This window comes from Gobius niger, assembly GCF_951799975.1.
Source record: "Gobius niger genome assembly, chromosome: 24".
Lineage (NCBI taxonomy): Eukaryota > Metazoa > Chordata > Actinopteri > Gobiiformes > Gobiidae > Gobius > Gobius niger.
In genome coordinates this window covers 11,575,072-11,636,019 of record NC_136875.1, presented here as the reverse complement: position 1 = coordinate 11,636,019, position 60,948 = coordinate 11,575,072, and the positions used below count along the sequence as shown (strand labels likewise).

The 60,948-nt window shown below is 41.4% G+C and overlaps 4 protein-coding genes and 1 long non-coding RNA gene across 5 annotated transcripts; all 5 read left to right on the top strand.

Annotated features, from left to right (window-relative positions):
- Positions 1-596: 596 nt before the first annotated feature.
- On the top strand, positions 597-13,035 carry LOC306982409 (ganglioside GM2 activator-like). The gene is made up of 4 exons (XM_079582347.1): positions 597-846; positions 6,239-6,400; positions 10,592-10,774; positions 12,846-13,035. The coding sequence occupies exons 1-4, from the start codon at positions 748-750 to the stop codon at positions 12,999-13,001; spliced, it is 600 nt and encodes a 199-aa protein (XP_079438473.1). The 5' UTR covers positions 597-747; the 3' UTR covers positions 13,002-13,035.
- On the top strand, positions 11,731-12,232 carry LOC306982423. The gene is made up of 2 exons (XR_013794200.1): positions 11,731-11,910; positions 11,944-12,232. It is a non-coding gene; the product is annotated as an uncharacterized lncRNA (long non-coding RNA).
- Positions 13,036-16,824: 3,789 nt separating the features above from the next.
- LOC306982455 (E3 ubiquitin-protein ligase TRIM35-like) lies at positions 16,825-24,143 on the top strand (the record flags this gene model as incomplete). Its single annotated transcript, XM_079582390.1, has 2 exons — positions 16,825-17,913; positions 24,096-24,143. 2 exons carry the CDS (start codon positions 16,825-16,827, stop codon positions 24,141-24,143), a joined length of 1,137 nt encoding a protein of 378 aa, XP_079438516.1.
- A 2,676-nt stretch (positions 24,144-26,819) lies between these two features.
- On the top strand, positions 26,820-38,474 carry LOC306982454 (uncharacterized protein; the record flags this gene model as incomplete). Its single annotated transcript, XM_079582389.1, has 3 exons — positions 26,820-28,143; positions 31,707-31,901; positions 37,126-38,474. 3 exons carry the CDS (start codon positions 26,820-26,822, stop codon positions 38,472-38,474), a joined length of 2,868 nt encoding a protein of 955 aa, XP_079438515.1.
- A 3,635-nt stretch (positions 38,475-42,109) lies between these two features.
- LOC306982453 (zinc-binding protein A33-like) lies at positions 42,110-43,492 on the top strand (the record flags this gene model as incomplete). The annotated part of the gene is made up of 1 exon (XM_079582388.1): positions 42,110-43,492. The coding sequence occupies one exon, from the start codon at positions 42,110-42,112 to the stop codon at positions 43,490-43,492; it is 1,383 nt and encodes a 460-aa protein (XP_079438514.1).
- Positions 43,493-60,948: the final 17,456 nt, after the last annotated feature.

Sequence of the window (60,948 nt, the reverse complement as noted above, 5' to 3'; positions counted from 1 at the left end):
AAAAAAATTTGAATAAAAGGCACTATTTCAAATTGTATAATTCATGAAATTAATGTTAGCCTCTCCTCTACGGAAATATTTACACTGTACAGCAACTCATTAACCTGCAGGAAGTGATCATCTACCAGGAACTCACTGTCCACCACAGAATGATCTTTAGGAAATACCATGAATCGAACGGGTCTAAGCTAATCGTAATGGAAATTAATACGAACAGGAAGTACTAGCGCCCACAACTTCAGCTCAGAGGAACTAGCGTAGCCACATTGCGCAACAAGCCAATTGGTAGATAAACAAGACATCACCAAACAGGATTAAACCAGTTTTACTATTGCCATTGGTGCCTTACAACTGAGCAGACCAAAGTGCTGTAGCGCATATGCAAACAAAAAAAAAACATAAAATAAAAACATAAAAATGAGCCTGAAAGTACAGAGTATGTATTAATAATTAAAACCACATACTTAACACACTATAATCACAATAAACTGCATTGTTATTTTTTAAATCTCTTAATTTTGAGTATGTTTATTCATCGTATCTATTATATTATATTGTTCCTGAACCGTTCTGTGAGTCACGTGACTCCGGGTGGATGTAAACACGGAAGTAGCGCCGCCGCCGCCGCCGCCGCCGCTGCACAAACTGTCCCAGGCTCCTCCTGCTGCTACAGTCTCCTCACAGCGCACAGGAGCGTTTGTTTCCGGCTTTTTAAAGTTTTTTGTGTGATATTTCAGAAGACTCGTCATGGACCAGAGGCTGCTGCTGGCGGTGGTTCTGAGTCTGACTCTGGCGGGGACCGAGGCGAAGAGAAGCGTCTTCTTCAAGCGGGTCAGCAAAGCGCAGGTGGGCAGACACGCACATTCCGACGCTGAGCTCACGATGAATGCGTTTCATTCTAAACGATTAGCAGTTTGTTCACATTGCACTCGACACAGGGCAGTTTACTTGACTTTTAACCTCTTAACCCCCGACCACACGATCAAAGGAGGAGAAGAAAAAAACAAACACAACCAAAAAGCTACAAAAATACGAGAATAAAAAACAAGACACCAAAACGACAAAAACATGACAAGCGCTTAAAAAAATCAGTTTTGTTGCACTTGGCTTTCAAATGAGGCGTGACACACAAAACAACGCAGATCTAAAACATTCAAAAGTATGTGGATAAAGTCCATTGAATCGAACCAACTGGACCCAGCCTGTGTGATGTGTTTTGCAGAAGAACATCGATATAATCCAGTTTTATGACACCTTATAGGGTGATGTCAGGTAAAATGGGCCACCCTTTGGTAAATCATCTGAGAAAATAATATAAAGCAATGCATGACATGAAATTTACGTTATAAAATATAATGGTTTAGGGATGATAATTCCTTAAAGGGGGGGTATTATGCAAAATTGACTTTTTCAAGCCTTACATCATGTTATTATGTCACTCCCTCATTAAAAACATGCCTGAAGTGTTGCCTTGGCACATTCACGTATTTTTGAGTAATCTGTAAAAACTCTGATGGCGGCCATTTTAGGGATAGGTTTGCCTGAGTCCTCCTAGGAACGCCCCCACCTCCTGGAGACGCCTCCGAGCTTTCGTCACCAGCCGAGTAACCAACCACTGCTCCTCAGCAGAACCCCCTCCCCACTGATGCCACAGACAGCGTGTGGAGGGGGCGTGTCGGAAAGGCTCAGAGGTTCTTAAAGAGACAGAGGCCTATTTCAAGACATTCACTACAGCCATTTTGAGAGAGACATTTTATACAAGGCAGTTATTCTAATTTAGTGCATTTACAGACCAACAGGAGGTTTGGTCATCATTGCAGTGTGATATAGACTGGTGTGATTGAAAAAAGCATAATACCCCCTCTTTAATAAGTTCATTGTAGTGTGCAGGATTACTTGGGTAAATGTTCGTTAATACATTAAATGAAAATAAAACAAAAAGGAAAACCAGAGGCGACCGCTCGTTTGCTGTCACTGGTCCTAAACTGCCCCAGTACCTTAGACAGACAGTCTCTTGTTCTTTTTAAATCATCCCTTTTTTTTTTTTTTCTTGGCTTTTAACACAGCCTCATTAGTTTGACTTTTGAATGTCTTGTATTTTGTATTTCTATTACTGTTCATTTGCTTTTTAAAGATGTAATTTTTACTGCTGTGTTCAGCACTTTGGTCGACGTTGTTTTTATAGTCCTCTATAAAATCTAGCTTGATTGGATTGGATAAATGTTTGCACCGTGGTTTCGAAAGTGGTCCCGTTTTTGAGGTTCCTTCTTTGTATCAAAATTGAGTTGGACAACTTTGTGACAGCAGCACTGTGACCCACAGTTTTGGAGAAGTGGTCATTCGAGAAGCTGCTTCCCAGCATTTAAAATGGTTTAAGTTCAGGTCAGTGCTCGCCTTTGGTTTTCACATGTCGTTTTCAGTTCTGTCTTTAAATGCTTCTCTTTGTGAAGTTGTCTGTGAGGATTCCTTCTTTTCGATTATCAAAGCACAAATACAAGATGGTGCTTGAAGTTCCCCTGGTTAAACATCCATTAACAGTGACCATGAAAGTGCTTAGCCCTATTTAAACTGCTTTTCCTCAAACAAATCCTCTGTGTGCAAGAAAACCATTTTGTAGAGAAACTATAATTATTACGTATTGATTTTCCAAATAAACAAACAAAAAAACATAATTTGAAAGTTTGACACCTTGGCATTGGTGATCCTTGTGGTACTAATACAATCCTGATCAAAAGTTTAAGACCAGTTGAAAAATGGTGAAAAGAAAAATCACATTTCGCATGCTTGGATCTTAACAATCGCGATATTACGTGATGTTAGGGCTAGTGGGCAATTAATCGAATTTGAATCTAATCGTGATTTTAATTAAGGTCGATCACGATAATCGCGTGAAGCGTTTTAATCGAGAAGAGTTGGCCAGTCCTGTCTCAGTCTGGAAAAAAATATGGACGCCGCAGCTACAGCGCCTGTCAGGTCAATCCCAGGGAAACACGAGGCCCAAACAAACAAGAAGCACAGGATGACACATGCGGCACCAAGAGGACCTGGTGATTTTACTGTAAAATCAGCTGCAAAGTTGTGTTAACTCGTCTAAAAGGCAAAACAGAAACACGTGAGGAGCCTCAGAGGAAGAGGACGCACACGGGGATGAAGAGTTTGCCTTCAAAGAGGAAAACTATCATCTCTATTTGGACCATATGGATTTGTCTCGAAGCTGCAGCCGTGGATTAGCTGGAATTCTAACAGTGAATTGCAAGTTTGATCCTCTTTTTTACTAATAAATTTCATTATGTACATATTAAGTTGTTAGCGCTTCACTCTGTGACTTTGTGGCTTTGAGGCTCCGCCCACAAACATGCGCTCGTTTTCTGCTTCTGACATCCTTCAAACATTCCACTTTTTTGCGTCTCCTTTGCAGATGTTTGTGTGTTGTTGTGTTGTTCTGTGAGGCTAGAAGTGTGGAGTTTGTTTTTGCTGATGAGTTGCTGCAGTTTTCAGTTTGGCCACAGCAGCTCGTCCAGGAAATTTATTGTTTATTTTCTTTAAAACAAAACAAAAATCGAGATCGATCAATATGAGGAAAATAATCTTTTATTCATTTTTTTCCAAAGTCGCCCAGCCCTCGGTGATGCAATATCCGCAATAAACCACAACATATCGCTACATCACTAAAGTGAACTCAAAATGTGTAAAAGTTACATCTTAGTCTTGCTTTGCTGAAATACTAGTTATTTACGAATGGTGTTTGATTAGAAGTGAGATGTCGCAATGATATCCTTATTGCATTATCGTCAACAAAAAACGGATAAAAATGCAACAACAACAAAAAGACAGAAATGCAAAAAAAATACAACAAAAAACGGATAAAAATGCAACAAAAAAAAGACAAAAATGCAACAAAAATACAACAAAAAACGGATAAAAATGCAGCAAAAAAATCTGACAAAAAGACAACAAAACACGCATAATGTGGCAAAAATATGATGAAACTGCAATAAAAAAGCAATGAAAACCATAAAGAGTGACGACAACGCAGCAACCATATGAGGAAACCAATCCGCTTAGATGAGTTTTTTCGGTCTTTGCTTTCAAATGAGGAGTTACTCTGGCCTGCACTTTAGATTTGGGTAAAGCTGAGGCCAAATCTGTGCCAAAAATGTGGCTTCAGTGTCATCAGGTTTGCACACTGTTGGTTTTATGCCAGTCCTGTCTGAAACCCTCAGGTCCATCCAGGTTACATTTACTTCTTCTCAGAGAATAAAACTTTCTTCCACCTTTCATCGTACTCTACTCTTTTAATAAAGTCCAAACAATTAAAATGTATGGATTTGGTCCAGTTGAAAGCGTTGGAAATTATGTTTTGTGTTGTGAACAGAAGCCTCCCCACAAGCCTCCAATCCTCGTTCAGTTTAAGAGGTGATTGTAATTTAATAATTTAACTGCCTTTGGTTTGAACCTAGAATAATAAGAACTAGGGCCAAACAAAGATGTGTTTCAGTTGTCGCAGTAAAATTATAGAATAAACTTCAGTTGATAAATCCTCTGTCAAAATTTAGAAACGCAGTGAAATATGATTTAATTACTTCATATTAGTTATGTGATTATGTATAATTAGCCTAAATTTATGAATATGTACTGAACCTGTCAAATTGAGCCTCGCATAACAGTTGTAATATAATATTGTTTTAGAACGTGAATCTGATGTGAAGATCATGATGCATTGACACCGGTAAAATAAGCAAAACCAATGGGCCGTCATTTTTTCCTCTCATGTCTGTATTTTGTCTTTGAGGATTAGTAATGTCTTGCACAAATCATTAAATAGTTACGAGACAGTGAGTTACTGGTGAAGAGTCTCTGATGTGTGAAAAACATGGTGTTGGATGTATTTGACTGCAGGAAGCGTCTTTTTATCTCGGTTTAATCTCTATCTCTCCTTTTTTTTGAGCGGTTCGTTGAAAATCTTAGTGCTATTTTGCTTTTAATAGATGATGGCCATTCTTCAAGACAAAAAACATTTTAATTTAACTCAAGTAAAAAGTAGTGACCCAAATAAATACTCAAGTAAAAGCAAAAAAGGAGTCTGACTTATGTTTCAGTTGTGAAACAAACATGAAATGATGTAACCATACTAATATTTCCAAAGAAAATACTATAAAAAAGTATTATAAATAGGGGCGGAAACCTCTGACCATATCACGATTCAATACAATACACGATACATGGCTCACGATAACGATTATCTCATGATACGCCGACACTGCGATAATCGATATATCGCTCAAAAATAACCTGCGATGTATCACGATAAAAAAAAACATGCTTTTTTAACCTTCATTTTAACATACTACATATTATTCATCATTTACATTTCTTTCCACTTACTTTGTACCCCTCTTTTCTGTGTCTATAAATGATCCCAGACTTACTCACTGAAAATGGGTCTAAAGATCTGTCAGTGACGTCATTTACATTTAAATAAACCAAAAAATCACAGTCCTGTTTTAAAAAGGAACAAATCAACCCCAAATTAATCTTATATATGAATCTAAAAACTATCATTAAAAGTAAATTATTTGCGTGACAGTGTTTGGTCCAAGTGGTTAAAACTGTAGTGCTGCCCCCTGCTGTCCTGACTGACAGCTTCTTGCTCATTGTTGGCTATTGACTGTGAAAACAGTGGAGCACTGCTGCCTCATTAATATGCATGACTTTTTGTTTGTATACTTTAGTGTCCCCGTAGTGTCCTCTGAATTTAACCCATTGCCTAATTAACATGCATGATGTCATCAAAAGTATCGATGTCGGGAAAAAAAGTATCGTCCTGCACAATATCGCGATATATCGGAAAATCTATATATCGTCACACTCCTACTTATAAATATATATTCCTGAAACATAAACTGCATATATTTGAGGTCGACATGAAGCTTTTGTTCCTTAATTTACTCAGAGTGGCACAACTGTTTTTTTTACTCAAGTGTAGAGTAAAGATACTTCATGACAACATTGGTCAAGGAGAAGTAAAAAGTACTGAATCATATCACAACTCTAATACAGTTTCTTCAAAGAGGAAATGTAAGTTGAGCCTTTGACCAGAATGAGCACAGAAGTGAAGTCCTTGCTCTTGACTTGATGTTTTGAACCTGATGCTCGTGTCTGTTCTCCACTAACTCACCGTCTGTAACGTAAGCGACAGATTTAACACTGCCGTTTGTGTTTTGTGTTTCGTCCGTAGTCGTTGCAGGTGTTGGGCTTTGACTGGAAGAACTGCGGAAAGCCAGACGCCCCGGCCGTGCTGCAGACGCTGAGTGTGGCCCCGGACCCCATCACCATCCCGGGGGACCTCAGCGCGGAGGCCTCAGGGAAGACCACAGTGGAGCTGGCCGCGCCTCTGCCTGTGAGTACTGCCACCTTTGCACTACTACGACCAGTACTACCACGGCTACTTCTACTACGATTGATGCTGCTGTCGTTAAATGAATAATGCCACAATGAAGGCCACAAATGCCATTAAAGAGCATTCAGTTGGATTAAAGCTGGCCTTAAGTAAATGTTTGCTGGAGATAATGGCATTGCCTGTTGTAGAATTCCCCCTCATTCCTTGATTCGATACAATATTTGCAAATCGTACCAAATGTTTCGTGTGTTTGTAGCAGTTAGAAGTGCCTAAATTCTCTGGCGCCGAAGTATTTGTCAGAGTTGCTGCAGCTCTTCTGTCTGAAGACCTGCTCCTTTTGTCTGTTCCAAAATCCAGGCTGGTGTCCAGAGGTGACCGAGCCTTCTCAGTGGCCCCTAAACTTTGGAACAGCCTCTGCGCTCGGCTCAGTCTGTAGAGGAGTTCAAAGCCAAATGAAAAACCTCACCTTTTTGCCTTGGCCTTCGCTTCAATGTAGACACAGTTTGTGCCTTTTACATTACTTGTGTTTAAAGGGATGTTTCAGGATTTTTGACATAGGGCCTCATTTCCTAGTTATCCAGAGTGTTGCTGGTACCTGGAGATATTTTTTTTGAAATTCATGCAGTTCTTATGTTTGAAGAGTTTCGTGGTGCTAGGCTAGTGCAAGGCTAGTGCATGTCTATGGTATCAGTCAGCTAGCCTGCATTAAAAAGTGTCTATAGAATAATGTTTGTAATATAACTGACCTTGCATCACATGAATGATGGCATTTTGAAGGACTATTTTCTAGCAGATCACTCCGCCGCTGCGTAGCTTATACAACCACGAAGCTGATGCTGCTCAAATATAAGGTATTTTAAATGGAAGATGGTTAAAATTATTCTATGGACACAGACATTTATATGGTTAGTCTGGTGTTATAAGTGATTTGCCTCAGGTGCTCTGTGGAGCGGGTCAGACTGTTTTTAATGCAGGCTAGCTGATACCATAGAAATGCGCTAGCCATGCATTAGCCTAGCGCCACGAAACTCTTCAAACAAAAGAACGGCTTGAATTACCAAAAAATATCTCCAGGTACCAGCAACACTCTGGATAACTAGGAAATGAGGCCCTATGTCAAAAATCCTGAAATATCCCTTTAAAGCAGTACTAAGTAACGTGTTTACCTTAATAAATCCTTTCCGTAGTCCCTGTGGGGGTAATACAAGTGTTTATGGGATGATTGGAGGGTCTTTCATCTCCCCCTGGTGTCTCTGGACAGAAAACCATGTTTGCAACTTGACTGCCACCGGTCCGGAGAAAGCAATACACACTAATGGATCACGAAGAAGAAGCTAACATGCTAACGGGCAAAGCTAACTGCGGGCTAACGTCACTTTAAACAGTATTTACAGCCAAGTTTGAGTGAAAAAAAATATTTCCATTGTATAATTGGATGTACAATATCCCTCTCTCCCTTCGCCTTTTCTGTCAGCGTAGTATTTACTCTCCAAGACAATAAGTTAAAAAATCCCAACTTGCTACTACACCTGCAGTTGCGCTTATGGCCTCTAGGGGGAAGAGTTACTTAGTACTGCTTTAAGTTTTATTGTGTGTATTGTGCATAGTGTTACTGCACCTGTACAGCACTCTGGTCGACTGAGGTTGTTTTTAAATGTGCTTTATACTAAAACATTGACATTGAATATAGTATTTGGACGTTAAAATGGCATTAAAATGCTTTACATTTGACCTACTGTCTGCATCAACCCTGACTACAACACCTGCAACTTCTACTTAAACTACAACAACAAATACTTCTGCTATTACTGCCACAAGTACTTCTACAGCTCAAGTAACTAATGAAGTTTGAAATGAGAGGTGAAACATCCAAAGGCGAATCTGTCATGTATTATCAATAATGTCTTTTTTATTGTCATTTAGTAAATCACTCCTGTTTTTCCTCACAACAATCTTTGCACTAAACTCTTGTCAACAGTAAAGATCAGTAAAGTAAAGGTTGCACTGGGCCATTTATACAAAACATTCAAAGTAGCCACGCCCACGACATGAGCACATCTCCGCTCTCTCTGGGTCCTTGTTGAGCAACATAACCGTCATTTGTGTTGCTCAGTGCAGCTTAAAAAACTCACAGATTCTTATCTGATCATTAAAGCTGGTGTTTAAGACAGTGTTTATGTTGGAGCTGCACAAAGAATCACACTCTAATCCAAATCACAATATTAACGGTTTACAAAAGACACATAACGATATTCTGTGAAAACAAAGACTGTTTAAACCTGCAGTTTTCGCCTCTACATGTTCTGAAAATACAGGGTTTCTGCAGGGCATTAAAAAGTATTAAAGTATTAGGCTAAAATTAAGGCCTTCATTGTCATTAAAAGGCAAAAACAGGCATTTCTACATTTCATGAAAAATAAGGACATTACCCAACACTTTTACTGCCAAGTTTGTCAAAAAGGAACTGACAAAACCCGGCATCAAATCCAAATCAATGGAACAAACCGTCACAGGAATTAGTTTATGGAATAAACTTCCTGGCATTCAAGAAACACATGGAAGCTACAATGTTAAAGAAGCATGAAAATTAGATTTGGACATGAATAATGTGAGTTATAGATACAGACGGCATTGTGTCATAGAGGGGAGCGTGGCCTCGCCGAGGGGGAAAACAGAATCTTTAGCCATTTTTTTGTTGCAAAATATAAACTTATTTATCACAAACAAATAAAGTCAAGTCTAAATCGGGTCAATAGATCCCCTTCATTTTACCCGGCAGCGTGCACGTGTGGCCAAACCAGTAAACCGTGAGGAAACACTGAACTTATATCTGTTTTTCTTCTGCTGTTGTTCTGCTTATTGTGAAACATATTTTGTTGGAATTTGGACAAATGATCTTTTATTGAAGTGGTGTTTGTTTGTGGAAAGATGATCCCGAGGCCGAGACGCTGTTGTTGACACTGATCTGTTTTTCTCCCGGCTGTGAATCACGTCTGTCCATGTGACGAGAGTTCACTTGTCACAACAAACTGCTTTAACACCACTCGGTTTGTCTCATCAAACTCAGATCATACTTTTAATGCAAATAACAAAACAGGATTTTTTCATAAGGGTTTACATAGTTTTTTCTATGCTGTGTACCTTTTCTCCATTTAGTGTAATATATTTATTACATTATTACAGTCAAAACAACAGTAAAGGAAAACAGGCCACAGCATAAGGTCCTGTGGAATCAAGGCCTCGTAGCCCCTGGATATGGAAAGTATCACAGCTTTAAAGGATCTTTATTATCCTATTTTAACCATTCCAAAGTAAAGTATAGGCATTTATGTGATATATTGTACCTCTACCATTATGGAGTATTCATTTTTGTGAGAAATAGAAGTATTTTCTAGGGGTATTTTTCAAACCAGGAAGACAAGACGCTTTGATTCACTTAACTCCGCCCCCTCTTTCCACTCATACAACTTTAGCAGTAAAAGAAATATAAATATCACAGCAATAAGTGAAGTTACTTCACTTACTCTGTTGCTCTGGTCCATCGTGTGTTTACATTATGGGACTCGTGTTTGTTATAAAAGTTAATCCAGTTTGATTCTGGCCAAAGTTTACCAAGCATCCATCAGAGACAGTCACAGAAAAAACACTATTTTGGCTGATAGTCACTTTCTTACAACAGAATTAATGAAAAAGCTGTTTTTATAAATTAAAATCAGGCCGTAAGGCATTACTTTACAGACAACTCAGCTGTTTTCCAGCAGAGTGCGGAGCAGCTGCTCAGAAAGCAGGATTCAGGAGGATTACTGAGAACTGCGTGAATGAAGCCAAAAAAACACTCTGGGGGTTTTTTGATAAGGAAATAGCATAACAACATGGCTAAAAGCTCAAAAAAGTTGATTTTGCATTTATTCATTAACAAACTAGTCCAGAACTTGGAGATTTCTAGGCTGTTTTTCACACTGTTCTTTGGAAGCTCATCTACAGATCTTCAATGATGTTTCGGTCAGGAGACTTTGAGCTTGACAATTTGAGCTGTGTTTCGGTCATTACCCATTTTTTGCAGATGGTGTTACATTTTTCTCCAGAATTACTTTGGATTGATTTGAATAAGCTCTTCTTTCTATCCTCTGTTGTGGCTTCTTGAACACTGCTGTTGAAGTGACTCCATGTCCGTGTGTCTGTCCTCTTCAGCTGAACGTGACGCTGGAGAAGGAGGTGGCTGGTTTCTGGGTGAAGATCCCCTGCGTGGAGGAGCTGGGCAGTTGTCATTACGAGAACGCGTGTGACCTCCTGGACCAGCTCATCCCTCCAGGGCAGGACTGTCCCGAGCCGCTGCACTCCTACGGGCTGCCCTGCCGCTGCCCCTTCAAAGCTGTGAGTATCCAACGCACGGCGGCAAGAGAGTGAACCAAGAAAGACCCACTGTTATTATCACTGTTATTCACCTTAGTCCATATATAAACAAAGGTAGTTCAGCATCATCATTAGTCACAAGTAGGATTCGCAGTCTAGTTTATTATTCATCTCTGCCAAGTATGATGAAAATTCCTAGCAATGAAACCTGTTCTGATTCTGATCGTGCACTGTTAAGATAGGACTGCAAATCTCTTTACACAATGGGAGCATTTATTATAAACGCTGACAGGACTTCCTCAATTCAGCAGACATCGGATGAACATGACATTTCCTCACTATCGTGTAACTGTCACCCGGACAGTGCATTTAATTACCTGCCACGTGCTGTACCTGTGAGCTGTGTTTTACTCACGCAAATCAGTATTTTCAGAAACTACAAGGTCTTAGCTTTCAAATGAGGCAACGCGCCGAAAACATGACAACACATGGACAAAAAAGCATTAAAAATGTGACAAAAATTAGACAAAAGCGTACCGGAAAAGCAACAATAACACAATTAAAAAAGGGATGAAAACGCCACAAAAAGATGGCAACAAATGGGACATAAATGCGGCGATAACCTCACAAAACTTTAGATCAGCTTTGTAGGTCTTAGCTTTCAAATGAGGCGTTACCCTGGCCTCTACATGCCTTTCAGTTATGCGACTTTTGTTGTTATGGTGGCATAATAACAAAAGTGTAATTTATGCAGTACTACAACATGTAAAAATATCTCTACTCAGGATATACATGAAAGACATCTGATAGAAAATACAGCCCCAGAGACGCACGTTTATGTGAAGAAGCCAGTGAGTCAGTGTTTAAGCTGCTCAGGATGATAGCATGCTACTGGTTAGCATTTAGCTTCTGCTCAGCACTGACCTCTCCAAGAGAAACCCTGAAACACAAACATCTACCCACATCTAGAGCTGTAGTATTTCCTCAGTGTTCATACATGTGAGCCACACGTGTTGAAGCCATTGACAGTTGATTGATGACAGTTGCTAACCGGTAGCATGCTAACGTCTTGAGCAGCTTAAACACTGACTCAGACTGAGACTCTGTTGACATGACAAACTGTAAAAATCACAGAGAAAGGTTTTCAGTTTTCAGTTGTTTCCTCTTTGACGTGTTCATTTAGTCTTCAGAGTGAAGCAGATCTTTAGTAAATCCTGCTGTAGCTCGACAGACAGAGCTGCTGCGTCTGTGCCACATTTGCTGGTTTCTTCACATAAACGTGCGTCTCTGGTGCAGTTTTTTTACTGTTATATTCTTGAGCAATGATTACGAGTTCATAAAAATGCCACAGTCAATCAGTTCTCTTTCATTTTCATCCTGAGTGAAGATATTGTTACATGTTGTAGTACTGCATAATTCTGCTTCGGTATTCAAAATGGCTGCCGGAACTTCACGCGATGCCATTAGAAACGCATGTATTGACTGTAAGCTCTCAGGTCAAGAAACCTTTTGATTTGGGTAATGCCGAAATGGTGAAAACGTGCTCGGTTAAAGCTGCACAATGTATCTTTTTATATCTTTTCTTGTTTGTTTTTAAGTTGATATTAGTGCTTATTTGATCTTTTAGTGACCCATTGGTGCCTTCCCTTTCCATCCCAGTGGCTCCTATGATGCTTAAGGATCAGGCTTTAGGGTTTCTGGTAGGTTTTCGGAATGTAATGTATGTTACCATAGATACGGTTCGATCAGTAGTGAAAACCTAAAAAAAAACAATTGATCCTGGAGCGTCCTACAGCTGGAAAGTAAAGGTCATCTAAGCATCTGCTGGGTCAGTGAAAGGTCAAATACGTATTAATATCAACTTTTCTTGGCATTAAAGAAGGTGGAGAGTCCATCTTTAAGGAGGCGGGGCTATGACCACACACACACATACTTTTCTCATGTTGCTGCGAGCGCTACTGTGCTTCTTCTTTCAAGGTCAAGACTTTATTATCTAAAATTCCTCGTCTCTTTGCCCCAGAGTCTTTTCTAGAAATCTTTAGTCCGCTATTCGCAGCGGAAAGGCCCGTTAACCTGCTGTCGTTTCCCACAGGGCTCGTACTCTCTGCCCAAGTCCGACTTCTACGTTCCCGACCTGGACCTGCCGTACTGGCTCACAAACGGGAACTACCGGGCGCAGGGCGTGCTGGGGAAGGCCGGCTCCGAGCTGGGCTGCCTCAAGGTGGCGCTGTCGATCCACTCCACCTGATCACGGACCACACTCGACCACCGGTGACTCTTTGGAATCGCTCAAGCTGTTACAGATGATCTTTTTTTGTTTTTTTCCCTTAACTAGTAAAAGAAAAAAAGAAGCTGTGAACAAAACGCATATGTACAGGGAATTTTTTAGGATTTTTTTGGGGAAATGAATGATTATTATTTCTTACTAGGTCATGCATCCCACTGGTGTGCTTAAATAATGTCATCCTGAAACAAACTGTAAGATTTTTTTCCATTTTTATGTATTTATCTTTACAAACCATTCGGGAAAAACATTTTAATCTTTTTTTTTTTTTGTCCAAATCATTACAAAAAAATTTAAGGTTTTGCTGGGGTTTTTTGTACATTTTTACATGAAACCTTTGGGAATATGAATAAATGAATGGGAATATTTACTCTATGGGAATAAAAATGCCTTTTTTTTTTTCTTTTTTATTGTTATTGCCTTTATGTCAAGTGCCTAAATTAGTAGGATCTATGTCTAGACACTTTATTTGTTTAACCAAACCACAATTCCAATACAGGAACATACGGTCTGTAATCGGAACTTCTGTTGCAACAAGACGTTTTTAATGTGAAAGTCCAAACAAACAGAAACAAAACACACAATCACAAAGTATTTCCTGGCATAGATTGTTTTCAAATGTTATTAAAATCATTGTAGTTCATAGATTTGACGACAAGGTTTTATTTTCTCATTCAAAATCAACACAAAATGACTGGACTTTCACTTCTGAAAGACGCCAACGTTTAATATGTTTATTTACTGAGCACTTATGTTGAAATGAATGCGAAAAGCCTTTTGTTAAATGATTTCAGTTCCATGATTTTTTTTTTTAATGTTCTCTTTTATGGATCTTGATGATTTCAATGTTTTAGTCTTTAATAAAATCATTTCTCACACAGGTCTCGTCATTTTGCTGTTGGACATTCTTTCTCCTGTAGCAGTTAAAGGTTTATAGCTTGAAGCAGCTGATCACCATTACGTCGTTTGACATTTTTACATTTTTACTGGCTCTAAACCAATTTCAGAACTGGATAATTGACGGTGTAAGCAAAAATGGCCAACCAGCATATAAGAGCTTTCACCTCATCACTACACTGAAAAGAGCAAAGATTAAAGTGTACTGGAATCAATAAGTAATAAACTTCAGGTTGCACACAACAATAACAAATATTTAAAAAGTACTATATTTCTTCAAGCTACCAACCAAATTGTTTAATAAAAGCATGTTCTTAATGAAATTAGTAGAATCATTTTCAGAGCTAAAGGAACAGGCCACCGTTTTTGTTCTTCCCTGAGTTTAGACGAGTTGATACGTACCTGTCTGGTCTTTATGCCCATGGAAGAGCGAGGTAGCTTCCAACTTCACCCCTGTTTGGAGCTATAGGAATATACTGGGAGAGGCCAAATGCTCAACCCTGTGAACTGCTACCTTATCGTGGTGGGGTTGTTTGAGTGCCCGAATGATCCGAGGAGCTATGTTGTCTGGGGCTTTATGCCCCTGGGAGGGTCTCCCATGGCAAACAGGTCCGAGGTGACGGGTCAGACGAAGAGCAGTTCAAAAGACTCTTATGGACGTACGACATTCAAGGACCGAGACGTCGCTCGGCATGGCGCAGCCGGGGCCCCACCCTGGAGCCAGACCTGGGGTTGGGGCCCGAACGCGAGCGTCTGGTGGCCGGGCCTCTCTCTCCATTTTTCTGGAGTTGCCCGCGGGGAGAGGCGGGCTGGGGTGGGTTTGCTCATATCGCCCCAGCACAGCCGTCACGTGTTGGAGTTCACCCTGGTGGACGAGAGGGTCGCGTCCCTACGCCTTCGGGTCGGGGACAGGTCTCTCACCGTTGTCTCGGCCTACGGGCCCAACATCGGTGCAGAGTACACTCGGGTGAAGAGAGGGGCTGAGCTGTCAACCGATCACCACCTGGTGGTGAGCTGGATCCGCTGGCAGGGGAGGAAGCCGGTCAGACCCGGCAGACCCAAGCGTGTTGTGAGGGTCTGTTGGGAACGTCTGGCGGATCCCTCTGTCGTGGGGTCTTCAACTGCCACCTCCGGAAGAGCTTCACCCGGATTCCGAGGGAGGCGGGGGACATGGAGTCCGAGTGGACCATGTTCTCCTCCTCTATTGTTGATGCGGCTGCTCGTAGTTGTGGCCGTAAGGTCTCTGGTGCCTGTCGCGGCGGCAATCCCCGAACCCGGTGGTGGCGCCCGGAAGTAAGGGATGCCGTCAAGCTGAAGAAGGAGTCCTACCTGGCCTTGTTGGCTTGTGGGACTCCGGAGGCAGCTGAGAGGTACCGGCAGGCCAAGCGTGCTGCAGCTCGTGCGGTCACAGAGGCAAAAACTCGGGTCTGGGAGGAGTTCGGGGAGGCCATGGAGGAAGACTATCGGTCGGCCTCGAAGAGATTCTGGCAAACCATCCGGCGCCTCAGGAGGGGGAAGCAGTGCTTCACCAACACTGTTTACAGTGCGGGTGGGGGGCTGCTGACCTCGACTGGGGATGTCGTTGGGCGGTGGAAGGAGTACTTCAAGGACCTCCTCAATCCCGTCGTCACGTCTTCCAATGAGGAAGCAGAGGCTGGGGGCTCGGAGGTGGGCTCGCCCATCACCGGGGCTGAAGTCACCAAGGTGGTGAGAAAGCTCCTCGGTGGCAAGGCTCCGGGGGTGGATGAGATTCGCCCTGAGTACCTTAAGTCTCTGGATGTTGTAGGACTGTCTTGGCTGACACGTCTCTGCAACATCGCGTGGCGGTCGGGGACAGTGCCTCTGGATTGGCAGACCGGGGTGGTGGTCCCTCTCTTTAAGATGGGGGATCGGAGGGTGTGTTCCAATTACAGAGGAATCACCCTCCTTAGCCTCCCCAGTAAGGTCTACTCCAGGGTGCTGGAGAGGAGGATCCGGCCGATAGTCGAACCTTGGATCCAGGAGGAACAATGCGGTTTTCGTCCTGGTCGTGGCACACTGGACCAGCTCTATACCCTCCGTCAGGTGCTCGAGGGTTCGTGGGAGTTCGCCCAACCAGTCCACATGTGTTTCGTGGATCTGGAGAAAGCGTTCGACCGTGTCCCTCGTGGTGCCCTGTGGGGGGTGCTCCGGGAGTATGGGGTCCGGGGCCCTCTGCTAAGGGCTGTCCGCTCCCTGTATGACCGGAGCAGGAGCTTGGTTCGCATTGCCGGCAGTAAGTCAGACCTGTTCCCGGTGCGTGTTGGTCTCCGCCAGGGCTGCCCTTTGTCACCGGTTCTGTTCATTACCTTTATGGACAGAATTTCTTGTGAAATGTGCCTTTCTTGCGTTGACTATTATTATTTTATTATTCATGACTCAGTCACTAAATACTAACTGTGTGTATTGTGAAATGCTCGGACACACAACACTCTCAACAGTGACTGGAGCTCTGATCTGAATTATTAAAATTAAAAAACATGGCAGGAGAAGCACCATTTGAATTTTAAAGCTACGTGAAGTGACATTTTCTGTTGCGATTGAGACACAGAGTCTAACAGTGTGACAGAAAACCTACATGCATGAATTTCAACCTTTGAACTGAATGTATTGTTGTATTGTTTTATTGTGGAATGTATTGTTTTATTGTGGAATGTATTGTTTTATTGTGGAATGTATTGTTTTATTGTGCACAAAGTTCGGTTAAAGCTGCTCATAAACCCGTGTCTCTTTAGTTTTAAGCTGGAGCTCAGTCAAACAACATCGGCTTCGTTCCCTGCCATCGACTGAGGTGAGTTTGTTTATGGTTTGACAGAGACAAAATAAAAGGTATTGATAGTTCTTATTCTTGCCTGCAGGTTTTAACTTCACAATGTCGTCAGAAGAAGATCTCTCCTGCTCGATCTGTCACGAGGTGTTTAAGGAGCCTGTGGTTCTGTCCTGCAGCCACAGCTTCTGTAAAGGCTGCCTGAAGAACTGGTGGAGGGAGAAGCCGACACAGAACTGTCCGGTTTGTAAGAGAAGATCCTCCAGGAGTGACCCGCCACGAAACCTGGCTCTGAGAAACCTGTGTGAGGCCTATGTCCAGCAAAGAGAGCAGAAGACTCCAGAAGAGCAGGAGTGTGGAGTGCACTCAGAGAGACTCAGACTGTTCTGTCTGACTGACCAGCAGCCGGTCTGTGTGGTGTGTCGAGACTCCAAAGTCCATGAAGACCACTGCTTTAGGCCCATAGATGAAGCAGCTCAGGATCTGAGAGACGAGCTGGACAAGAGACTTCTGCCACTAAAAGAAAACCTACAGAAGACCAAGTTCCTTCAAAAGAAATTCAAGGCAATAGAAGGTCATATGAAATACCAGTACCAGCACATAGAGAAGCAGATCCAGGCTGAGTTCAAGAAGCTTCACCAGTTTCTTGTGGAGGAAGAGGAGTCCCGGATGAAGGCTCTGAGGGAGGAAGAGGAGTGTAAGACTCAGAGGATGAAGGACAAGATGGCGCCCGTGAGCAGAGAGATAGAAGCTCTGTCAGAAAGCATCAGAGCCACAGAGGAGCAGCTCAGAGCGCCAGACGTCTCCTTCCTGCTCCAATACAAGGCTGCAGTGGAGAGAGTGCAGCGCTGCCCCCTGCTGGAGGACGAGCCACAGGTGAGAGCAGGAGATCTGATAAACCAGGCCAAACATCTGGGCAACCTGACCTTCAACATCTGGACCAACATGAAGAGGCTGGTGCAGTTCAATCCTGTCATTCTGGATCCAAATAGGGCCAGAGATGTGGTTCTGTCGGACGATTTGACCAGTTTTAGATTTAAAGAGAAAAAATCAGAGTCACCTGAGGACGATGGAGGCAGAGTGTTTGGATCTGAGGGGTTTGACTCTGGTTCTCACAGTTGGGACGTGGACGTGGGAGACAATGAGAAGTGGGTCCTTGGAGTTGCAACTGATCCATATGAGGAGGGAGGCAAGGTAGAGGATGTTGAGGTGGTTGCTATGGGATGCTCAAATGGTGAATACAAAGCAGGACATAATGATGATGATTTTTCTCTCAATCTCGTCTCAAAACCTCAAAAGATCAGAGTTTGTCTCGACTTTGACAAACGTGAAATGAGTTTTCATGACTTAGACTCTAACACTCACATGCACACAATCACACAGATCAGTCAGAAGAAACTGCGCCCGTTTTTCGGTGGCAAAGGTAAATACCCGATCAGAATCCTACCACAGGAAATCTGACTTAAGACGAATGAGGCAAAACTAGTGATAAAGATACTGGTGGCTCTCATCTGAAGGGTTTCAATCTTTCTGAATCTTTGACAGACTTTAGGTGAAGGGCCTTTAACAGAAAGCAGAATATCAACAGAATATTGAAATGAATGCAACTCTGTAGGACTAACAAAGATTTGTGATGAATATTTCCTCGACATACTGTACATGTTATTTGCAACACACATCAGACTCTCATGCTTTTTTTGTCACATTTTGGCCACATTTTCATTGTTCTTTTGTTTCATTTTTGTCGCTTTTCTGTTGCTCCATTGTGGCTTTTTTTTTGTTGCATTTTCGCAGCATTTGTGTCACTTTTTCATCGTCTTTTTGTCGCTTTGTTGTCAAGAAGCTTTGAGATTTGGGTAAAGCCAAACTGGAGAAAAGGTTTTTGGTTCAGGTGGGGGTTAAGAAGATAAACTTGTAGTGCATTTAAATTAATATAAAACCTGTCTGTAATAAGTATCTAAGGGAACTAAATGTTAATGGTGATTTTTTTTTCATGAACTAAAGCTAGTTTTGAGCTTTAGAAATAGTTGATCTAAAAAATGTCACTGATTTTAATTTGCATGGGTGAAAGGTTATAAAGAAATCAGTTCTAATGCATGTGAATGTATTTGTTTTACACAAATGTGAATATTGTATCGCTTAAGGGGAGACACTGCAGGCAAAACTAATTTTTTTCAGTTTTCAGGTTTTGGGCCAAATTGGTCTCTGAACATACAAGCTTTCACCCGGAAACAAAAAAAAATACCTAATCTTCACAATAACATGTTCAAATATTGCTCTGATTCAATGTTCCCCCATAGACTTATATGGGAGAACACAATTTCAAGGGTCTTTTTCTCAAAACACATTTTTCTGTCATTGTGGCGACACTATGTCCACGTCAGTCGGACCTAAAGACTTCAAATTTTCCAGCCTTGGACTGAACAATATTTGGGAGATTTTTTCAGAGGGATTTTTTATTATTTAAACCCTTAAGCCCCATTTATTGAGTTTTGAATGTCAAAAAATAAGGCGAAAATTTAATTTTTTACACATTTTTCCAATAAAAAACAGCTTATTTTGAAACTAAACAAGAAATCCAAAATCCCCTCTGAAAAAGTCTTGGCAACTCATTCATCAATAAAATGAAAGAGACTGTCCTCCAACAGAAAACGACACAAGTGGTCGTTTGTCTTATCCCTTAATTACGACCATATAAGACGTTTACTAAAACAGCGCCCCCAAGCTCCCATTGAGGGTATGTACATTTACATTACATTTAACCCGATTCAGAAACGACTTTATTTTACGTAGTGTTTTGCGATGACGATTCCAAAACTCAAACGCAAAGAAATAAATCACAAACTGGCAAAATGAGCCCCACATGCAATAAGTAAAGCAGCCCCAGATCTACAGCCCCGCCACACCTGTGGAGGAGCTGAACGTCCAGCGGTGCCAAAGGCTCTCCAAGCGCGCTCTGCGCTATTACGCATCACACCTCCCCAACCGCAGCAGCGGCTACAGGTCACCACCCTCATCATTTATTACATTATATGTGTGAGCTATAGGTTATCGCCATTTTACTCACAACAACAGCGACACCAAAGCACAACTCACCATTGACGCCTTCGTTTCTTCTCCTCCATATGCGTCAATGCCAACTCCATAAACTCTCCTGTCACTTCCATCTCTGTCCTCAAACGTCCTCGTGTCTCAGACTCCGTGTCTCCCGTACGTCCGGTTGTCCGGTGACCGCGGCGATCCTCGGATCCGCCCCGGGTTCCAGTGCGCATGATGCAGGGAAACACCGCTGTCACCCCGACAAAGTCGGGCCTCGGCTCCGCTGCTGTTCTCCACAAAGTCCCGCATCTCTTTCAGAGTTCCTCTGGAGAACGTGCAGCCAAATGTCCTGATCAAACTGATGTGGTTCATTTCTCCGCAGTTTCGTCATTTAAGGATAAAAATATAAAACATTACAGCTGTGTTTAGCTCGCGGGTTTTTCCAACTAGATTTGACGGACACTCGCTCTGTCCAATGAAAACACGTGAATCAGCTCGAGGGCGTTTGGGCAGGTGAGCCTGGCTCTGATTGGCTGAAGAGTCAGCTACGTCATATCCAGTAATATTTGTTAATAATTATCATCATTATATTATAAACAATCTGAAATAAACTGTTGTAAAGCATTTCCTCTGATGTCTGTGATTTATCTGGACTAAAGCAGGATTTAACCCTATAGCAAAAGGTGCACAGGAGGGAAGAAAAAAGAAAGGGGTTTATGTATTTGATTTGATTTATTTATTTGTACATTTCTTATTATCTACTACTTCTGCATTTATATATTTACCGCAGCAATAACTATTCTTTCTGGGATCCATTTATTTATATTTTTATTTGTTTTTTGAGTTTTTTACTTTTACTCAAGTAATATTATTTTGAAGTAGTATCTGTACTCGAGTGTAGTTCTCTTTTTACTGAGTAAATCTGCAAGCGGCAAACTATACTACTATAGTATAGTAGTATATAGTATTGTGTACTATACTACTAATAACTACTAAATAATTGTGATTTATTTTTTTCTGGGGTATTTTTTTACACATATCAGAATTTTCAACATTGTTTTATGTTTTTTCTCTGCTTTATCAACACTAAACCTTAATTAGACAAACATTTACTCAGGGGTTATGATAAAATTAAGAAACAAAAACATAATTCTTATAGTTTTCATCATGTCACGTTTCATCTGGACCGTGAGGGTTCGCACATCCATGTGGTGCATGTGTGTGTTGGTTGATCATATGTGATGTCGGTGGAGCTCACAGGAGAAGCCACAGCCACATGTGGATCACCAGTGTTAAGTCATGTAACATAAAAGTGAGCGTGTACATTTGACCATCTCAGTGTCGTACACCGGCTCACAAAGGAACCTAAAGAACTGGACACAATTGGACTGTCCAGAACTCCATGAAGCACATCTGTCCCTGCAGCTGTTCATTAGATGTTTACATGATAGGGAATGATGATGATGTTCCTCTGCACAAAACAGATCAGAAATAATGCAACCTCCTCATTACTATTTGATAAAGTCATGTTTACATTTCTATATTTTATTAAAACACATGTGACAGTCGTCTGTATGATTTACATGATGGGCGGCACATGTGGCTGAGTGGTTGGTGCTCTGGCCTCACAGCAAGAGGGTCCTGGGTTAAATTCCCTTTCAGTGTGGAATTCATCTGCACCCCAACAAAAGATAAGAGATAAGATAAGATAAACGTCTTTAGCCCCAGAGGGGGATTTGTCTTTTTTCTTGGCGACAGTGCCGCTCATCTGCGCACACACAATCAGACATGACGAAACATTCACACTGAACACAAAGTGCCACATCTGCAGTGTCTCTATTACATTTGCTTTAAACATAAAACATGTGCATTAGGTGAATCCTCCAGCAGGTGATTCTGACCATCAGCCTGGCTCCACATCTGGAGATGGTCCCCAGATGCTACACGCTCCTGCCCACTGCTCCTGACGGCTCGCCTCAGTCGAAGGAGGGGCCACATGCAGAGACACATTTTGTAATGACACATAAATGATCTTAACCTTTATCTGCACTCATGCGTTTAGCCCATTATGTCATAGAAACACATATGGGTAGAATGATTATTATGACAAAGACATTTATTTTGAATAGAAAAATAATAAAATGTGTAACATTGTTCATATAAATCACAGACATCAGAGGAATTGCTCTATAACAGTTTATTTCAGATTGTTTATAATATAATGATGATAATTATTAACAAATATTACTGGATATGACGTAGCAGACCCTTCAGCCAATCAGAGCGCAGGCTCACCTGCCCAAACGCCCTCGAGCTGATTCACGTGTTTTCATTGGACAGAGCGAGTGTCCGTCAAATCTAGTTGGAAAAACCCGCGAGCTAAACACAGCTGTAATGTTTTATATTTTAAATGACGAAACTGCGGAGAAATGAACGAGCTCAGTTTGATCAGGACATTTGGCTGCACGTTTTCAAGAGGAACTCTGAAAGAAATGCGGGACTTTGTGGAGAACAGCAGCGGAGCCGAGGCCCGACTTTGTCGGGGTGACAGCGGTGTTTCCCTGCATCATGCGCCCTGGAACCCGGGGCGGACCCGAGTCTCGCCGCGGTCACCGGACCACCGGACGTACGGGAGACACGGAGTCTGAGACACGAGGACGTTTGAGGACAGAGATGGAAGCGGACAGGAGAGTTTATGGAGTTGGCATTGACGCATATGGAGGAGAAGAAACGAAGGCGTCAATGGTGAGTTGTGCTTTGGTGTCGCTGTTGTGAGTAAAATGGCGATAACCTATAGCCCACACATATAATGTAATAAATGATGAGGATGGTGAAAAGTCGCCGCTGCTGCGGTTGGGGAGGTGTGATGCGTAATAGCGCAGAGCGCGCTTGGAGAGCCTTTGGCACCGCTGGACGTTCAGCTCCTCCACAGGTGTGGCGGGGCTGTAGATCTGGGGCTGCTTTACTTATTGCATGTGGGGCTCATTTTGCCAGTTTGTGATTTATTTCTTTGCGTTTGTGTTTTGGAATCGTCATCGCAAAACACTACGTAAAATAAAGTCGTTTCTGAATTGGGTTAAATGTAATGTAAATGTACATACCCTCAATGGGAGCTTGGGGGCGCTGTTTTAGTAAACGTCTTATATGGTCGTAATTAAGGAATAAGACAAACGACCACTTGTGTCGTATGGATTTGGAGGACTTGTTGAAATGAAACCATACATTTGAATGTAGCTCTATCCTTTATTCAGATTTCGTCGCCGAAAAGATGGGAAATTTGGGGCATTTTTAGGCATAAAACACCTTGTTCTTATATGAAAAGATAAAATGACAGAAAACTTGAGATGTATTTTTTTCTCACATTTATGCCATTGATCGACAGCAACAGTTTCAAATTGATATCTGTAAATATACATTTTTTCCCTATTCACCTGCAGTGTCTTTGACATTTTTAATTGTTGTAAAATGCCTTGTATAAATGACTAATAAAGGTTTGGATTGAATAAGTGCTGCTTTGGATCATTTCTTGTTCCATGTAGTTCTGGATTATTTTCTTATCATTCAATGTTTCTTATTCAAATTTCAAGTTGTTAGTTCATGTGTTTTGAGTTCTGTGTGGACTTTACATGTGAGTTTGCAGATGAGAGACTCCCGGTTACATTATTGTGTATCTCTCTGGTTCACCACTAGATGGCAGCGTTTCATTCCACGCACCGCCTAAAACCTCCAACAGGCCGTTTGAGCTGCGGAAGTAAAAGCACCATTTAGAGTCAGTTAAGACAGAGGCTGCGTCTGAAACCATCAAATTATAGCCTCTAAGCACTAACACTAGCAACTAACTCCTTAACCTTTCATGGGGTCGACTGTTAGATCTGTGCAGTTTGGGAACTAGAGCTTCAGCAGAATTTGTGTAAATCTAACACAAAAGCAATCAGACTCAACATTATATATTTGTGGATCTTCTCTTATTTGTTTGAAAAATAGTGACTCTCTTAAAGAAAGGCATGTCCTCTGTCGTCCATCTGAGATTTTGACATAAACAAACTTCACTTTTTTTGCACTGAGCAGCTAAAAGGTCGTCATTGAGAAAGAGATGAACCAACATTTCACAGCTTTACAAATCCTGTGGCATTTAATGATCCCACAGTGGACAAATTCACTTGTTTCAGCAGCTCTTAAAGCTCAAAGTATGAGATGCAGATAGTTTTGAAATGTGCATCAAAGGAAACATAGTGAATAATGAACAGTGTGCCAGCAGTGAGGGTGAAGGACCAGCTCATTCCTGCTCTGAAGGTGCCACTGCCAGTGCCCGTCCATTAAGTTAATCCATTCGTCAGATCAAGGAGGACGGACGGCTGAACAGGAACCAGAGACAACTTGAATAAATGTAAGTGAGTACAATCCACCTCTGCTTTTAGACATTCTTCATTTGATTCTCCTATTTGAATATTTAGGGCTGGTAAAGGATCCAGGAACTATTGGGAATCGGCAAAAAAGGTTGAAATCCACCATTACATTGACTAAAAACAAATTGTTGAAAAGAGCCCTGGGACAACTCTTTTAGCTGCTGACTGTAGTGTCCTAAGTTCTTAGAGTTCAGCATTGTGACGTCACATCGCGAAGCATCATGGGATTTACAGCAATAATAAAGTAATGGACATGTTAAAGGGTGAAATACTGGAGTTATTGCTCACATTAAACACATGGGCACTACAGTGAGCTACATGTATTTACCCGTCGTGACTCAGCAGATAATGGAGTTGTTCCTTGTGCTCACAAACATGGCAGATTTCCATGGTGGATTCATAACACTCCGTCCCAACAACTCCCAAATGCACCCAAAGTGCGGCTCCTGGCCAAATGTGGTGCTTTGATACATTTTTGACCCTCAAGCTTTTTGTTGAATTGGCACACATTGAGTCAGACCTGTTTCCAGTGCGTGTTGGTTCCCCCCAGGGCTGCCCTTTGTCACCGGTTCTGTTCATTACCTTTATGGACAGAATTTCTAGGCGCAGCCAGGGGCCGGAGGGCGTCCGGTTTGGGAGCCTCAGGGTCTCATCTCTGCTGTTTGCAGATGATGTTGTTCTGTTGGCTTCATCAGACCAGGACCTTCAGCTGCTCTGGGGCGGTTTGCAGCCGAGTGTGAAGCGCCCGCGATGAGGATCAGCACCTCCAAATCTGAGGCCATGGTTCTCCACCGGAAAAAGGTGGCTTCCCCTCTACAGGTCGGTGGGGAGTCCTTACCTCAAGTGGAGTTCAAGTATCTCGGGGTCTTGTTCACGAGTGAGGGACGGATGGAGCGTGAGATCGACAGACGGATCGGTGCGGCGTCAGCAGTGATGCGGTCGCTGTATCGGTCTGTCGTGGTGAAGAGGGAGCTCAGTCGGGGCAAAGCTCTCGATTTACCGATCGATCTACGTTCCCACCCTCACCTATGGTCATGAGATTTGGGTCATGACCGAAAGGACAAGATCGCGAATACAAGCGGCCGAAATGAGTTTCCTTCGCAGGGTGGCTGGGCGCACCCTCCGAGATCGGGTGAGGAGCTCAGTTACCCGAGTGGAGCTCGGAGTAGAGTCGCTGCTCCTTCACATTGAAAGGAGCTGAGGTGGCTCGGGGCTCTGTTTCAGATGCCTCCTGGCCGCCTCCTGCGGGAGGTGCTCCAGGCATGTCCTAATGGGGCGAAGCCTTGTGGTCTGGGCATCTCTGCTGAGACTGCTGCCCCCGCGACCCGGCCCCGGATAAAGCGGAAGTTAATGGATGGAGTGATGGATGGATGGATGGATGGATGGATGGATGGAGTGATGGATGGATGGAGTGATGGCACAGAGACTGTAAATATAAACATTTTTCTGTGAGTCGGAGCTGCATTGAGCTTTTAAGTCTAAATAAAAATGTGGGGTCCAGTTAAAACCTTTCTTAAATGCACCGGTTGTCTCTCTGCATTGACCACCGTGGTCCTGAACACCAAGTGAACTTCAATACTTCTTAACTGACAATACTCTCTACTTAGTTTCCAATCGATTATTCAACCATTATCTTCTTTTTAATGGTCAAAATAATGTCTGGATTGAAGTTTTATGTGATTGTGGTTGGTTTAGTCAGTTTTCTTGAGCTGTGGAGAATGCTGTAGTTTTCTTTAAGTTTTGAAAAATGCAGTTAAGCATCATGTCAAAACCATAGCCTTTTGAGTTCTCACTATTAAAATGAACATGATTCATGCTGAACTTGTTATTCAACATATACGATAGAGGAGGTTTTATATTGGCTGGCACACCTACACTGGCGGCACTGACATCTTGGCCACGAGCCGAGTTATATTATAGAAACAGACAACACAATACCTGATAATAAGAAATGTGGACGACTTTACAGGTATGAAGTTCTGCTGTTTAGAAAGCATTCTCTTAAGGGAAGACACTGCAGACAAAACTATTTTTTTGTCACAAAAGCGGTGGCATAGTGGTTAGCACTCTGGTCCCACAGCAGGAAGGTCCTCGCTTTGAATCCCGGGCACGGCTTCTTGTATGTTCTTCCTGTAAAATGTGCCTTTTTTGCCTTGACTATTGTTATTTTATTATTCATGACTCAGTCACTGAATACTCACTGTGTGTATTGTGAAATGCTCGGACACACAACACTCTCAACAGTGACTGGAGCACTGATCTGAATTATTAAAATTAAAAAACATGGCAGGAGAAGCACCATTTGAATTTTAAAGCTACGTGAAGTGACATTTTCTGTTGCGATTGAGACACAGAGTCTAACAGTGTGACAGAAAACCTACATGCAGGAGTTTCAACCTTTGAACTCAATGTATTGTTTTATTGTGGATGTACAAGGTCCAGACTCCAAGAGATTAGGAATTATATCAGCACAAAGTTTTGTCAAAGCTGCTCATAAACCTGTGTCTCTTTATGTTTAAGCTGGAGCTCAGTCAAACAACATCGGCTTCGTTCCCTGCCATCGACTGAGGTGAGTTTGTTTATGGTTTGACAGAGACAAAATAAAAAAAGAGGTATTGATAGCTGTTATTCTTGCCTGCAGGTTTTAACTTCACAATGTCGTCAGAAGAAGACCTCTCCTGCTCGATCTGTCACAAGGTGTTTAAGGAGCCTGTGGTTCTGTCCTGCAGCCACAGCTTTTGTAAAGACTGCCTGAAGAGCTGGTGGAGGGAGAAGCCCACACAGGACTGTCCGGTTTGTAAGAGAACATCCTCCAGGAGTGACCCGCCACGAAACCTGGCTCTGAGAAACCTGTGTGAGGCCTATGTCCAGCAAAGAGAGCAGAAGACTCCAGAAGAGCAGGAGTGTGGAGTGCACTCAGAGAGACTCAAACTGTTCTGTCTGACTGACCAGCAGCCGGTCTGTGTGGTGTGTCGAGACTCCAAAGTCCATGAAGGCCACCGCTTTAGGCCCATAGTAGAAGCAGCTCAGGATCTGAGAGACGAGCTGGACAAGTCTCTCCTGCCTCTAAAGGAAAACCTACAGAAGGCCAAGAACCTTAAGAAAGAGTTTGAGGAAAAAGCAGATCAAATTCTAAATCAGTTCTGTAAAACAGAGGGACTCATCCAGGCTGAGTTTAAGAAGCTTCACCAGTTTCTTGTGGAGGAAGAGGAGTCCAGGATGAAGTCTCTGAGGGAGGAAGAGGAGCAGAAGACTCAGAGGATGAAGGACAAGATGGCGGCCGTGAGCAGAGAGATAGAAGCTCTGTCAGAAAGCATCAGAGCCACAGAGGAGCAGCTCAGAGCGCCAGACGTCTCCTTCCTGCTCCAATACAAGGCTGCAGTGGAGAGAGTGCAGCGCTGCCCCCTGCTGGAGGAGGAGCCACATCTGGGCCCAGAGGTTCTGATGGACCAGGCCAAACATCTGGGCAACCTGACCTTCAACATCTGGACCAACATGAAGAGGCTGGTGCAGTTCACGCCAGTCATTCTGGATCCAAATAGGGCCGAAGCTGTGGTTCTGTCGGACGATCTGACCAGTTTTAGATTTAAAGAGAAAAAATCAGACCAAGAGTCACTTCAGGACGATGGAGGTGCAGCGTTTGGATCTGAAGTGTTTGACTCTGGTTCCCACAGTTGGGACGTGGACGTGGGAGACAATGAAGTGTGGGCCCTTGGAGTGATTACTGATCCATTTGCGGAGGGATTCAAGAAAGAGGATGTTGAGGAGTGGTGTATGGGATTCTCAGATGGTAAATATGAAGCAGGATATAAACATATACATATTTGTCTCAATCTCGTCTCAAAACCTCAAAAGATCAGAGTTTGTCTGGACTTTGACAAACGTGAAATGAGTTTTCATGACTTAGACTCTAACACTCACGTGCACAAATTCACACAGATCAGTAGGAAGAAACTGCGTCCACTTTTCGTTATCGAAGGTAAATACCCGATCAGAATCCTGCCACAGGAAATCTGACTTAAAAACGAATGAGGCAAAACTAGTGAAAAAGATACTTGTGGCTCTCATCTGAAGCATTTCAATCTTTCTGAATCTTTGACAGACTTTAGGTGAAGGGCCTTTAAGGCGAGACACTGCAGGTGAATAGGGGAAAAAATGTATATTTACAGATATCAATTTGAAACTTTTGCTGTCGATCACTGGCATAAATGTGACAAAAAAATACATTGCAAGTTTTCTGCCATTTTATCTTTTCATATAAGAACAAGGTGTTTTATGCCTAAAAATGCCCCAAATTTCTCATCATTTCGGCGACAAAATCTGAATAATGGACAGAGCTACATTCAAATTTATGGTTTCATTTTATTGATGAATGAGTTGCCAAGACTTTTTCAGAGGGGATTTAGGATTTCTTGTTTAGCTTTAAAATAAGCTGTTTTTTAGTGGAAAAATTTGTAAAAATTTAATTTTCGCCTTATTTTTTGACATTCAAAACTCAATAAATGGGGCTTAGGGATTAAATAATAAAAAATCCCTCTGAAAAAATCTTCCAAATATTGTTCAGTCCAAGGCTGGAAAATTTGAAGTCTTTAGGTCCGACTGACGTGGACATAGTGTCGCCACAATGACAGAAAAATGTCTTTTGAGAAAAAGGCCCTTGAAATTGTGTTCTCCCATATAAGTCTATGGGGGAACATTGAATCAGCGCAATATTTAAACATGTTATTGTGAAGATTAGTCATATTTTCTTTTTCCGGGTTAAAGCTTGTATGTTCAGAGACCAATTTGGCCCAAAACCTGAAAACTGAAAAAAAAAATGAGTTTTGCCTGTAGTGTCTCCCCTTAACAGAGAGCTGCAAATTGAAATGAATGTAACTCTGTGAGGACTAACAAAGATTTGTGATGAATATTTCCTCCACATACTGTACATGTGATCTGCAGTAACTTTGTGAACATAAACACTGTATCATTTATTGCATCAGTCGTCGTTGTCAGGGGCCCGGCCTGTTGTGTCACATAAGATGAACGACGCACATCAGACTCTCATGCTTTTGTTGTCACATTTTGGCCACATTATCATCGTTCTTTTGTTTCATTTTTGTCGCTTTTCTGTTGCTCTATTGTGGCTTTTTTGTTGCATTTTCGCAGCACTTGTGTCACTTTTTCATCGTCTTTTTGTTGCTTTGTTGTCAAGAAGCTTTGAGATTTGGGTAAAGCCAAACTGGAGACACGGTTTTTGGTTCAGGTGGGGGCCAAGAAGATAAACTTGTAGCGCATTTAAATAAATATAAAACCTGTCTGTAATAAGTATCTAAGGGAACTGAATGTTAATGGTGGTGTTTGTTTTCATGAACTAAAGCTAGTTTTGAGCTTTAGAAATAATTGATCTAAAAAAATGTCACTGATTTTAATTTGCATGTGTGAAAGGCTGTAAAGAAATCAGTTCTAACACATGTGAATGTATTTGTTTTATACAAATTTGAATATTGTACCGCTTAAGGGTACAATATACAGGCAAAACTAATTTTTTTCAGTTTTCAGGTTTTTGGCCAAATTGGTCTCTGAACATACAAGCTTTCACCCAGAAACAGAAAATATGCCTAATCTTCACAAAAACATGTTTAAATATTGCGCTGATTCAATGTTCCCCCATAGACTTATATGGACCTAAAGTCGGACCTAAAGACTTCAAATTTTCCAGCCTTGGACTGAACAATATTTGGAAGATTTTTTCAGAGGGATTTTTTATTATTTAATCCTTAGCCCCATTTATTGAGTTTTGAATGTCAAAAAATAAGGCGAAAATTTTGTTTTTTACAAATTTTTCCACTAAAAAACAGCTTATTTTAAAACTAAACAAGAAATCCAAAATCCCCTCTGAAAAAGTCTTGGTAACTCATTCATCAATAAAATGAAACCATACATTTGAATGTAGCTCTATCCATTATTCAGATTTCGTCGCCGAAAAGATGGGAAATTTGGGGCATTTTTAGGCATAAAACACCTTGTTCTTATATGAATAGATAAAATGACAGAAAACTTGCAATGTATTTTTTTCTCACATTTATGCCAGTGATCGACAGCAAAAGTTTCAAATTGATATCTGTAAATATAAATTTTTTCCCTATTCACCTGCAGTGTCTCGCCTAATGAAAGAAATATGTTGTCTAACCACAGGTGAAGGGTCTATTGACATTTTTAATTATTGTAAAATGCCTTGTATAAATGACTAATAAAGGTTTGGATTGAATAAGTGCTGCTTCGGATCATTTCTTGTTTCATGTAGTTCTGGATTATTTTCTTGTCATTTAATGTTTCTTATTCACATTTCAAGTTGTTCGTTCATGTCTGTTTTGAGTTCTGTGTGGACTTTACATGTGAGTTTGCAGATGAGAGACTCCCGGTTACATTATTGTGTATCTCTCTGGTTCACCACTAGATGGCAGCGTTACATTCCACGCACCGCCTAAAACCTCCAACAGGCCGTTTGAGCTGCGGAAGTAAAAGCACCATTTAGAGTCAGTAAAGACAGTATTACTTAGAAGTTTCTTTGTAGATTCGAAAAGTTTTTTTTATTATAGGCATATTGAATACGGGCGACCACCTGTCCCTTTAGACCTTTGTCCCCGTCCCACCTTTATTTTCACTGAAGTTAGATTTACATAGAGAACGACAGATTATGTGCCAGTGTCTCCCCGACTTTTCTGGGTCATTATAGGAATTGTGCCACATTTAAGGCCTTAAAGGAACAGGCCACCGTTTTTCCATACTGAGATATGTTCTTACCTGACGTACCTGTCTCGGGCTTTGTGCCTGCACTCAGACCAAAGATGTTGTTAGGATTTGGCCTCTCCCAGTATATTCCTTTAGCTCCAAACGGGGTTGAAGTTAGAAGCGACCAAGCTCTTCCACGGGCACAAAGACCAGACGGGTACGTGTCAACTCCTCTAAGCTCAGGTAAGAACAGATCTCAGAATGTAAAAACGGGGCCTGTTCCTTTAAACGTCACTGAAAACAATACCGTTTTTTTTCAAATGGGCATTAAAGGTATATTTCTAGATTTTTGTTTTGATCTTCCACAGCACATTCAGCAGCATGTTTTCATGATTTTTGAAATTGTCAGTGTTTATTTTGTCCATTTTTCATTTGACTCCATTCCTTTTGCAGACCAGTGTACATGTGTTTGCTCTGAGGTCATTTTCTGCTTTGGACACAATGTAGAGTGAACCTTCACCTTTATGCTCTTCTCTTTTGAAACAGAGATTTCATTTGCACAGACAGTGTCTCGTATCCAACATCATTTTGTTTTTCATTGTCATTCTCATCATTCTTGAAATCACATTAAAAAAAACTCCTTTAGCAGTCTTACATGTGGCACAAATCTCTCTTAAAAGAATCTTGTAACTTTATATCATGGTTTAAAATCCCCTTTTACATGTTCCCAGTCTAAGGTACTGAACATTTGCAAAGTGCTCGGGATAGTCAGTATGCAAACACCGTAAATGCTCTAATATAGGCCAGGGCCTTTATTTACTCAAGCAGTGAGCAGAGAGATAGAAGCTCTGTCAGAAAGCATCAGAGCCACAGAGGAGCAGCTCAGAGCGCCAGACGTCTCCTTCCTGCTCAAATACAAGGCTGCAGTGGAGAGAGTGCAGCGCTGCCCCCTGCTGGAGGAGGAGCCACAGCTGGGCCCAGGAGCTCTGATCGACCAGGCCAAACATCTGGGCAACCTGATAAGTTTATAGCCCTAGCCATGAACGAGTGCCAGTTCTATCCTAAAGTGTGGCCTCCTCCCTTTACCTATAACACTTTTATCTCCACTTCATGTTTCATTGAAATAAAACTTGAATAATCCCTTCCCTGAAATAATCCCTTCCAACTTCATTCAAAATGAAAACGGAAAGATTTAGAATTGTGTCTATTTGTGAAAAGATGATAGTTTAGTGCATAATAGACAGCAGAGATGAGGTTCTTCAACATATTTTATTCACAACTAAAGCAAAGATACAAATGTACAATATTTTGAAACACGTGAAGATTTTTCAAGTCTCCATAAACAATTATATTTAATACATTTGAAAGTTTCTGATGTAATAACTTCAACATATTTACAGTCATTTATGAATAATTCTAAATCTTTATATGAACAAAAAACACACATTTTAAAGGTTGTTTAAAGTTATTTTCAAAAGCGGGTTGGAAAAAGTCAAACGATTTTTTGTCAATTAAAGAAAAAATGTCATCACTTGTAATTCTACAAATCAATTTCTTTCGGAAGACATAAGATAAAAAGTTATTTAATTCGTAAATCATGCAAAAAAACTAAACGGAGAGTTTGCATCGAGTAACGTTCATTTTTTTCATATTCAACAATCAGTGAAATGTGTTCAAGCTCTGTGAGTTTTCATGTGTCTTTTCAGATGACTTCTCTTGGTGAATGATTTCTGACAAACTGCGCAGCTGTAAGGCCTCTCTCCTGTGTGTGTTCTTCTATGAACATCTAAATTACACTTTTGGGCAAATCTTTTATTACAGATTGAACAGCTGTGTGGTTTCTCTCCAGTGTGTGTTTGTCTATGTGTCTTGAGGTTATTGAGGTGTGTAAACTTTTTCTCACAGACCTGACAGCTGTAAGGCCTCTCCCCTGTGTGTGTTCTTCTATGTGAAATTAAAGTACCAACTTGGTTAAATGTTTTCTGACATGTTGAACACTTGTGAGGCCTCTCCCCTGTGTGCACTCTAATGTGTCTTGTTAAAACATATTTTCGCCTAAATGTCTTGTCACAAACATGACAGCGGTGCTTCTTCTTCTCGTCTCCTCCGTCAGCTCCAGACGTCTCTCCGTTGTCGACCGTCGCGCTCGTCTCTGGGTCAGACTTGTTTTGGGCGGAGACTTTGGTGCTTCTGTCTCTGCTCTGGACCTGGTTGTGGTGATCTCCATCAGCCTCTGTCTCCATCTGTGCGTCTGAGCGGCTGAATGGAGGTTCTTCATCATCGTCGTCAGTGTCAGACGAGTGCTCAGTGTGTCCCTCCGTCTCTGAGCGGAAATGTGGCTCTGAGCTGATGTTCCCGCGCTCAGTTTGTCTCTGTGGAAGCGGGGAGGGCTCTTCTCTCTTCACGCTCACAGCACTGGACTCTGGGAAACACCTGAAACATGATTTAAATATGAATAAAGTGAACAATAATGTGGCTGAGACGTGTTTGAAAGTGTGTGAGCCTACACTGGCAGCTGCTCTTCCTCCCGTGTGACGCTCTGCTCTTCTGGCTCCTCTTTGATCCGTGAGGTCTCGGTGATTTCCCGTTTCAAACTCTGACCAGCGTCCACTCTGACCAGTACGACTCTCGGGCTCAGTATCGGGTCCAGGAGCCGCTGTTTCCTCCGGTTCTCGTCTTGGGAGCGACGCAGTTCCTCCTCACACTCCGCTGTCGTCCTTTCAAACAGCGCACGTGTCTCTCCAGCCGCCGCAGCCAGACGCTCGTTCACAAAAGCTCTGAACGTTTGGCCTTCACACATTTTTAACTCATAACTATGAGGTTTCATCATTTACATGTTACTCTCCTGTCAAATAGAGCTAAAGCGCTCACATAAATGCTACTTTCTCATATTTACGCTGCTACAGAAACAGTTACTCTCCAGTTGAGCTAACTGCTAATTAGCCTTTAGCTCCTGAGAGATTCTAACTTCACCTTAATCGTGACTAAGCCCAACAGTAATGAAAACAAATCCTTAAAAATGTGTTAAACAACATTATAAAACAGTTATGAAAGAAATTACTCACATTTACTCACCTGTTCTGTGTCTAAAAGGATTAAAATCACAGTCGTTAGCTTCACACAGCAGCAGCAGACTGTGGGAAAGAGGGAGCTGTGTTGCCGCGGTAACGAACTTAAACAAATCAACTGCCTGAGTAACAGGATGTCAAGTTTTTGTAATTCTTCTCAGTTTGGTGGGACAACACCTGCGTTAAGGGGAGAAAACATACTTTTGTATCATTAAAATTTTCATGTCAGGACTTTTTTCTGATTTGTATGAAAGGGGCTCGATGCAAGTTGGTCATTTTATGCTCACTACTGCCACCTCAGGTCTGACGCGTAACTGCAGCTTCTATATTAGGTTGTGGTGAACAGGTCTGGGCTCATTCTACACATTAGGACATTGATGGAACATGTAGAGGGAGGAAAATACTTAAAGGATCTATATCATGCTATTTTAGCCATTCCAAAGTTAAGTATAGGCATGTATATGATATATTGTACCTCTACCATTATGGAGCACTCATTTTTGTGATAAATATAAGTGTTTTCTGGAGGTATTTTTCAAACCCGGAAGACACAACGCTTCGATTCAGTTAACTCCGCCCCCTCTCTCCGCACATACTTTACCGTAATATAAATAAACAGCAATAAGTGAAGATACTTCACGATGCAGTTATACGGAGTTGACATCTGCAACACAGCTTCATAAATGGCTAACACACAAGCTAATATGCTAACACACAAGCTAATATGCTAACACACAAGCTAATATGCTAACCCGCGTTTGGATTGACTCACCCTCTGCTCCATCGCTGTTTACATTGTGGGACTTGCGTTGGTTATAAAAGTTAATCCACTTTGGTTCAGGCGAAGGTTCACCAAACATCCATCAGAGACAGTCACAGAAAAACAATATTTTGGTGATAGTCGCTGAATCCCGGAGAAAAAAACAGCTGAGTGGCCTCTTCCTGAAAAGGGTTGAATATAAACTCCTCGTCCTCGCAGCCAAACGCGCTTCTTTTTCTCCGTCCGTGACATTATCGTTAGTTAAGAATAAAAAACAGGTGTCCAGAGTAGGTAACGAGCTCCATCTTCAGCTGCAGCGCAAACATGACTGATCTGTTCAGACGCGATGTGTTTGTTTTGGCCACAGCTGACCTGGAAGCACTTCGGGCACTTCCTTTTTTTTTTTAAACATTTTTTTTTTTTTTATTATTATTTTTTTAAACATTTTTTACTCTTTGTTTCTCTCTTACGACAGAAATAATGAAAACGCTGTTTTACAAATTAAAATCCGTCCGTAAGCATAGAATTAAGACATTACATTACAGACGTCGAGCATTTCCGTTCCGCTGTTACGACACAACTGAACACTCAGCCGTTCACCAGGAGAGGGAGGAGCAGCTGCTCAGAGAGCAGGATTCAGGAGGATTACTGAGAGCTGCGTGAATGAAGCCACAAACCACTCTGGGGGTGTTTTTGATAAGGAAATAGCATAACAACATGGCTAAAAGCTCCAAAAAGTCGATTTTGCATGATATAGGACCTTTAATTTTAACATTTTTAAACTCCATATAGTCCCTTTAATGTTCTTGATCACATTTTATTATTTATTTAAAAATGTATTGTTCATTTACTGTAATTGTAAGTTATTGTGTGTGAGTTTGGAGCATTGACTGGTTACTTTAAAAAAAAAATAATAATTATTATTTACAACAATAACAATACATAAACAGACAGTGGACTAAACCTGGCAGGTTCCCAAGTACGTCCTGGCCTTGTCGTGGTTGTGTCATGTGCTGTTTGTGCTGCCTTCATGTGGTCTCATAATTATAGTAAATGCCGCTTGCTGAGTAGAAAATTGTACATGAACGCCACCTCATCTGGTGCTTTCCACTGGGAGATCACTTTAATGCCCGAGTTCCTGAGATGGATTAACCTTTGACCTTTCAACACAACTTTTATGAAGCCGATCAGGAGGCTCGGGTTGGGTTATAGTTAACCCTAATCAGAATATAATCAGAGTTAAAAAACGACAAATGTAACGCAAGCTCTGTTTCACACATATTTATAGAAACTGGAAGGTCTTGGCTTTCAAATTAGGTATCACACTGGCATATAGGCTGTAACCCCTGTAGTCAATTCACTTTGAGAAATGGATGTAAATCATATAATTATATCTTTTTATGACAGCTAAATTTAGTCTCCACATTGTTGCTCTTACTTCTGTTATTATTGCGTGACGTAATAATAAGTCAGGTCACAGAGACTCAGAGACTCAGAGTGGGTTGTTCCCAAATCTGCACCAAATGCCAAGATCTAAGCTCTAAGAATAACAATAATAAACCCAGAGTAGAAAGAGTTAGTTGTCTCTATAGAGCCACCCCCTTCGAAACATATCTGTCCTGTAACAAGACTCAAAACCCCAAAGGATCAGGGTTTACGGACCACATCATCATTTCATTTGAGTGATTTTATTAACTGCTCATGTTTTATGACTCTCTGTCATTTTGGATTTTTGTTTTGTGACCGTGGTCTGTTCGGTGAATTCCCGGCCCTCTGCCGTAGCTCCAGGCTGTAATATTGTTTTGCTTTGTTTATTATTTTCACCGACACATGCTTCGTGAGATGCGTCACATCGAAACGGACAATCTGATTGGTCCGAGGTTGCATATTTAAAATAACTCGAGATGCTGCTGTGGTTATTGTTAGAGCAGATTCATTTTCAGCTTCATTTTTATGGAGACTCAGAATGAACATCTAAACGTAGCACTTGGTTATTAAGGAACAACCATTGTACTGATCATACTTCACAATTGAATACACATTGAAACTGGATATTCAAATTTGTTTTCATGCAACATCAGTGCCTTTTCTATTGTTTAAAACCTGTTTGACTAAACTTGTCAGCTTTTTATTATCTGTTCTGGCAGCGTTTACTGGTTACACCTTAAGCTTAACGTCACGCAATAATAACAGAAGTAAGAGCAACAATGTGGAGATTAATTTTAGCTGTCGTAAAAAGATATAATTATACGATTGGATGTTCAAGAAGCCGTTTGCTGTTTCCCAGAAATGACTTAACATTACTCCGCCTACAGTATTTAAAAGCCAGTGCTCATCTGCAGCAGTAGAGACTCGTACCAAGACGTCTCAGCAATGGCTTTTCAACTAGAGAACGTTTCTTGCTCCATTTGCCGCGAAGTTTACAACAACCCCGTGGTCTTGTCGTGCTGCCACAGTTTCTGCGAAGGCTGCATCAAGGAGTGGTTCGAGGTGAACCCGGACAAACCGTGCCCTGTTTGTAAAAGGAGAGTTTCGAGAAAGGACCCGATCCGAAACCTGGCTCTCCGCGACGCAGTTGAAGCCTTGAAGCGCAGGAAACCGAAGGGGTTCTGCAGCCTGCACTCGCAGAAGTTCCAGCTCTACTGCCTCGACGATCACCTGCCGATCTGCATGGTTTGCAAAGAATCGAAAACCCACCAACGCCACCGCTTCCGGCCCGTAGAAGAGGCGGCGCAGGACCTCCGAGTCCAGCTGGAGGAAGGTCTGACGCTACTGCGCGACAAATTAAAGCTCCTTCGGCAGTTTGAGAAGAACTGCGATTTATCTTTGGGTCACATCGAAAGCCAAGCGAGGCAAGCGAAGGAGTTGATCCAGACTGAGATTGAGAAGCTTCACCAGTTCCTTGTGGAGGAGGAGGAGTCCCGGATGAAGGCTGTGAGGGAGGAAGAGGAGTGGAAGACTCAGAAGATGAAGGACAAGATGGAGGCCGTGAGCAAAGAGATAGAAGCTCTGTCAGAAAGCATCAGGGAGACTGAGGAGCAGCTCAGAGCGCCAGACGTCTCCTTCCTGCTCAAATTCAAAGCTACAGTAGAACGAGCGCAGCGCTGCCTTCTGCAGGATGAAGAACCACAGCTGGGCCCAGGAGCTCTGATCGACCAGGCCAAACATCTGAGCAACGTGGCCTTCAACATTTGGAACGACATGAAGAAGCTGGTGCAGTACTTCCCTGTCCTTTTAGACCCAAACACAGCCCACCCAGAGCTCGTCCTGTCCAACGATCTGACCAGTTTCACTCTCGGAGAAGAGCAGGAGCTTCCGCGAAACCCTGAGAGAGTTCGGGTTGAGAACGTGGAAATGGTTCGCGGCTCCGTGGGGTTCGGCTCCGGCTCGCACAGCTGGAGCGTGGAGGTGGGAGACTGCGGGGACTGGGAGCTGGGCGTGGTGACCGACTCCGCGTACTACATACTGGACGAGGACGAGGTCGGCGACAGCACGGGGTGGTGGTCCATCACGTTCAAGGACGGAGAGTACAAAACCTTCACGGCCGACAAGAGAAAGGGGATCGCGCTGAAGGTCAGAGCCGCCCTCCGGAGGATCAGAGTTCATCTGGAGTGCAGCAAACGGAAACTGACTTTTTACGACGCCGACTCCAACAGGTGCATCCACTGCTTTGTCCAGATCCACCAGGAGAAACTCTTCCCGGTGTTTGTCAGTGGCAGCGAGGAACCGATCACCATCCTGCCTCAGATTATATGTGTGAGTGTCTGAATGGACATTATATTATTGGTAAGTGGGGACAGACAATTACTATATTCTATAAGGGGACATGGAAAGTGAATGTATCTTTTCAGTTTTTGATACATGTTACATATAGATACAGACGGCATCTTTGGGAACATCTATGAAGGGCCACAACCTGCTCCACCACTATTTTAACAAAGGCTTAATCATGGATGTATTTTCTACCAAACAATGATACAGAGACATGGAGAGAAGCTAAGTGGTTCACCCATAGAAATAAATAGGAGAAGCGGCGTCCGATCCTAATGTATGTGGACAGTTAGCAAGTTGGCGAGAGTCCATTAGCCTGCTCCAGGGGCGGACTGGGACTGAAAAACAGCCCTGGGCTCTGACTAGCCTGGCCCAAATTAGTGTAATTGTGACTTCCACAAATACATATTTTAATCTTTTACCACCCGCCTTAACATTAACGAGTGCATTTTCCCCAGTTTGGCTTTTTATTATTATTTTTTTGATTGGTATCATCAGCAAAAAGAACTGGAAAGGTGGTCGTAGAAACAGAAGCAAAATCATTATTTATTTATTTTTATTTGTCCTTTATTTATCCAGGATAAAACTCATTGAGATTAAAAATCTCTTTTTCAAGAGTGTCCTGGCCAAGATGCAGGGGAACAGGTTTACATACAAGTTACAATTTTACACACATAATCACAAATAAACATTGCATAATTTAAAGTTTAAATCAAGATAATACACTCAGATAAAACAGCTACATGTAAAAGACTTTGTTTCTAGATTTTTCAATAGTGATTTAAAAGTATGAAGTGATACAAGTTCTTTTAACTGAAACTCCTTCTGTAGCTCATTCCAAGAGTGTGGAGCAGCAAATCTAAAGGCCTTTTTACCCAGTTCTGTTTGCACCCTGGGCACAGAGAGCAGGAGAAGGTCCTGAGAGCGCAGCTGTAGCTGCTGTTGCTCCTCAGCTCAGTGAGCTGCTGCAGATATATTAATATAAATAATAAATAATAATGGTCCCAAAATTGAACCTTGTGGTACACCATACTCCACGGAATTCCTTTTAGATTCATGTTTTTTTATACTGGGCTTTACCCAAATCTAAAAGCTTCTCGACTGGAGAGCAACAATGTAACGCCTCATTTGAAAGCTAAGACCTACAAAAGTGACGGAAAAGTTTTGTCACGTCGCCACATTTTTGTTTTTTTTCCGTGTTTTTCTCATGTTTTTGTTGACTTTTCATCCTCTTTTTCTCGCTATTTTGATGCTTTTCTTTTTAGCTTTTAGATTTGGGTAAAGCTCGGTTGAGGCAGGACCCATCATTAACATTTAGGTCAAAGCCTTGTTAGAAATCATGAATGAATGTACAGAACTTTTGAGATTTTACCTTAGACACACATTAGCATGTTAAAGTTAGCTAGATACTAAAACAAATTGAGTCAAGTTTTTGCTTTATGTGGGTCGGGTTCACATCCAATGGCCACAAAACATAATCTTGTAAGATGTTAATGATAAAGAAACTACAGAACTTATATCAAGGCCATGACAAAAACATACCTCGTTTACTTTAGTGTTGCGCCTGGCTGAAGACATTTGTAAGAAGGAATGGCCTAAAATTCCTGGACGGCCTACAAAAGCATTTACAAGCTGTAGTACGAACAGGGCGCCCACATTTTTTATCCCCTTTTCTGTTATTTTGAAAATGTAAAAGTTGAAAATAAAACTTAATTCTGTTTGAAATGTAATGGAACTGTCTCATCTGTAGTTTTGCCTTTTGTTGATCAGTTCATTGTTCAGGTGAGGCACCAAAACGTTTGTATCCCACTGCAGTCCTTGTTCAGACACAATGGGGTTAGAAATCAGAAAACACACAGATTCTTTGGTGTTCATGGTGCATCATGGGTCATGCTGCATAAATTCTGCTTCTTGGGAGTCTAGAGCTCTAATTCCATATTAGCCTGGCAAACACCAGGCTAAAATCACAAGTGATATTTAGTCTGGGGACCACCAGTTCATTTTCTCGTAGGAGAGGTGTGGTTTACGATCGTCCATAGCCGTTTATTGGGCGCAACAAATGTTAACAAAATCTTATGCGTCTGCACCCAGCCAATCGGATATCAATCGTATCATAAACGAACCACAAGCTTCCGTATGTCCAATAGCCAGGGCTGGATTTAAATAAAATGGGCCCAGGGGCTAAAGTGTTTTCAGGGCCCCCCATATACTGTCTGTCGGTCTATGGGACATATTAAAAAGGGGGTTCTGGAGGTACTCCTTCAGAGATTTTTTTCATTTTAATGGTTCAATTCAATTTTTTCCCAGTGTCAACTCAATGACAATGGCGCAAACCTTGTTTAGACCTGGTTTAGACCTGGTTTAGTCCTGGTTTAGTCCTGGTTTAGTCCTGGTTTAGTCTTGGTTTAGTCTTGGTTTAGTCCTGGTTTAGTCCTGGTTTAGTCCTGGTTTAGTCTTGGTTTAGTCTTGGTTTAGTCCTGGTTTAGTCCTGGTTTAGTCCTGGTTTAGTCCTGGTTTAGACCTGGTTTAGTCCTGGTTTAGTCTTGGTTTAGTCTTGGTTTAGTCCTGGTTTAGTCCTGGTTTAGTCCTGGTTTAGTCCTGGTTTAGACCTGGTTTAGTCCTGGTTTAGTCTTGGTTTAGTCTTGGTTTAGTCCTGGTTTAGTCCTGGTTTAGTCCTGGTTTAGTCCTGGTTTAGACCTGGTTTAGACCTGGTTTATTCCTGGTTTATTCCTGGTTTAGTCCTGGTTTAGACCTGGTTTACTCCTGGTTTAGACCTGGTTTAGTCCTGGTTTAGACCTGGTTTAGTTCTGGTTTATTCCCGGTTTAGTCTTGGTTTATTCCTGGTTTAGTCCTGGTTTAGAACTGGTTTATTCCTGGTTTAGTCTTGGTTTAGACCTGGTTTATTCCTGGTTTAGACCTGGTCTAGACCTGGTCTAGACCTGGTTTATTCCTGGTTTAGTCTTGGTTTAGTCCTGGTTTAGACCTGGTTTATTCCTGATTGTGGTCTCGGGTACAAAGTCATCTGATGAAGCCTTACATGTGAGGGAGTCTGCAAAGAGAGCAGAAACTCTCTCCTGTTCTCCTTATGCCCAGGGACCCTTCAACCTGCTGGGCCCCTGGACTTAGCCCCTGTCAGCCCCTGCATAAATCCGGCCTTGCCAATAGTCATCGTCATCGTCTTGCCCTCCCTCCTCGTTCTGTGATTGGTCCCAGATACATGACAAGATTTCTGCCATGGTCCCCAGGCTGCTGTGAAGTTCGAAATGATCTGAGTTAGTCAGTCTAAATTCATATGCTAATTTCTACTACTTTTTCAGTACTTTTTTGTCAATATATATATTCTTTTCACAGCAGGGAAACATCCTCACTGGTAATGATTTGATTTTCATTCTTTAGGACTCACTCATCTCACTGCATGACGCCACAACCCTTTCCTGTATATGGGTGACATTGTTGAAAGACTAGTTCTGCTGGTAATCGCTCAGCAGTCAAACCAGAAAGTACGCATTGTATCACCTGTTGTCAAAGGAAAAAAAACCTCCTGACCGACTAGTGCCTCAGTCAGCGTTCATTTCTCACCGAGGAGCTACGGAAACATTTCTCTTTACTGCGTCTTCTCAGAGAGCAGCGTCATGGAGGAGAATCTGTCCTGTCCGATCTGTCAGGAGCTCTTTACGGACCCAGTGGTTCTGTCCTGCAGCCACAGCTTTTGTAAAGACTGTCTGAAGAGCTGGTGGACGGAGAAGCCCACGCAGGAGTGCCCCGTTTGCAAGCGGAGATCCTCCAGGAGCGACCCGCCACGGAATCTGGTTTTGAGAAACTTATGCGAGGCCTTCGTCCAGCAAAGAGAGCGGAAGACTCCAGGAGAGCAGGAGTGTGGAGTGCACTCAGAGAGACTCAAACTGTTCTGTCTGACTGACCAGCAGCCGGTCTGCGTGGTGTGTCGGGACTCGGCCGCTCACAGAAACCACAGCTGTAAACCCGTGGAGGAAGTGACGAAAGATCTCAGAGGAAACCTGAGAAAGTGCCTTGAACCTTTGGCGAAAAACTTGCAGACGGCCGAGGAAGTTCAAAAGGAGTTTGATTTATCGCTGGCTCACGTTAAAAAACAGTTCCATCACACAGGAAGGCAGATCCGTGATCAGTTCGGGAAGCTTCACCAGTTCCTTGTGGAGGAAGAGGAGTCCCGGATGAAGGCTCTGAGAAAAGAAGAGGAGCAGAAGACTCAGAGGATGAAGGACAAGATGGCGGCTGTGAGCAGAGAGATAGAAGCTCTGTCAGAAAGCATCAGAGCCACAGAGGAGCAGCTCAGAGCGCCAGACGTCTCCTTCCTGCTCCAATACAAGGCTGCAGTGGAGAGAGTGCAGCGCTGCCCCCTGCTGGAGGAGGAGCCACAGCAGGGCCCAGGAGCTCTGATCGACCAGGCCAAACATCTGGGCAACCTGGCCTTCAACATCTGGACCAACACGAAGAAGCTGGTGCAGTTCACTCCTGTCATCCTGGATCCGAATTCAGCCAGCGGAGTCCTCGTCCTGTCGGAGAGTCTGGCAAGCTTAAAGAAAGGCCCGGAACAGATGCTTCCGAAAAACGCAGAGCGGTTCAAGACGTCTTCTCCGGCGGTGTTCGGCTCCGAGGGCTTTGACTCCGGCTCTCGCACTTGGGACGTCCAAGTGAGAGACAGCGACGACTGGATCCTCGGCGTGATGACGGAGTCCGGCGTTTCCGTCACGGAGGGGGACTGGTGTCTGGACGACAAGGCTCTGGGCTGGGCAATCATCTATTCCAACCTGAAATATGAAGCGCTGGATAAGAAGAAGCACACGGCTCTGAAGCTGAAGTACCGTCCCTCCAGGATCAGGCTGCACCTCGACTGCTCCAGACGCAGACTGAGTTTCTGTGACGTCGACTGCGACACCCGACTGCACTCGTTCTCCCTCGTCTGCACAAAGAAACTGTTCCCCTTTTTTGCCAATAACGGCAGAGAGCCCATCACCATCCTCCCTCAGGAAATCTGACAGTGTAGATCAGTGTAGATCAGTGTAGAGCAAGGCCGTGGGAACCCAGGGTGCTGAGGGCGCTGCAGCACCCCCTGGTGGATAGTTTGTGAACTGCAGGCAATATTAACCCCTTAACTCCCACCTGAACCGAGCACATTTTCTCCAGTTTGGCTTTACCCCCCAGTCCAAAAGCTTCTGGAAAAAAAGGTGTGAAAATAGCAACAAAACTGAGACGAAAACAATGATGGAAATGTGACAAAAAGTGAGAAAACATTTTAAAAAAATGACAAAAATGGACCAAAATTTGACAAAAAAGTGACAAAAATTTACAAAAAAGTGACAAAAATTTGACGAAAAATGGACAAAAAATGGACGAAAAAGTGATAAGAATTTGACAAAAAAAATGCGAATAATTTGACAAAAAAGTGACAAAAAATGGACCAAAATTTGACAAAAATGTGAGAAAAATTTACAAAAAATGACAAAAATGGGAAAAAAATGACAAAAAAGTTAGAAAAATTTGACGAAAAATGACAAAAATGGGAAAAAAATGACAAAAAAGTTAGAAAAATTTACAAAAAATGACAAAAATGAAAAAAAAAAATGACAAAAAAGTGAGAAAAATTGACCAAAAATGACAAAAATGGGAAAAAAATGACAAAAAAGTTAGAAAAATTTGACGAAAAATTAAGAAAAAAATGGACGAAAAAGTGATACGAATTTGACAAAAAATGCAAATAATTTGACGAAAAAGTGACAAAAAACTCATGAAAAATGACAAAAAATGACCAAAAATTAAGAAAAAAGTGAGGAAAAATTGATCAAAAATGACAAAAATGAAAAAAAAATGGAAAAAAAGTGAGAAAAATTTGACGAAAAATTAAGGAAAAAATGGACGAAAAAGTGATAAGAATTTGACAAAAAAGTGAGAAAAATTTGACGAAAAATGGACGAAAAATGGACAAAAAAGTGATACGAATTTGACAAAAAATGCGAATAATTTGACGAAAAAGTTACAAAAAACTCATGAAAATTGACAAAAAATGACAAAAATTGAAAAAAAATTGACAAAAAAGTGAAAAAAATGTGATGGAAAAATTGAGAACAAATGGACGAAAATTTGACAAAAATGAGACGACTGCCCAAAAAAAGAAAGTGATGAAAAAAAATCTTATGACGTGAGGAAAAAGATCAATTTAGTTTTGTAGGTCTTTCAAATGAGGCGTTACACTGGCCCACAGGATTTGGGTAAAGCTGAACTGGAGAAAATGCTCTCGGTTCAGGCGACATTACTTTCAAAACCGTTCAGAACTAAATACTTTTAAATCAGTTCCATCAAAATGCAAAGTCTCTTACGCTTTGTGGTAGAACTGCAGCTCAGAATGTTTAGATGTTTTGTCTCTATGGCAAAGGACAAAGAAAATATCCTTTGTCCAGGTAACAGAATACAGAATACCTAAAAAACTCACTCAGACTCAAGCACATCTTCTGGTTTGTTTGTGTCTCTTTTTTTTTAGTAGAATAATAAAAAATAAAAAAAGGAATAAAGTTTGTTCAGAAAGACATCCAAATTTGTTTTATTTCTTATTTGAACTCACTTTGCCATAGACATAACTAAACTGTACAAAAGACCAATAAACAAACTCATTTGACATAATTGACGGATCACAGCTGACCCTTCTCTTCCTGGACATGACCTGTTTGACCCTTCTCTGCATGAACAGCTTTGTCTCCTCTCCCTCAGACTCATGAGCACTAAATAACCTGTTTATATTCACCTCATATCTGCTGCTTTTAATACACTATTAAACCCACCGTTCCTGCCACTTTGTCGGGACATGTTGTGTATATTTTAGCTTATTTTACTTTGTCCGGGTCATGCTCTTGTAAGTACATTGAACAAATTTGATTTTGAAAGGAAATGTCTATGATTTGCTCACGAGTACAAGTCATGCTTATGTTTTACATCATTTTGGCTGTAAAATAAGACCTTTAAATTTAGTAAATTATAATTATTGGGGCCCTGAGGGATTTTCAGATAGATAAAGGTCCCGGACTTTGGGAACACTGACAAAAATGCAGCCTTATCTCAATCAAAAATGACTTAAAAGTGCTTGAATTATCAGAATTTGTGCTGATTTTAAAGCAGAACTAAGTAACTCATGCCCCTAGAGGCCATAAGCCCCACTGCAGGTGTCGTTTTTTTTTAGGGACAGAGGGATATTGTTCATCCAATTACACAATGGAGATCATTTTTTTCACTTAAAGAGGGGGTATTATGCTTTTTTCAGCCATATAGCACCAGTCTCTAGCACACTACAATGATGACGAAACCTTCTGTTGGTCTGTCAATGCAGTAAATTAGAAGAACTGCCTTGTATAAAATTGCTCTTTCAAAATGGCGGTAGCAAATGACTTGAAATAGGCCCCTGTCTCTTTAAGAACCTCTGACCCTTTCTGACACGCCCCCTCCACACGCTGTCTGTGGCATCACAACACTGCGCTCGTTGTCTCAACAGAAACTACGATCGGTGCATTTAATTTTTATTGTTGGAAAGGAGCTACTGTTTATCACTTTGTGAACAATGGCCACACAGGATATTATTTGGAGACGAACCTTCCACACCGGACGCTTGGAAGGGGCTCTTGCCTGAAAAATAACTGCTGTTTGGAGGCTATCTCTTTGCATCTGCCATGCCCTATGGATCTCTAACTATACCCCCATGGACGACACCAGGATCTGCAGGAGCCCATACGATTCAAAAGACGGACATTATCTCCGCAGGTGGACAATGGTTTTTCGAGGTTACCCGTTAGCTTGTTATAATCGACTACAGCTCATTGTTGATGAAAAGTCTGCAATAAACCACACATGTGTAAAGCCAGGCTCATTGTGTGATCATCGTAAAGGCTGCTTCGAGTAGTTGCCTGCTTTATTGACGTTATTTGTGCATAATATGCTGCCTGTTTTCAATGAATGTTGTGAAGGTGAAGGTTGTTAGCTTGTCGCGGCTAATAGTGCCTTAGCTCCGGGAGAAAACCACTCGGCTACGACTCACTGTAGATGAAATGTGAGCAATAAACTACGAAATCAACAAGCCAGGCTCCGTGTGTGATCGTCATAAAGGCTGCTTCAAGCAGTTGACTGTTTTAGTGACGTTTTCAATGCATAATATGCTGCTTGTATTCAGTGAATTTTCCCGTTAGCTTGTCGTGGCTAGCTTGTTAGCTCCGGGAGAAAACCACTCGGCTATGACCCATTGTAGATGAAATGTGAGCAATAAACTTCCAAATCAACAAGCCTGGCTCCGTGTGTGATCATTGTTAAACGGCTCTTTATGTGTGTGGTGATTTTATTGACTTTATGTGTGCATATTTCTCGTTTTCACGTGATGACTCGAGGTTTAGCTTAGCATTAGCTTTCTCCGGAGGCTCTATGCATCATCAAGGCCCAGCGCAGAACCAGACACTGAAATAAGTGTTCTTGTCACCGGTTTTAATCCTGGGTGTTTCGGTAACAGAAACACTGATGTGTGTCTTTGTAAAAGTCTGCTGTGGCTCCGGTTCACAACACATGAAGCTAATCCTCCATGATGACTCTGTTTACATCTTAGGGCTAGACACTGCGGGGAGGGGGTTCTGCTGAGGAGCAGTGGTTGGTTACGCGGCTGGTGACGAAAGGTCGGAGGCGTATCCTGGAGGTCGAGGGCGTTTCCTGAAGGAATCAGGCGTTTTATCCCTAAAATGGCTGCCATCAGAGTTTTTACAGATTACTCGAAAATACGTGAATGTGCTAAGGCAACACTTCAGTCATGGTTTTAATGAGGGAATGACTCACTAACATGATGTAAAGCTTGAAAAAGTCGATTTTGCATAATACCCCCCCTTTAAACTTGGCTGTAAATGCTGTTAAAGTGGCGCGAGCCGGCAGTTAGCTTTGCCCATTAGCCTGTTAGCTTCTTCTTTGTGATTCGGTTGGAGCAGGGAATTTGCAAGGGTGGTTTTCTGTCCAGAGACACCAGGGGGAGATGAAAGACCCTCCAATCATCCCACTAACACTTGTATTACCCCCACAGGGCCTACGGAGAGGATTTATTAAGGTAAACAAGTTACTTAGTTCTGCTTTAAGTTGGGTTGGGCTTAATTGTTGTTAATGGAACAATAGTGCATTTTCTTGCCTTTTACTTTTTTTGGGGTCTAATTTCAAGGGTTTCTTTTAACGTCTTAACCCCCTCCTGAACCAAGCACATTTTCTCCAGTTTGGCTTTACCCAAATCTAAAAGCTTCTTGAAAAAAGCAGCAAAAATGAGGAGGAAAACGCAACTGAAGAGCGACAGAAAAGTGACAAAAAAGCGATGAACATGCAAAAAAAGTGACAAAACTGCAGCAAAAAAGCAGCTAGACAGTAAAGGAAGTATGACCCAAAAAAAGCGATAAAATGTGACAAAAATGTGTGAAGAAAAAGCAGCAAAAAGCAACAAAAGAGCAACAGAAAAGTGACAAAAAAGCAATGAAAAAAGTAAAATAAAAAAGTGACAACAACGTGGCAACAACACAAGGAAAAAGATCTCAGACTTAGATGAGTTTTGTTCACTGGCCTATATGCTGTAACCTTTTACATTTGGGTAAAGCTGGACAGCATTTGGTTATGACTTAAGAGGTTAAGTGAATGTTTGTTCCATTGACAATCTTAATTCCAGACCCTCCAAACCTACTCAGAATCAATCAGCATTAACCTCTGAACTCCCGCCTGAACCGAGAGGACCTTTTTCCTCACGTCATCAGATTTTTTTTTTCCATCATTTTTTTGTTGGGTATTCAACTCATTTTTGTAACTCATTTTTTTGTCATTTTTTGTCACATTTTTGTCATTTTTTTTTGTCATTTTTTGTCCAATTTTTGTCCAATTTTTGTCCAATTTTTGTCCAATTTTTGTCCTTTTTTTCATCATTTTTTTTAAATCACATTTTTGTCACATTTTGTCAAATGTGTGTAATTTTTTTGTCAATTTTTTGTCAATTTTTTGTCATTTTTTGTCACATTTTTTGTCATTTTTTTTGTCATTTTTTTTGTCATTTTTTGTCCAATTTTTTGTCCTTTTTTTCATCATTTTTTAAAATCACATTTTTGTCACATTTTGTCAAATTTGTGTAATTTTTTTGTCAATTTTTTGTCATTTTTTGTCATTTTTTGTCATATTTTTATCAATTTTTTGTCATATTTTTATCAAATTTTTGTCATATTTTTGTCATTTTTTGTCATATTTTTTATCAAATTTTTGTCATATTTTTGTCATTTTTTATCAATTTTTTGTCATATTTGTGTCCTTTTTTTGGTCAAATTTTTATCAAATTTTTGTCACATTTTTGTCATTTTTTGTCACATTTTTTGTCACATTTTTGTCATTTTTTGTCACATTTTTGTCATTTTTTCATCAATTGTTTGTCAATTTCTTGTGACATTTTTGCCACTTTTTCATCTATTTTTTGTCACTTTTTTGCCACATTTCCTTACTTTTTCTCATCTCAGTTTTGTCGCTATTTTCACCGCTTTTCTTCCAGAAGCTTTTGGACTGGGCTAAAGCCAAACTGGAGAAAACGTGCTCGGTTCAGGCCGGGGTTAAGGGGCTAACTGCAGCAGCAGGCGAGCCCCCTTCCCCCTCCGTGTCCACTAGGGGGCGGTGCTGCCCCACAGTCACCGTGCACCCGTTCACCTCGCTCCCTCGCTCTCCCTGAGTTCTTCTGGCCCGGGTCCACGGTCCAATATTCGGTTGAAAGAACATCTCGCCCACCAGCTGCCTCCTAATCTGCAACGGACACAAACAAACTGGCACGCGCTGACGGAAAACAAATATACAAAAGACACAGAGGGAGAGCGGAGTTATGCGAGTCCTTACAGAGTCTACACAAGAGCCTTTAAAGGAGAGGGATCCACAAACCAGTGAGGTAATACGCATACATAATGAATAAATGAATACTTCAGACAGGAAGAAGCCAAGCATAAGGAGTAGCAGTAATGTGAGCGGTAAACAAAGTACTGGTAATCACTATTAGCAATTCGAGAGGTTGTACTGTGGTGGTTGTTGAAAGCAGCTTGGCCAAGTACCCGTAGTAGTAGTAGTAATAGTGGTAGTAGTAGGCACCAGTTGAAGACATAGTGCTAAGAATAGTGTTGGCAGCTTTCGGAGTAGTTGCTCTTTATAGAAGTACTTCAGAACAGAGGGCCGGGTATCGAAGTGTAATCACAGCCTGGGTAACTTTAACCTGTTACCTGCTTTACCCCCACACAGATCTTACATATTTGTCTTGGCTTGAGGCGTCACATGACTGTAGGCTCTCTCACTGGAGAAAATAACTCTTAACACTGTAACCCTGGGCTTGGAAATATAAGGCCTGCTCTGCCTCATGATGAAATGTTTTTTCTCCTCTTCTTTTTAAAGGGATGTTTCAGGATTTTTGACATAGGGCCTCATTTCCTAGTTATCCAGAGTGTTGCTGGTACCTGGAGATATTTGTTTTTGTAGTTCATGCAGTTCTTATGTTCGAAGAGTTTCGTGGCGCTAGGCTAGTGCAAGGCTAGTGCATTTCTATGGTATCAGCTAGCCTGCATTAAAAACAGTCTGACGCATTTTTGTCATTTTTTGTCACATTTTTTGTCCTTTTTTGTCACATTTTTGTCATTTTTTCGTCAATTTTTTGTCAATTTCTTTTAACATTTTTGTGAGGCTAGTGCATTTCTATGGTATCAGCTAGCCTGCATTAAAAAGAGTGTGACCCGCTCCACAGAGCACCTGAGGCAAATCACTTATAACACCAGACTAACCATATAAATGTCTGTGTATATGGAATATAACTGACCTTGCATCACATGAATGATCGCATTTTGAGGGACTATTTTCAAGCAGATCATAGCTTATATAACCAAGAAGCTGATGCTGCTCAAATATAAGGTATTTTAAATGCAAAATGGCTAAAATTACTGTATGGACAGACATTTATATGGTTAGTCTGGTGTTATAAGAAAATGTGTAGGTCTCAAATGTCTGTTTGTTTACTTTAAAAAAAAAACTGCTTTGTTCAGGACCATTATGGACTCTCATTTTTGTCATTTTTTTGGGTCATTTTTTTAATCAAATTTGTGTCATTTTTTTTGGTCACATTTTTGTCATTTTTTTGTCAAATTTTTGTCATTTTTTGTCCAATTTTTTGTCATTTTTTTGTCACATTTTTGTCATTTTTTTTAAATTCTTTGTTCTTTTTTTTCCACATCTTTGCCACTTTTTCATCCATTTTTCATCACTTTTTTGTCACATTTCCATACTTTTTTTCGTCTCAGTTTTGTTGCTATCTTCACAGCTTTTTTCCAGAAGCTTTTGGACTGGGGTAAAGCCAAACTGGAGAAAATGTGCTCGGTTCAGGTGGGAGTTAAGGGGTTAACTGTAGCAGCAGGTGAGCCCCCTTCCCCCCTCCGTGTCCACTAGTCCACTACTTAAAAAACAACAACTGCTTTGTTCAGGACCATTATGGACTCTCCGCAGTAATAAATAAATAAAATAAAAATAATAATAATCCTCCAAATCTCCACAAAAACACGGCGAAGACGAACAAAAGCATCCGGTAAAACAATGTGGAACAGAAACCACAAATGCAGAGAGAGGGAGGTTGAATAATCATTATTTTCATTTTAAAGCTACTCTCACGGCTTTAGCCCCTTAACTCCCACCTGAACCGAGCACATTATCTCCAGTTTGGCTTTACCCCCAGTCCAAAAGCTTCTGGAAAAAAGGTGGGAAAATAGCGACAAAACTGAGACGAAAACAATGACGGAAATGTGACAAAAAAGTGAGAAAACATTGGCAAAAAAGTGGCGAAAAATTGATGAAAAAGTGGCAAAAAAATGACAAAAATGTGACAAAAAATACAAAAATGTGGTATAAATTTGACAAAAAATTTCAAAAATGTGACAAAAAATGACAAAAAATTGATAAAAAAATGATGAAAAAATGGCAAAAATGACACAAAAATGTCACAAGAAATTGACAAAAAAATGACGAAAAAATGTGACAAAAAATGTGACAAAAAATGTGACAAAAATGTGAAAAAATGTGAAAAAATGTGACAAAAAAATGACAAAGATTTGATAAAAAAAATGATGAAAAAATGACAAAAATGACACAAAAATGTCACAAGAAATTGACAAAAAATGACGAAAAAATTACGAAAAAATGACAAAATGTGACAAAAAATGTGACAAAAAAAAAGACAAAAATGTGACAAAAAATGACAAAAATGTGAAAAAATGTGACAAAAAAATGACAAAGATTTGATTAAAAAAAAATGATGAAAAAATGACAAAAATGACACAAATGTCACAAGAAATTGACAAAAAATGACGAAAAAATGACGAAAAAATGACAAAATGTGACAAAAATGTGACAAAAAATGACAAAAATTGGATAAAAAAATTGATGAGAGAATGACAAAAATGTGACAAAAAATGAGTTGAATACCCAACAAAAAAATGATGGAAAAAAAAAATCTGATGACGTGAGGAAAAAGATCCTCTTGGTTCAGGCGGGAGTTAAGAGGTTAATATGTTTGGTAGCTCCGCCCACTTGTGTGTAGTCATTCATGTATCATAAACTTATCATTTAATCTCCTCTCATTTCTGTCTTTACCACACTTTGCTGAGTGTTCATACGTTTGTAGTTTGTCAACCTGTAATACAATACAGTACAGACATTTGGTGGACCCGGGCCCCCGGACCAGTCCTGTCCCGTGTGGAGCCCGTGTTTGGGGACCACACATGGCCTCCCCCCCCCCCTCCCCTCCCCCCCTCCACATGTCTTAGGTTTTGTTTTGTTAACGCAGAAACGCCTCTCGACTTCTCTTTTCCTGGGACAGTTTTCAACACCGAGAGTCACGAGGAGACGCGGGGCCCAGAAACCCGCCAAAACCGCCGCCGACCAATCGGGGGCCGGCGGGGGCGGAGTCGGAATGCGCGGCCGTCCAATCCCGCGGAGGGAACACACGCGCACATGGAGGAGGCGGGGCTGGAGTGCACGCTTAGAGGAAAGGAAAGGGGGGGCGGGGTTTAGGGGCACGCTCCGGGCCAATCAGAGGGTAAGGGGGCGGGGTTTAGGGGGCATGCGGCGAGACAGGCAGTTGCAGCGGTGCACTGTAGAAATGTGCAGTTTCAGGGGAAGGAGAGTGGCTTTGGTTTCAGAGTAACCCAGATGTGGAACTAGAGCGACACCATTATTCAGGTTAAATAGAGGCGCGAAATACCGGGAATTTTCAGAAATGTTCAATGTTGCAAATCTTACAAGGGAATTGAGGGAAAATTAGGAATTAAATGCGGATATATGGGAATAAAGAGGGAATTAAAACCTCTTAACCCCCACCTTCTCCAGTCCAGATTTACCTACATCTTAAGCTTCTGGACTGGAGCTCACAGCCTATAGGCCAGAGTAACGCCTCATTTGAAAGCTAAGACCTACACAACTCATCATGACTTTTTTTTGTTGCGTTGTCGCCACGTTTTTGGTCACCTTTTGTCATGTTTTCGTCTGGTTTTCGTCGTCATTTTTTGTTGCTTTCTTCATCACTCTTTCCGCTTGCTTTTGAGTTGTTGTTTTTCCCTCCTTGTTTTGTCACTATTTTGTCACTTATTTCAAGAAGCTTTTAGATTTGGGTGAAGCCAAACTGGAGAAAATGTGCTCGGTTCAAGTGGAGGTTAACACATTGAATGCGGGAAATTTTATATATATATAACTATTACGAAACTAGACACTAGGGATGTCACGGTTACCGGTGTAGCGGTAAACCCCGGTAAAAACGTCGACAATAAGAACTACCGTCTTGTTTTTGAAAAAATATTTTACCGCGGTGGATTACGGCGCCCGCGGTTTAGGCAAAAAAACAAAACTTTCTCGAAGCTGGAATCATGTCCGACACGACAGCGCGCAGGATCAGCCTCAGAGACCGAGCCTGAAGTCTGGGCATATTTTGGGTATTTTAAGAAACTGAAGGACAGTTAAGGGGAGACACTACAGGCAAAACTCAATTTTTTCAGTTTTCAGGTTTTGGGCCAAATCGGTCTCTGAACATATAAGCTTTCACCCAGAAACAGAAAATATACCGAATCTTCACAACAACATGTTTAAATATTGCACTGATTCAATGTTCCCCCATAGACTTATATGGGACAATGCAATTTCAAGGGCCTTTTTCTCAAAACACATTTTTCTGTCATTGTGGCGACACTATGTCCACGTCAGTCGGACCTAAAGACTTCACATTATTCAGATCTCGTCACCGAAAAGATGGGAAATTTGGGGCATTTTTAGGCATAAAACACCTTGTTCTGATATGAAAAGATAAAATGACAGAAAACTTGCCATGTATTTTTTTCTCACATTTATGTCAGTGATCGACAGCAAAAGTTTCAAATTGATATCTGTAAATAGAAATTTTTTCCCTATTCACCTGCAGTGTCTCGCCTTAGTAGAGACAGTTTTCCTGTTTGTGGAACGTGCAGGAAAAAGTGTCTCTAAAGCAGCGACACTTCGAACCTCTGACTCTCCTGCGTGACCGTCTCCCACAGCTCTATAGCAGTAAGCTAACGTTAGCGCTTTAGCTGAAATGCTGATGTGGGACTTTGGGCTGAGGGAGAATGTAACGAGTCGCTCCATAGTGCGGCTGCAGCGCCACCGCCAGCATAAGCCGTGTCCGGATACCTCCGCACGATGGCACAATGCGTTACGGGGCTCCCGGTGGCAGATTGCAATAGATTCACTCTCACCGCAGTTTTATGAATTTAATAATGATGGCATTTTCCCAAATCTGCAAAGTGAAAGCTCACTGGAAGGACAACAACAGTTTTGCTGATATAGATGTATGCATGTAATACCCTCGAAACATCAACAATACATCGTTATAGTTCCTTTACTTTGATGTGAAAAGGCTTTGTCTGTATTTTTTTTTTATGTAACAAGCACTGTTAAACTTTTTTTAAACGATTTCAGTTTGTGTAGGACTATCAATGCTTTCTGAACATATTAACACACATTTAAAAAAAATAACGCGATAATACCGAAAACCGTGATAATTTTGGTCACAATAACCGTGAGGTAAAATTTTCATACCGTGACAGCCCTACTAGACGCTCGAACACAATTTATGTGTGATTTCGTAGCTCTGTGATGAACAGAAGTGAAATAAATGACGATCAAAAACTTGTGAAGAGTCGGGATCTGGACGTTTCATTATGTATTATTGCATTTCTTTCTTTCTTTTTTTGTCCGTGGTGACAAAGCAGAGCGGCTTCACATGGAAAGATCGAAACAGCTGAGATTTTGAAGTTTCTCTGAGTTTTTAAATGGTTAAAATCGGTCCAAGGACGACTGAGAAACATCCTGTTAAAGTCTTCAATCCGAGAACCAGGCTGATTAGATGCAAAAAACAATGTCGTATGTTATTGTTACAGTGTTCTTACAGGTGGCATCAAGTCAAATTCAGTGCTTTCTAATGCCATTTTAAAGATTGGTGCAACATTATCTCCATGTAGCACTTGCAGACTCCAAATGTCCGAGCTTTGGACTGAAAAATATTTGTTTGAAGGTTTTGGGGATTTTTTAATTTTGATTTATTGAGTTTTGAATTTGAAGAAACAAGGCAATTTTATTCTTCACAGATTTTTACACTAATAAACAGCTTCTCTTAAAGGGGCTAGATGCAAGTTCGCCATTTTATACTCACTGCTGCCACTCAGGTCAGACGTGTAACTGCAGCTTCTATATTAAGCTCGTGCATGACGGCACTTAAGACCCGAATTAACACCTTTCTGAGTGACAGTGCAGGATTTTAGAGACAGTTGTGAAAAGGTCTGGGCTCATTCTACACATTAGGACATGTAAGGGGAGGAAAATACTTAGTTTCAACATTTTTAAACTCTGTATAGTCCCTTTAAACCTAAACAAGTTATCCAAAATTCCCATGAAAATAAAACAACATCCTCTTTGTAACTTTTACTCTATGTCAACAATATAAAACCATACTCATACATTTTTTTTCTTTTTTTTAGTGGTTGCTAATTCTAACTTTGTAAAGCTAAACTTTTTCTTTTTCCCCTTTTTTTCTGTTACAGTTCATTCAAAGAAGCACCACCAGTGTAACGTGTGCGTTTTTTGTGTGAATGTGTGAATGAATGAGTCCTCTTTATCTTTTTTTTTTTGTTTGATTTGTTTTTCGTCTGTTTTGTTTTTTTGGTTTCATCTTGTTTGTGTGTCTAGTCTTTTGTGTTATTTGTCTAAATTGTGTGTCTTGTCAATGTCCCTTGTCTTATATGTAGTAAAGAAAAAAGCGTTGTATGTAAATAGAAGGGGTATGCATTTTGGTTTTCTTTCCCCTCCATCTACTGTATAGGGGACACTGTTTACTCTTGTTTACTTGGATGGAAGACCAGTTGTCTGTTTGCCCTGCCATTGTGCTATTTTTTTAATTGCATAATAAAAACAATGAAAAAAACAACAACATACTCCTAGAACTCAACCTGAGGATCAAACACAAAGATATTTTATCAATCCAGTGCATCGTCCATACGAGCCGGCGTTTTGAGGGTCTGACAACGAACATGTTCCAAACCAGGTCCCAGAGGAAAGATCTCAAAACGCCGTTTACGTGGCTCCGCTGTTACGACGTCTCCGCAACTTTTACTAAAACGATGACATCACAGCTCCAGAGTCTGTGATCCATAATCTACTGACCTGATAATGAGTTTTCCTCATGGATCTATGATGGTTTGACTCCGCCCCTCTTTGCTCCACCGCCGTCCACAAGCCACAGGTGACAAGTAGAAGAACACGAGTCAGTCTGTGTTTTTGGACTGACGGTAAAAGTCACTGAAGAATAAACTCTCCTCGTCTCTTCTGTAGATCCTAAATCAATGAATCAGTTTCATTTTCACTGTTTCCACAAAGGTTTGCTGCACATGCGCCTCTACATCCTGTCCTATTTTCTGTGTTAGCGTCACAGCGCCTCACGCAGGCCTGGAAGATGAATTGCACCGTTTTCACAGACCCGAGACAACCCTAGAAGCTGGTTTCATGCTCACAAAGAAAGTTTCTGAAAATATAAGTGCTTTGTCTTCGTGTGGATATAGCCTTAAACCTGGGTCAATCCATTCAGATTTCGTTGCCACAAACATGGGTATTTTTGGCCATAAAGTGCCTTATTTTTTACATGAAAACGCAAAATGGCAGAAAACTTGCAAAACATTTTTTTCTCGTATTAATGTCAGTCATCTACAGCTCAAGTTTCAAATTGATATCTCTAAATTTAAAAAGTTTCGCTATTCACCTGCAGTGTACAGAGGAACGAACAATTTCAGCCAAAACTGCAGCTGAAGGCTTTATAGTGACCGTATTCTTAACATTTGACGGACTTCTGCAGTAAAAATAGTTGAGAAACCATGATCTATGCCCGTTTTATTCTAATTTAATGCTTTTGTATGGCTCATAGAACCCTTTAGTGCTGATTTCGTCGCAGTGGCAGTAGTAGAAGGCGTCATCTGTTCTTCCTCACGCTCGGGGGGCCTGACATGTGCTCGGTCACATGTCAACAAAGCCTGGTTCATTCATGACGCCGTGAAAGTGGAGTCGTTTTACAGTGCAGGAGCCAGTTTCCCGCCACTGGGCCGCCGTGTTGGACCGGAGCCAAGAATGTGCCGACGGCGGAGGAGGAAGTGAGGCAACACAATGAAACGCAGAGAGAGAGAGAGAGGAGAGAGACGGAGCTCAGGGCCAGAGTGAGCGCCCGCAGGGAGGGGGCAGGACTGACTACTGTTTATGGGCATCTGAGTTTCCCCGTCCTGAAGATGACTCGAGTCCAGAGGCTCACGAAGCTTTTACACCAAATACTTTCATCGACTAAAACTACACTTACATTCATGGTGCCTTAAACTATGGCTAACATGTCCAGATGTTTCTGTTAAGTAAAAGTGAAAAGAGATTAACAATACATATTCGGTTGGATCACCTTGAGCTTCTGCTCTGGCTTCGTTTCAATAAACTTCTGCAACATAAGAAGATCCAGTGTTGCACTAACCTTTCACTACGATCTTGTATTGATGATGGGAAAGTGTGACCACTTTTTTGTCAATGTTTTATCACATTTTTGTCATTTTTTGTCATATTTTTTGTCATTTTTTGTCACATTTTTTGTCATTTTTTTGTTACATTTTTGTCATTTTTTGTCTCATTTTTTGTCATTTTTTTGTTACATTTTTGTCATTTTTTGTCTCATTTTTTGTCATTTTTTGTCACATTTTTGTCATTTTTTCGTAATTTTTTTGTCAATTTCTTGTGCCATTTTTGCCACTTTTTCATCAATTTTTCATCACTTTTTCGTCAATGTTTTCTCACTTTTTTGTCACATTTCCATCATTTTTTTGTCTCAGTTTTGTTGCTATTTTCTCACCTTTTTCTCAGAAGCTTTTGGACTGGGGTAAAGCCAAACTGGAGAAAATGTGCTCGGTTCAGGTGGGAGTCAAGGGGTTAACATGGTTGGCATGGCAGCCGTTTAAAAATTGTTTGCCTTTATCTATGTCCAATAATAATAATGTCAAAACTAAAAGTTTTGACAAATTCTAAAGTAGAATTTGTTGTCATAGTTGCCCATGAGCAGTGACCCGTTTCCAGGGCCAGGGTCTTGGGCAGGATCACTTCCCTGTGTATATTTCAGGTTGATGGGGCAAACCAGGCCCCACTTGACCTGGGAATCCAACCCTGGACCTTCTTGCTGTTCAAGCTAAACAGCCGCTGTGCCGTGTTTTGCGTCATAGGTTTCGTTCAGGACACTCTGGAATGTCACGTCAGAATTTCAGCAGAGACCAAAACAACTGAGGGGGAGGCAACGCTTTGGAAAGAAACCTCCAAACAGGAAGTCCACAGTCATGTGACTTTAGTTCACATGTGCAGAGAGAAGACGTGAACTTGGTGACAGTTTTTGTTTCATGTGGATATTGGTCCAGCTGTTGCAGAGACATTAACCTCTTAACTCCCGCCTGAACCGAGAGGATCTTTTTCCTCACGTCATCAGATTGTTTTTCCAACATTTTTTGTTGGGTGTTCAACTCATTTTTGTAACTTTTTTGTCATATTTTTGTAATTTTTTGAACATTTTTTATCACATTTTTGTCATTTTTTGTCATATTTTTGTAATTTTTTTGTCAAATTTTTATCACATTTTTGTCACATTTTTGTAATATTTTTTTTGTCACATTTGTCATTTTATTGTCAATTTTTTGTAATTTTTTTGTCGAATTATTATCACATTTTTGTTATAGTCTTTGTCACATTTTGTCACATTTGTAATTTTTTTGTCAATTTTTTGTCATTTTTTCCCAATTTTTTTGTCAATTTCTTGTGACATTTTTGCCACTTTTTCATCGATTTTTCCTCACTTTTTTGTCAATGTTTTCTCCCTTATTTGTCACATTTCCATCATTGTTTTCGTCTCAGTTTTGTTGCTATTTTCACAGCTTTTTTTCTAGAAGCTTTTGGACTGGGGTAAAGCCAAACTGGAGAAAATATGCTCGGTTCAGGTGGGAGTTAAGGGGTTAACCATAAACCAAAGTCCAAAATTCAGCATAGACACAGACGGCAACGCGTCATACAAGGGGGCGTGGCCTCGCCAAGGGGGAAGGAAGTGTTTTGGGAAAAAAAAACATGTTTTACTCTTTTCAGCTGCACCAACTCAGTTTAAAATTAGAGGCTACAATGTTAGGATGTGAACTCAGCCTTAATCAGCTGCTGACGTTCTAAAGGACTTTCCGTTGAGAGTCTTTTGTCTCTCTTTAAGTCATTGTTGAACACAGATTTGTCATTCTTTCCTCTGCATTTGCCACAGCATGCACTACATCGTATTATTATTATTTTTTACTTTCGCAATTTTTATTTTTGCCCGATTCTAAGTATAGGAGCGGCTCCAAAAGCCCAGGCAAATCCCATTAGCCTGTACTGAACGTTATGGGGGAAGCCCATAGCAATAAAAAGGAGAAGCTGAAGTCGATCCTGATGTATGAGGACGGTTAGGAAGTTGGCTGGAAATGTTTCTGTGCTGTTTAGCCTGTGTGGTTAGCATTAGCCATCAAACACTGCAGACTATAAACCAGGGAATCGGCAAGTTTATTTGATCGAGGGCCGATTTTTGTCCAAAAGTTATAAAAGTTAGTCTGAAGTTTGTCCTCCACGAATTGACTTTATTTTCTGATTTGTTTTTAATTAATTTCAATTTTTAGATCATGTTATGAGCAATCTGAGGCCATGGTTCTCCACCGGAAAAAGGTGGTTTCCCCTCTACAGGTCGGTGGGGAGTCCTTGCCTCAAGTGGAGGAGTTCAAGTATCTCTGGGTCTTGTTCACGAGTGAGGGACGGATGGAGCGTGAGATCGATAGACGGATCGGTGCGGCGTCAGCAGTGATGCGGTCGCTGTATCGGTCTGTCGTGAGTCGGGGGCAAAGCTCTCGATTTACCGATCGATCTACGTTCCCACCCTCACCTGTGGTCATGAGATTTGGGTAATGACCGAAAGGACGAGATCGCGAATACAAGCGGCCGAAATGAGTTTCCTGCGAGATTGGGTGAGGAGCTCAGTTACGCGAGAGGAGCTCGGAGTAGAGTGGCTGCTCCCTCATGTCGAAAGGAGCCAGCTGAGGTGGCTAGGGCATCTGTTTCGGATACCTCCAGGAGGTGTTCCAGGCATGTCCTAGTGGGACAAGGCCTCGTGGAAGACCCAGGACACAGTGGTGGGACTATGTCTCCGAGCTGGCCTGGTGTCGCCTCGGGGTCAGAACAGCTGGAGGAGGTGTGTGTGGATCGGGAAGTCTGGGCATCTCTGCTGAGACTGCTGCCCCCGAGACCCGGCCCCGGATAAAGCGGAAGAAAATGGATGGATGGATGTTTTGAGCAAGAATTTTCCTCAAAATCCTCTGGGGTCAGACCATATCTGCTGGAGGGCCAGATTTGGCCCCTGAGCCTGGCGTTGCCTGCCCCTGCTATAAACGATCCAGATGTTTTCAGCTGTTGTAATGTCAAAGCCTCTTTAGAAACACTCTAATACACCTTATATGTGATTCTGGTAGCTCCTTGATGAACAGAAGTGAAATAAATGACGATCAAAAAAGACATTTCATATATATTATTTCTTTTCTTTTTCTTTTTTTTGCGTAGCGAACAGTTGTAAACCCGACACTTCTCTCTCGCTCTCTGGAGTGCGTTTGACAAAGCAGAGCGGCTTCACATAGAAAGATCGAAACAGCTGAGATTTAAACATTTCTCTGAGATTTTAAATGGTTCAAACTGATCCAAGGACGACCGAGAAACATCCTGTTAAAGTCTTCAATCCGAGAACCAGGCTGTTTAAATGCAAAAAGCTATCGATACAAGCGGTGTTTCAAAACGTGTCAACAATGTT

Coding starts and splice junctions, on each gene's coding strand:
- LOC306982409 (XM_079582347.1), top strand. CDS start 748: ATGGACCAGAGGCTGCTGCTGGCGGTGGTTCTGAGTCTGACTCTGGCG. Junction 847..6,238: donor AGCGGGTCAGCAAAGCGCAG/GTGGGCAGACAC, acceptor TTTCGTCCGTAG/TCGTTGCAGGTGTTGGGCTT. Junction 6,401..10,591: donor AGCTGGCCGCGCCTCTGCCT/GTGAGTACTGCC, acceptor TGTCCTCTTCAG/CTGAACGTGACGCTGGAGAA.